The 60,948-nt window shown below is 41.4% G+C and overlaps 2 protein-coding genes across 3 annotated transcripts in view; both read left to right on the forward strand.

Annotated features, from left to right (window-relative positions):
- Positions 1 to 9,423, forward strand: part of cntln (centlein, centrosomal protein) — a 79,504-nt gene extending 70,081 nt beyond the window's left edge. Inside the window, exons 26-27 of the mRNA XM_085780961.1 lie at positions 229 to 303; positions 8,944 to 9,423. Coding sequence (XP_085637087.1) covers positions 229 to 303; positions 8,944 to 9,054 — 186 coding nt within the window. The 3' untranslated portion in view covers positions 9,055 to 9,423. The remainder of the gene's footprint in view (positions 1 to 228; positions 304 to 8,943) is intronic.
- Positions 9,424 to 18,658: 9,235 nt separating this feature from the next.
- sh3gl2a (SH3 domain containing GRB2 like 2a, endophilin A1) lies at positions 18,659 to 58,035 on the forward strand. Of its 2 annotated transcripts, XM_085780984.1 has the most exons (12): positions 18,659 to 18,892; positions 46,965 to 47,033; positions 47,830 to 47,902; positions 49,734 to 49,877; positions 50,209 to 50,342; positions 50,448 to 50,606; positions 51,736 to 51,839; positions 51,946 to 52,061; positions 52,922 to 52,936; positions 53,119 to 53,130; positions 53,566 to 53,577; positions 55,267 to 58,035. In XM_085780984.1, the coding sequence occupies exons 1-12, from the start codon at positions 18,848 to 18,850 to the stop codon at positions 55,461 to 55,463; spliced, it is 1,080 nt and encodes a 359-aa protein (XP_085637110.1). In that variant the 5' UTR covers positions 18,659 to 18,847; the 3' UTR covers positions 55,464 to 58,035. The 2 variants fall into 2 exon arrangements, with proteins under 2 accessions (XP_085637110.1, XP_085637101.1); XM_085780975.1 differs by lacking the exons at positions 52,922 to 52,936; positions 53,119 to 53,130; positions 53,566 to 53,577.
- Positions 58,036 to 60,948: the final 2,913 nt, after the last annotated feature.

Genomic DNA, 60,948 nt, shown 5'->3' on the forward strand with positions numbered 1-60,948 from the left:
AAACAGTGGCATGTTTTCTCTACAAACAAGTATCAAACTCACTTTGAGTCTGAGTCACTTGATTTTTTTTAAACACAATTCATCAATATTTCATTTAATATTTCAGGTGACATAACTGTTCACTCTAAACATAAGTATGATGTCTATGATCGTGTGTTTGTTTTTGTATTTCTCAGTCTTCGCCCTGTCAATAAATATATGTACATATATTCACTCCTGTGTTTGCAGGGAACAGTGGCTCGTTCAGAGAGTCCAAGAGACCTGGAGTGGCTGGACCAACTAAACCACATCCTGCAGCAAAAGGTAAGACTCACCCGTCTGCAATAACATGACTTACTCCTCCTGCCCACTCTCAGTAATGTCAGGTCTTGTGCAAACTTTAACAGCCACTTTTTTATAGCAAAAGAAGAGGTTAGAGTTGCTCTTAATGCAATAAGAAGTGTTGTCAGGAGAATCTGAGGGTAACAGAGAATAGGGAGGAATTTTTTTGAAGTTGATGGTAACAAAAATATATTGAACTATATATATTGAATACTGACAAAGTGAAATAGTTCACAAAATTTCACTGGTTTTCATTATAAGTACTCTGTAATCTGTTTTGTATTACAGATCAATCCGCTACCATTCTGTCATGATATTAAAACTCCCAGCAGTGGCATTGAGAGTGATGTCCAGTCTAATATAACATACAAGACTCTTCAACTTATTTCATCACAAAGAAAGTCATACTGTACACTTTTCCTACAGGATAAAGTTTGTGTTGTATGTTAAGAGTTCTAACATGAATGAGCTTTAAATTGTCCAAAGTGATTAATGTTGCCAAATGAATTTCGGAAAATGTTTCGTAGGGCAATACCAGTTGGGAATTTTTTTTTACCATATATTTTTAGCACTGTAGATATGCTGGACACAAGTTTCACCCAAATTCAGTAAATGGAAGATGAATTTTAGTTCCCACCCAAATGTGTCCTGCTCCAGGCTCTGAAACAATGATGCAAAAGATAAAACAAAGAAAAGCAACTACTACATCCTCACTGTGTGTGTGTGTGAGAGAGTCTTTGTGTGCACAGCCACTCATCTGTGAGTGCTCTGCTGGAGCTTTACTCGAGTGCTGTCAACGTCTGCTCGCTGTGATATGTGTATGATTGAGAGTGTCGAGTGTGTGTATGTGTGTCTTGTCTGTGTTCTTGTCAGCGGCTGCCGCAGGCACTCATGCGTCGCCTCCGCACCACGACACACACCAGACACTGTTCTCTTGTTCCCCAGATCTTCTTCTGACCTTTCCACCTTCCTCTCCCCCTCCCACACTAACACACACACACACACACACCACTCTTCTGAATCCATGTTTTTCCCTTCTAGCTGGACAGCTCTCAGTCCCTGTTCTCTGTCTCTCTCTGCCATCCTCCACTGTCCCGCATTCCTCCCTCTCTCTCTCTCTCTCTCTCTCTCTCCCTCTCTCTCTCTCTCTCTCTCTGGCTCAGACCCCGAGGCAGCTTGTTAGTGGGGAACTAAATATTGATTTGGCGGGCCTGTCGATGCCGGGAGAATGAGCTAGTGTCCACTAGAGACCTCGGCACCGGCAGCCTGCTATCGACGTTTTCCGTGGGCAGAACAGGGGTGGAGGAGGAGGAGGAGGAGGAGGAGAAGGAGGAGGAGGAGGAGGAGGGGGGGATGATGCTGGAGCTGGTGTGGGGAGTGGAGGAGGAGAAGAGCGGAGTATGACAAGGCTGAGACTAGCCCCCAGGTCCCTGTGGGGACCGCTGGGACCACCGCAGTCATCCCCCCTCACTGAAACAGACTTTTTCTATCCCCTTTCAAGTCCATCTTGTTCTGTTTTTTGTTTATTTATTTATTTATTTATCTTTTTTTTCCCTCCTCTCTCCATCTCGCGGTTTCCTCGCACTGTCTGGGTTTTTAAAAGCATGCTGTCATATCAAGGGGACACCAGTCTCAGTCTCATCCTGTCTCTTTTTTCTAAAGGGCCGGTGTTGCACCTAACTTGCCAACGCCAGACAAATACACTTTTAGCGCCTAAATATTGGTTGGTTTATATTGATCTTGTAATTTGACATTTTAAAGAGCGCTATAAGGATGTTTCTGTGGTATAGATGTGAGCTGATGCTGAGCGGCCAGCACTTCTTTACTGAGGGAATAGACTTCTTCTAAAACTCTCCAACTGTACCCACTTGATTTCTCTACTTTCTGTCATAGCTTATGAAAGGCTCAGCAAGCAGAACATGTGTGAAGTGAAATGGCCCCGGCCTGTCACCCTTCCTGTGACACTAATAACACACTCCCCTAATAGTGATATGATCTTACCCCTGAGCTGCACTCACACACATTTCTTTGGATAAAAAGACACAGACAGAAATAGACCGAGTGAGAGGGAAAGATGAGAGAGAGATCCATGTCCTTAACTGGCTGGCTGTCACTGAAGGAGGATGAGGATGTGTCCGTGTGTGTGTGTGGGCGCGCGTGTCTGCGTTATGTGTGGGTATGTGTTCATGCCGGTGTGTGCATGTGCACTCTCACGACAGCCTCATCTTGTCACTGTCAGTGCCTAATGGAGCTGCCAGTGGGACAGCACTTTATTATCTCAGTGGCCCTGTCAATAGCAAACCCATCACTCACTCTGTGTTGTGTCTCCGCACCGTGTGTGTGTGTGTGCGCCTATGTGAAAGACCAGAAGAGCGGTATATATGTGTGTGTCCGTGTCTCTGTGTGTGAGCCATTGTTCGCCATCACTGTCATGCACCGCCACATGTCAACATAACGAGAAAGAGAGACATCCGCAACACATTGGCAAACTGTGCGTCGTACTGTAGAGACATGTGACTGTGTGTGTTTGTGTGTGTGTGTTTTGACTTACTGCTCCCTTCATGCCAACGAAGTGGCATAGATTTCTGGAGCCCCCTCTCTCTCCGCTGCCCCACACGTCCACTCAAAACCAAATGAAACATTGCATTCATTTCCTCGTCTCTCACCTCCACTGGTGAGTTAATGAAATCAAACCCTATGCCTCTCAGTAGAGAGCCACCATAAGCAGCGCTCCATAGCTAGGATCGAGGGACGGTGCTATCTAATAATCATGAGCAGGCCAGGGGGTGCACTGTATGGCTCCACAGCAACCCACCATGAATAAGGCCAGCGGTGAAGATGGAGTGTCCATGTGGGCTGTGGGGTCCAGGCACCGACCCGGGGAAGCATTGATTTAATTGCCTTTGGTTTATTTGTGGAGTCCTAATTATTGACTGGAGGTAGAATTTAATGGGCCAAGTCTTTATGAAGACAGGGAAATGACTGGCTTCTGCTGCTGGCCAATAATGAACGGGAGGAGCGTGTGCATGCATGCGAGCGCGTGTGCACAACATGCACGCAAAGCACACACATTCCCTCCAGATCATTTTTCAGACTCATTTTGTACACACACATACCCCATCTCAAGCCTCATGACAGCATAATAACGTTTAAAAAGTCATTGACTCTGTTGATTTCTTTACGAGAGGACAGTGGTTTGGTTTACTGGTATGGGGTGGCGCTGAGGGCCCGCTAATATTTACCTCGCAATCACACCCGGGGGAGACGTACAAGCATCACTTCTTATCAGCCTCCAAACTATAACAAGCAGGTGAACATTACATTAAGACAGTAGTAGAGACAGGCCGGACCAATCTGGAGTGGACATGTTATAAAACAACAAAGGCGTTTATGGATGGACCACAGGGCCGAAATGAATCTTGTAATTTCAAAACCTTTATCGAACTTCAGAGGACGGGGTTGCTGTTTCTCATCGCTACAGCAAATAAATGGCATAATTTCTATGACGTTAAATAACAGACTATTTATGTCACTTGTTGTCAAAGCTTCTCACCATATTGGCACTTCATAGCGCGTTACATCATTAACCTCCAGTATTAAACATATCAAAGGCTCCATGCCTCACAGTGCTAATGCGCCGAGAAAGTTTTCTATTGTTGTCGGCGCTGCGAGGGTGAGGGGAAGCGTGTTGTGTTGTGTGGCTCATTATGCTGCTGTAATGACAAGGAACAGCTCTGAGTCCCACACTTCTCTCAGAAGGAAAGTGACTCTAATTAAGCCTCATTTAATGATTGAGCTAATTAAATCAGCCACTCTTTTTTTGTCTCTGTAAGTGCGTTTGTATGCGCGTGGAGGGGAGCCTTAGTTCGCACTGTAAATATGACACTGGTACAGCGAAGGAGGGGTGGGGGGGGGTTCCCTTGGTGGAGGCTGGTGTTGAAGTTGTTAATGTCATGGCACAAAGCAACTTACTCAGTGTGTCTGACTTGTATTTCACATGAACAGAAACAGCCAATACGGCCCTGTTGGTGTTGTTCCTTTGCCATTAAGGGCTTGGGGTCATTTCTTAACCTGGCAGGCAAGTGTATAGCAAACAGCCAACCTAACAGATGTTATATTGGCTGGAATGAGCCCAGTGAATAATATTATCATTCTTGAGGTATGGAACGTAAAGATTACTGCCCGTCTGATTGCACCCGAGGGTCGTCCTGCAGGAGCACAGTGGACTCTTAAAATTAACATAGAAAGAGAATGAATGATGAAAGTGGGCATCTCCTGACTGAATAAGTGTTAGCTGTGTTACATTTTTTTATGTCATTGAACAAATATTGAAAGGCAATCTTCTTTTTTTAAACACCATGCTGTTTTTTTTTTGGTATGTGACAGTTTTCTCACTGCACAGCCACTTGTGTTGATCGTCCCGACTTCCCAGTACATTGCCTCAGCCAATGAGCCGTAATCACGCGTGTGTTCTTGACTGCTGCTGGATTCTACCTAAAGGTTGCATCTCTTTTGTATGGATATCACCTTTCTATATTTAAACCCCAGTCGTGCCTGAATCACCTCATTTTCACACTTAATGAGTAGGAACCTGAAACAAAGACCCGGTGCTTTCCTGTGTTTAATCTAGGGTGTATTTAGGTCAGATCCCTAACAAATGCATGTTGCGCACTGAAATGATGTTTCCAAACAACGTATCAAGAAAAGGAGAGATTTTTAATTACAGTATTTGTGGCCCCAAGTGTCCAATTCCCTTTCATATCAGTCTCTAGTGGCCTAAAGGGGAGAAAAGAGAGGGATCTGTTCCGCTGCAGGGGTAGGTAATTACGAAGGAGAGGGAGAGAATAGGCTTGTCGGTGCTTTAGTGATTTTCTTACCTGAGCCCCTTTTTGCAAATGTGACATATTCATTATCGGAGATAATCAAATGCAAGACTTCTTAGTATGGTGCCTTTGTGCTCAGGCTTTTTTTTTTATCATGTTGTTGTTGTTGTTGTTATTCCCCCGTTTGATAAATTTGATTTTCAAACAAAAGTGAGAAGATCAAAGATCAAAGAGCTGTTTTTTCCCCTCCATGATAAAACTACTGTAACTACTTCTCCCTCACCTTGAATAGTGGCCTAGATTGGAGACAGCTCACCAACCAGGGACAGAAAAATTAAAACAGGAATCCTTCACCTTTCTGAAAAAACCCAATGTCATTTCATTCAAATGTGACACCTTACTTCCTTATTATCATGCAATTAAGCTGTAGTGTACATGTACACCTATGTTTATTACTATATGTACATAAGTTATGATTATACTCCGCTAGGACTTTTTGATCCAAAAGTCACTTCAATCATAGAATAGGATATTGGAGATTAATTTAAGCAGCATCATCTACTAAATGACTATATATGGCTGTTACAATCATATTGATAAGGTGGTAAACTGGTGAATACCTGAGGAAAAACAAAACATTCAGTGGTTATTTGCTGACCACAAGCAGAAATTTGAATGATGTACTCCCTTATATCTCTTTTAGGCTCTCTGATTCCCCCTCCCTCATTCTTACTCATTTAGATATCCAACAGCCTGACACAATCTCTACAGCTCCTCACAAACTGGGCCCTTGGAAATAATTGCGCTAACCCGTTCCAAGGGAGAAGACAAAAGAGCTGGAATGATCGATCTTTTAAGAAAAAAAAAAGTTAGTGTGTGTAACGCCACTACCAGACAATGGTCACTGGAGTGCTGCAGCTTTGAGCTGCTCCTTGCCTTGAGGTGTGCCCCAGGCTATAGAGTAGCAATGTCATTTAATTGGCTCATAAAAACACCTTTTGCTTGCAGCTCCTGTCCTTGTCTTTGCACACACACACACACACTTGCACACTCATATGTATACGCACACGCCTGTCAGTGTCAGTGGCTTTACACGTCAGTTCACTTCTGAAACATGTTCATGAAATCATACCTAAACAAAAGGTCTGTTCTTTAGGGCCTTTTGAATAGTAATGGGTGTGAGTTAGCATGGCTTAATGCTACAGTAGCTATTTCATTGTTGCCAAAGGGGACAGGACCTCTTGCAAAACAGTGGTTGTGTTGCTTAGCGCTGGTGCTGGTGCTGCCTCGATCTGCCAAAGGGGACAGGGGCCCGGCTAAATCAACTGTAGCATAACATTACTGCCAGTTCCTCACACTGCCTTAAGCAGCCCAGGGGATCCAGTAGAGCAGCTGCATCACAGCTTACCTCCAACTACCCTGCAGGGTATCGGTCCCCAGCAAATGTGGCAGTTAGATGAAAGGGAGTGATAGTCCTGCTCGTCCCATATGTGAGCCCCAGTATGAATACTTGTCTTTCCATGTGAGTCTCAAACCTCAGGGAGACAAATCAGACCACGAGGTCGTTTTTTACCAACCTCATTTATTAACAGCCAAGAGACCAGCAAGGTCTGGCTGTACACGGTGACTTTTGTCAACTTAAACAAAACATGATCAAGATATCGATGCTGCCTTGTCGGTGTTGATATGAAATCTTGTGTTCATGCATTTGATATGTTCTTTATGAACTCTTTAGTAGTAATGACCATGAACCGTAACTTCCCCACTTGAAGTCTAGTTTGTTAACTTGCATCTCTCATTGCCCGTCACCTCTCTACTGTCCAAGATAAAATCGCCCCCAAAAAAGAAGAAAATGGAAGAAGAAATTGAAAGTTGATTGTGTTTCTTTTGTTTTCAAATGTTTCAGGCTTAAATCACACTCATGTTAGGTTTATCTAGATCATGTTTACCTGTTAGTGTTGTTTACCCATATTCCCATATCTGTACTTTTAATGATCCAGTCTCCCACTTTGCTGTCCCAAAGAGCCTTGTGTTGTGCCTGTGTCTCTATTTTAGTGGGGGTTGTTTGCATAGTTAGTGGCTCTAAGTGCAATTAGCTGATCAGGAAATTGTGCATGTGTGTCTGTGTGTGTGTGCACATGCCTATCTTGGTGTGTGTGTGTGTGTGTGTGTGTGTGTGTGTGTGTGTGTGTGTGTGTGTGTGTGTGTGTGTGTGTACGTGAGACTGATAGAGTGGGGTTTCCCAGGAGGACAGAGGCAGAGGGAGATATCTCAGCAGTTACTTCAATGTAGTGGTTCTCTGAGGAATAGCGCTGTGTGTTTGATGCATCCAGTGCTGCTGGAACTGACTCCCCACTGTACAGCACATGCTCAAGTGTGCACGCACACACTTTCTCACACACACACACTTCCCAGCACACAGGGCCTTGAGTTCCCAGCTCCTGTTACCTTTAATGAAGAAGACAGAGGTGTCAAGGGGCAGGGGGACCGTGTGTGTTTTTGTACGTGTGAGTTTCAGAGGCACTCACTCTCCACATGTATTGGAAATTGATAAGACAACGGTTTCAAATCACATCACAGTGCATTTCTGTGTCCTTAAAACATGTCAGCTACAGAGCTGATTCCAATATGTGTTGTTAGTTTGTGTTAATCACTTCAAAGCAACATGATACCTCTTATTCCCTCCTGGAAACGTTATACAGTAAAGTTTGTTACAGTACTTTAGGCTTGTGTCAGCTTGTTTCTGTCTGTATGCTTCAGTAGTTTATTTCACATTCTCTTTTAAGAGATGAAAAGTGAAACATTTTATGATATTGAAGTCACTAGCTTGGCCTGTCCACTTCTCATCTCAGGCCCTGTGACTTGGGAAATCGCTCAGGGAATTAATTTGTTTCCCTTTCTCCCACAAAAAAAAAAAAAAAAAAAGCGCTTGTAAAAGGCACATAACTTGAATTGAATATTTATGGCTGATACAGTACGGATGCCTGCCTTTGATCAGGCAACCTAATGACCATAAAATCCTTGTGTCGAATCTGAGGAAAAACAAAATTAGCCTGAAGCCTGAGGACAGTCCTGCCCACCTCTTTCTTTCACCTTTCCAGCATAAACATGACAAAAAAAATAGAAAAACACACAGAAGGTTTCTTCATACTCAACATTTGTCTGTATGATTATGTACGTGTCATTTCTCATCCTCTTCTCTTCCCTGCACAGATACAGTCCAGTAAAAACACAGCAATGCTGTAAATGCCCCCGTGATGCACTGACTGTTGTAATTATGCTTTGGGGCAGGTCTGCTGACAAATTATCAACCCTTTAAGCTTCAAGAGAAATGTAGTTTGTCTTAAGCCTCACTAAAACAAAGCAGTGACTTCCATTATTCTGAACTTAAAGGGCAGCTTCACATTTTTTTAGTTTGCGAGCAGAAACAGACTTAAAAATATGAACCTTGCTATTTAAGAATCACGCATCATCATCACTCATTAAGAATATGCTCAGAAAAAAAGGGAAAGTGTGAAATAAGATGCAGAGACCACCGCCGTGAAGCCTGTTTTGTGAATTGCTTTGTCAAAACACTCAGTGTGAATGGTCCCTCAAAAGTTTCACAAGTCCACTGGCCCCATGTGAGGCTCTCCAGTTTCACAAGACAACAAATGAGCTTTCTGAAAAGCTGCCAGGTGTCAAAAATCTGGCTCCTTTTTTTTTTAATAACAGTGTATTTGTGTGTTTTCTTCATTTTCTCTAACCCCTTTCTACCACTGCCCCCACACCCTTTTTCTATCCTTCCCCTCCCCTGCAGATCCCCTCTGCCGGCCAGCTAATGGAGGCTGTGCGCGTGAAGATGAAGGAGAGGAAAGTGCTGACAGAAGAGCTGGCCATGCTCGCAACACCAGTCAGCGAAAAAGCCTGACTCCCTGGGCTGAGGCTGGGAAAACTGTCATCCTCTTCTTTTTTTTCTCCCTCCCTTCTTCTCTCCCTCACCGGCTCCTACTCAGTGGGAGCCGGGCTGAGCCAAGCTGAGCCGGGGCAGCAGAACCAATATTTGTGAGAAAAGCGCTGTCGACTCACTCTGGGCCACTGGCGCAACACAGCAGCCCGGCTTTTGTAAATGAGCCCTCGACATCTGTGTTAGCACTCAGTGCACTATGTCTATCAGACAGGGCCCTTTAGCGCCAAGCTAATTTACAGTGCAGCCACTCTCCCCCACTCTCAACGCGGACCTGGGGTGATAAGGCAAATGCTTACGCTAATGTTTAAGTTGGAATTTTTTCACTCTCTTTTAGCTCTCCCCCTAATTTATTTGGTACCTCAAGGACCTCAGGGTGCAGGGACTTGACCTAACAATGCCAAGTCGACACTTTGAGAAAGTCTGGAGTGCAGCACAGATTCACTCCTTGATCCATTTATCAGACCTCTTTGCTCTGCTCCCAAACCCTATCCAGTGATCAGAGCTCAGTATTTATTTCTGAATGAACTTTGTTTGAGACCAATTGTTCCAGCTCCTACTGTGTTAAGTAGTTGTTCTGCTAGTTATTTAATAGGAAATTATGTTAAATATCAATCATTTTCTTTCTTTTAAAAAAAAAAAATTCTCATCTTCATTCCTAAATAAAAAACTAATTTCTCTTATTTTGGTCGACATTTTCTTCTTCAAAGACTGTATTTTATTGTTATGAAGTCCGCGGTCTTGTTTCTGGTCTAAAGGCTCTCTTGTATTTTGTTCGTTCCAGCAGTTCAAAGGACTGTTAGTCAGTGTGCGATGGCGACTGAGGATGCTCTAGTGAACAGCGGGGCTCTCACACCTCTCTCATGATTGGCAGCTGACTGTTGGCATGGTTCCTGTCTGTAACAAGTGACCCCTGCTGTTGACATCATTAACAAGGGTCCACACGAGCACACGCGCAGCACAACGCAGCACAGGGGTGTGTTAGAGGAGTGGGTCCATCCTTGACATATCTACCTCCAACCCCTTTTATCTGTTTCTCTTTTCCTCCCTCTCTTATTATTCATTTTGAATATTAAACCGTGATCCTGGTCTCCTCTGTCCTTGAGTTGGCTTCCTACACAGGAGACCTCACACTCCTCCCTTCAAATCATCCCCCTTTTTTTCCCTTCTTTTTACCTCTCCCAGCTTTTGTTTTCATCTTTACCACTTTCCCCCCTTTCTTTTTATTATGTATAATTAACAATAGTGCGAAGAATCCTCCGTTCAGGAATTAAAAAGAAATAATTCCACTTTTTAATCCCCCCTCCCTTCTCAAATATATGCTAATGATGTCGTTTTCCTTTATCTTTTTATAATAAAGGATTAGGCCAGGACTGTCTCTAGCTGCAACTCGGGGACCAATTTAGCTGGGATCCAGGAGAGACAAACCCTGGTGGTTAATTACCATTCATTAACATAGTTTGCATCTTTTCTTCTTCTCCAATACCCAGGAGCCAGCTATTGTCAATATTTGTCCCATATAAATTTCTGCAGTTTCTTTTTCCCGAGTCACTGTCCTCCAGCGTAATGCAGCTAATGACAAACATTAATAACTCAGAGAAATCCGGTGGCGCAGTGGGTATAGAAGAGCACAGCATCGATGCCACACAAATTATCTGGGAGCCCCCCCACCACCCTCACCCCTCGCTGTCTGACTGTCTGTATTTCTCTCTCTTCCTTTTTAGCGTGTAATGCATAGTCAACATGTTTGCTCGCCGAGCCTCGCCATCCGGCCTCGGCTGACACACTCGTGCTATTTCTGTGACATATTCAAATGCGGGCCCCCCTTCAGCTGGTACTCCCCTGGGTTTAATTAACCTGGCCTTGCCTCTGACGCTCCCTCAGTGAAGACGTTAAAACGATCTTGAAAACACCCTTCAAACAGCCACTCCCCCACCAACCCCAACCCACCCACCCAAACACACACACACCCATGTCTTCCACTAGGTGCTGTATATGATTCATCTCCTTTTTTTCTGTGTAGGAATGGCATGCCATACCCTTCCTCTCTTTCACTTTCTCCTTGTCTTCCACCCCTCTTTTCTTGTACAGCTCTCATTAAGACGGGGTTTCCTGTGGGAATCACTTTGATCAGCAGTTCCAAATGCAAAGTTTTCCTCCCATCTCCTTTTTTTCATTCCAACACAATCAACTCGGTGTCATTTTGTTCCTTGTCTTTATTATCTCTCTCTCTTTCTCTCTCTCACCCAGTCTTCTTTTTAAATCCAACTTTCCCGTTTTCTTTATTTTTTTCACACAGATTCCTGCAAGAGATTGTTCCTGGAGGGGTAGAGGAGGTCAGGGTCACTGGTTGACTTTGGGGTCGATCGATGATTTGTGTTTGTGTGTGTGTTTGTGTTTTGTGTGTCCCAAGGCTTTTCTGTTGCACTTTTAAGTTCCCTCAGTCTGGTGTGAGTGCGTGCCACTTGGGTGGGAAGGCGGGTAGCCCACAGTACAAAGAACAGTCAAAGCACAGACCGAGAATTTTCTGCAGCCTCCAACTGATGCACAATTAGTCCTTGCAGATCTTGTCAGCCAGCTGTGGTGTGAATAGAAAACAGCCTCTGGTGATTTCCCTTTACTTCACTGACACAGTTTCACACCCTGGCTATTGCTGCCAATACACCAGCATGCTTTGATTTTTTTTTAGGCACAGACACTTGGCACTGTCTTAAATAACAAGGTGCTTGTGACATACAGCCAAATGTGTTTTTGACAAATGTATAATGCAACATGTTTACTTACAGTCTTCATTGTGTCTCTCTTCCATGTTTGATCCACAGAGAGCCGGTTTAGTAACAAAAGGTAACTCCTGTTTACAGTGTGGATGACACAAATCTCACCGTGCTTCTGTATTTACCCTGACTCCTGTGTCAAATATTAGTCAGGAGCCTAATGATGATTATTGTTAAAAATCAGACATGGCTTCTTCAATACACCCATGTATAATGTTCTTTTTAATTAGATCAGATGCCACCTTAAAAAGAAAAAAGGAATCTCACTCTCCTGATGCACATATGCTATGTATACAACCTCATTGATCTTCACTTGAACAAGTCCCTTATCCTCCTCTACAGCGCTCCAGACATGAAACGGCAGCAGATTATGGGTGGATGCGGCCCGCCGTGGGAAGCTAGGGAGCAGATAAAAAGGCCAGTCACTCCGGGGACTAAAGCTATGTTTTGATGCTGTGTGATAAAGCAGAGGCATAGGGCAAGAGGAAGGGAAAAGTTACAGGATCTATATATATTTATTTATATATATATATATATATATATATATATATATATATCCTCTGGCTTCCCTTTTTGAATTTTTCCCCCTCTCACCTCTTTGTCTTGTCCATCGTGACCATGCTCTTCCTGCACTTTATGTTGTTCTTTGACACTCACACTTTCACTTTCTCGGTCCCCGTGGACGGTCCTAAGCCTTGCTCATGGCAGCTGTCTCTCTAAAGCCATGGCCTGAGCTCCTAGGGAGGAAAAAAAAGAAAGGGAGAAGGAGAGAGGGGCTGATCTGGCCTCTAATCCACCTCTTCTTACAGCGTAGGAGGGAAGCTGCAGTCCTGGACATCACCTCAGAGAGAAGCGACTCTTTGAATGTGACCGGCTAAACCCCTCTGGTGTCCTGATGACTAATCTGGGATGTTGTCTCAAATGATGTAGAAAATGTGGCTCTTAATATCACAGATCAGTCAAAGTGTCATACCTGGGGCCGCAGCAATGTGCCATTCTTTATCAATTGGCGTACTACTACCCATAGTGCCACTGAGCTATGTGCATTGAGTATCAAAACAAAGGGTTGAAACAGTTTCGTTGGCCGCAGCTATCCTTTGTTTTCTGCTCCAGCATATATAATAACACCTTAGTCTGGGGTGTATAGCTCCTCAAAGCACCTCTCCACCTTGACTAACTTTTCCAAGCACTCATTAGCGGACTGGCTGAAGTTTGGAGGGTATGGAGCGGGCTGGCAGATTACCCCCTGTAAAGTAGCACACCTCAGGTAATCACACTAATGAATTCAAGCACCCCCCCCCCTCATCCTCATCCTCCTCTCTCAACACACACACACACTCATCGCTCACCCCTCATTCCTTTCTCCTTTTCCCTATACTTACTTTCTCCCTCTCTTCCACAGTGGCGGGTCGGTGCAAGAAGTGCCAAACAACAAAGAAGTGTTTGTTTGCATAATATTAGCACTGCACGCTCACACACAGTGGCGGGGGCCTGACTGCAGGACTGACTGGAGGCTTCCCATGAACACAGGTGGAGCAGGGCGAGCATCACTGGGACCAATTAGAGCAGAGCACAGGTACATTAGCATGTTTGAGTGGAGTGGGATGGCGTGGGGATTGGTGGGCCGTATGAAACACACACAAACACATGACCGTGGTCTGGTGTGTGTTAGGTGTTTGTCTCCAGTGACATAACTGCCATATGTGTGACAAATGACCCCTGGTCTGCTGTCACAGCACATCCTGTGATTTCCATCTGCACCAACACACACACTCTCATTTTTACCCACACGTTCAATTGCGGCAAGTTGTTCAGGGCTTTATTTATGATGAAAAATAAACATGACCATTTGCTAATGTTTTACATTTTTATATCAAAAAAGTAAAGTCAGTTTCTTGTGGGCTTTTGTCTCAAAGGTGAAAAGAAATGAGCCAGGAAATGCAGATCACATGTGTTTTACACATGCAGGCAATGAGTGTGAGAGTAAAGCAGGCGCACCTGAGCATGAAAAGAGCCTACTCTTGGAGAAATGGTCATGTTAAAAGTAACGGCAAGAAAAATGAGACGCAGTTATCCAGATAATTAAGGATTACTAAATTAATCCCAATCAACAATTTTGTGTCTGCTCCTGTCCTCCCAACCTGGGCAGACCCCCTGATCATCACCTGAACCAACTGAACTGTCTTCTTTCAACGTTGTGGAGCAGCAACCGTCCACTGTTCAGGTCCTGCAGTGTAGGAGCTTCAGGTGTGACCCTACTCCCAATGGTGAGCACATGACTTTAGTTTGGCCTCAAAGACACAAGATGACCCATGAAGTGGAGGCAGGGTCTCACCCAGCCTGTTATCAGCAGCAGGGCCCAGTTGTTCAAAAGGTGTAATCTGGATTAAAATTATTCAGATTTTGAATTCCCTTGTTTTGCCATCCAGGATCACGAAATCCATCTTACATTTACCCCAGTAAAATTGGATTGGATCAGTCTGATCCAGATACAAACTTTTCAACATTACCAAATCCAGATAATGAGTGATACATGGGACTGTGTATCACACTGAAGGCTGCTAGGTCTGGGGGAAAAAAACAGGTACTGTAGAACAGCAGCATGGGGTCACTCAGAGTGTATTTATTTGAAAACAGGTTGTTTGTGTCGTTTTCTGGGCCGTTTTTTGTTTCTTCAATGTCTTTTAAGCAGTCAGACCTCATCTGCCCCACAAAAATAAAATTTAAAATAGCTGTATACATTAAACAAATACATTGTGAATATTTAAGATTTAAACTTCAAATTCTTCAAATTTCAGTTTTTGAACAACTGGGCCCAGAGGATAAGTGTTGATTTAAAGCAGGAATAATAGGAAGATGTAAGGAACCAACCAGCAAGCTGTTTTCTTGGGACAGAGCTGAAAGGATCAGGTGACCCTCACGCCATTTCTCCGTCAGAGGTCACTAAGTTTATCAGCCAATCATCATCGGTACTTGTGGATGAGATTCACTTTGAGATGTGAAAGCTCTAGATTTGTTTGCCTGCCTTATAGTTTACATGCCTTACCAGTGTCATGCAGAGGTCACAAGTGCTTATTGATTGACCAAAGGAGGGTGCTGACCCTCTTTTAAAAAAAGAGGAGAGGAGTGTGTATCCCTGTCTTTGAGATATCGCACTGCTCAGCCGCCTCAGGAAAGCGTCTACCCCAGTAGTTAAAGGAATGATCCAGCCAATGCAAATGAAGTCCTAGTCATGGAAAATGTCTTTACTTGAGAGCTGACCCACCAGATACAAGCAGGGTCATGGAGGTTAAACCATTCAGCCTACATACTCTACGTTTTGTGAAGTTGTTGGAACCTTATGATCAAGTCGTTGGGGTCACGTACTGTACAGGATTTTTTTTTACCGTGGGTGTAGTTTCCATGCAGCTAATAGATGAGGAGCTGTCTGTTTCTTTCACAAAGCCCGTTCTTGGTGGTGTTGTCCTTCTCAATTATTGCCCCAGTCACAATTAGTGTATGTTTTTCAATCGACTCAATCTTTACGCTCAGCTGAGAAAGTGAAGAGCGCCTGGTTTAGTAACCTCAGAACTGCATCTCTGCTTTTGGCAAATGATGCGGCTGTGTGGACCTCATTACACCGTGACCTCCAGGTCTAATTGAGATTCAGCACTTCCAAGTCTGAGGCCACGCTGCTCTGCCGGAAAATGGTGGGTTGCCCCCTCAGGTTGGGCATGAGATGCTGTCCCATGTGAAAGACTTCAATTATCTCTTCCTGATAGGAAAGATAGAAAGTTAGACTGATAGACATTTTCTGATATTGATTACTGAAAATCTGCAGAGAAAACAAATTTTGTTTAAGATAGAGCTTCCTCGAAGTCGATACCAAACATATCCCGAGTAGCTTTAAAATAATTTGGTTACAGTTACTTAAGAGTAAATTGCCATTTATACAGAATAAAGTACAAAAAAACAAATCTGGATTTTAAATATTTATATGTAATCACCCCCTTTTTCTGTACACAAACTTCATGAACCAGAAACTGCTACTATTCCAACTTTCAGTCAAAAACGAGACCAGTGGTCGGTGTAATAAAGTTAATGGCAACAATCTCATATTTCACTGGAGCTCAGCCTTCATCTGTCTGAGCAGCACAGGTGAGATTTATTGTCTCCCAAGTTAAGACAAATGGACACTCACCTCAGGCCACACGCGCACATACAGCTCACTGAGCCGTGGGAACAAGTACTTCATCAGAGCTGCCCGCCGAGGCCAGCGAGCAGGAAAACTGAGCAAAGAACTGCACTTGGGTCACTGTCAGCCGGTTTGATGTATCACTCATACTTCCCCTGCTCAACAGTACGAGCCCCCCAGCCAAAGTAAATGTTTGACATGCAAGCTGCCGCTACAGCGCATCCGATTTGGCCTTGTATGTGTAGTGTGTTGTTTTTACTGTGGCACTAATACAGCTCACTGTGTGCTGCTTGGCAGTTGAACGTTTATCATCAGTGCTGCATCATGTCTTACCACGAGGTGGCAGCACAACATAGTTTATGATTGTAGGGATTGTACTGGGCTGTGGAGGTACATATATGCCTGTATAACATAACATAACATAATATTATATTAAGTAGTATTTTTATAGATTTTGTCATATTTCTATAAAAAGATTTTGATTTAGTTTTGTTTTTAAATCACTATTGCAATTACACATGAATTCCTCAACTATATGCGTTTTGCATCAATGACTGGAATGTTAAGTTATTTGCCATAATAATTAGATAGTTGCTGTAAATGGCATATTTTCAGGATTACTTTTTCCCCATTGTAACTGAGACAGTATCATGGTACATAAACTTCTTGTTTTCCCCCTCTGACTGAATGTGTGTTCAGAAATTATCCAGAAGATGGCGCCACTAGCATGACAAATGTGTCTGCTGCTCTGCTCTGTTCAAACTCAGCTCTGAATATTTCTTTTGGGATGGATTTAATTATTGCAAGAGTAGATAATTTAAAGGAAAATATCTATTTAAAAAAATATCAAAAGGAAATTATTATGTTACATTAATAAAAGTCGCAGTGATGATAAGTGAGCTGGCATAAGTAGCCTTATTAAAATAATAATTCTTAATAAATATGTTTTGTACAGTGTACTATGTATTTGTGGCTAATTACATTATGGAAATGAACAAACATACTTAAGTTTCCCAGCGCCAAGTAGTCGACAGTGGTTTCAAAATATGTGCATGTTTTGTTTTTGCCTGTCATCACCTAGCACTTGCGTTACAGGATCAACAGAAATGAGCTGTGAAAAAGGCTTTAAGAAGGATAAACAGACAGAATAATTCACTAGAGTTAGTTTTCTTCCTCCATGAAAACGTTATGTAATACACTATCACTGCAAAAGACATGCACATATTAAGGATTTTATTCCAGGGCTGTTGTATTGACCATCTGGGATGCGTCTCTGACTGTCTGTAGTCTTGTACCACAGTCGACCAGCCATCTGGCGTCGAGAGGCTGTGTCTGAGCTGACAAATGTGTGCAGGTGATTTCTCTGCTTTAATGCTGCAGACTTTCCAATCGTTTCTGCTTAAGAATACCGAGATGATAATCGCATATGTACTGTATGTCAGCAGAAATGTGCTGCTGAACTGTAGATATGACTTCCCTTGTATGGATTATTATGTGTTCACAGTGGCTTTGTGTACAGAGCTAATGGCCACATTAAATCCCACATTCCCATTGATGTCCATAAACGAGTGTTAGAAAAGCTAATTTAATTTCCTTGGACATAAACCTAATTCCCAGTGTAGCCTACCATACTGCAGTGCATAGCAGTTATAATGCCCAAGTGTTTTGTGCCATTACGCACAACCATTATGCCCTGTTGACACTACATCCCTGTTTTGATTTGCGTATAGCTATTGCCGATAGGAAAGTTAGACCTGAAACAATGAGACGCAAATAGCATCAATTAACACTATAATTGTATGATATAAATGGTCCATAAGTATCTGCTCTTTAAGTGTTTAAGGAAATGGAAACTTGAGCATCAGTTTCGTGATGGGTGAGCCAATAATGGATCTCGTCCTCCCGGCAAATAAAAAACAAATTGAATTGTTTTCTTGTTGAATTTTGTTGGTTTTGAGGTTGGTTAGTTAGTTAGTTAGTTAGTTAGTTAGTTATTAGCTCTTAGTGGGACCTGAGTCTCCTTGTTGATGGTCGCTGTCCATGGTGCTGGAGAGCTGTTGGTGCACCATGAAGCTCTCCTGCTGCTCTTTACAGGTTTATTGAGTCTCATTCTGACGTCAAGTAACAGAACTAGTTTGGCACGCTATGTATGTATTTATTTGTTTGTTTGTTTATCTTTAATCCAACGGAGATATAGGCTATAACCCGTAGATCTCAGTGCACAACCAAGGAGGTGAAAAGCCTGCATATTATAGGCAGAACCCTGCAGACTTGGTCTACAGTAGGCTAGTTTGTTGTTTGTAACCTTCAAATGAATGTAAAATTATTTGTTTTAAAGGGCCCGTGTCTTCTCTCGGTATCTCCTGGTCTCGATGGCAGCTTAGAGCTGAACCTAATGGAGAATTAAATGTATGCCGTCGTTCCCAGGCCAGCAGACCGTCGTCCTACCGTCTTTCTGCTAAACGAGCTTAGATTAGAAATACCTCAGCCTGCTTTTAGACTGTCCGGTCCAGCCCGTATAGGCTAGTGATGAGGCGGCCGCTTTAAAAGGAGATGGCTCCGACGTCAGCGCCGTTTTAGACGCGTGTGGGTTTGACATCCAATAGCCTGATCGGGGCTTTAATCAGCCCCCACCTCTTCTCACAGGAGATCCCTCTGGTGAAGACGAGCGTAGACAGGAGTAATAGCCACGGCTGCATAGAGCATCACCACATACAGTTAGGACCGAGATTTTTTTCCTCCTTACACGCATCCGCAGATATATATATATTTTCTAACCATCCCCAGCTAGAAGCACCGTGTAGCCACCATGTCTGTAGCGGGCCTGAAGAAGCAGTTCCACAAAGCCACTCAGGTAAGAGGAGGCGACGTCCTGGTCCCACCAGGTCTCACCGTATAGATTCTTCATGCTGAAGGTGTCACTGCTTGTCTGAAAGCAGTGCAGACGCTGTTTGACTCTTATTGTTGTTATAAATGACCTCCTGCTGCCGCTGCTGCACCCGTGTAGTAGAATATTATAGTGTAACCTTTACTACATCGGATGCACACACTGCTGTCCTGGTGCTGAAACGCGCTCCATTGTAAAGACAGGCGTGATGCAGCAGCATTGCACCAGTAGAATAATTTATCACTCACGCTTTTACTCTGCAGCCTCCCGTTACAGCAGCCTATAGCCTATATCCCCTCTGTTCATTTGATGCATGACGGGGAAAGCACGAGATAACTGGCCCCGTACTCAATGTCATATTTCTTGTGTGGTCGTCTGGGAGGCAGATGGCACAACAATGTGATGATGACAGTGATGTCGGGGAGAGAGAGGGACGTCAGTTCCTCTCGGTACCCTTCAGATGACATTCCGCACAGAGAAGAGAAACCCAGCAAGCCGTGCGGCCCCTCAAAAACGACACACGGTTTAAATCGGCGTTTTTTTTTCTCTCTCAACCCAACCCCCCAGTGGGGAAACTCCAACGCGCACCGTGTTATGCAATCATTAAGTGCGCCTTGGCGGAAATCCGCTCCTATAGCAGCAGCAGCGGCACGCTATGACCTCGGCGCCCTCTAAACGCACGCATCGCGCCCATTGCAGGAGAGGAGCGGTGCATTAAACCACGGCCTCTCCACCTAATGCTGAATCATCTGTTGTGGTTCTGTGTGGAAGAATAAATATGGGAATCTTCAGTCCATGGTAACCTTTAACCTCTGACTTCACCCCCACCCCATTTTTTCAGCACCTTGGCTGTTAAATTCCCCCAGAGCTCAGACCACAAGTTGAACCATCATTAAGTTGGGAGCCAACCAGAGTGGCGACTGACCAACCAGTGCTCTTAAATGGGATCTTGATGGTTAAAGGCCTGGACAGATCTGTTCCTGCAGCTCATCACTAACTCCAGGGCTTTGAGTGACTTTTATTTCCGGTGGTAGCTGAGAGAGCTCTGGGGGGTCTTAGGGAGGTTGTCCGTTTCTAAGGGTGAGTCACAGGGACACTGACAATCAGCCTCAAGCTCCGCACAGCAGGACACCCAGAGCCTTGGCTGACTCACACTCACAGACACATGCACGAGTTGACGCACACACAAACTCCAGTGTCCCTACTTGTTCTCCAGTTCACCCAGTCACCCCTTATCTTTGGTTACAGCTTTGTACCATTCCTCATCTTTATTAGCTGTTGTCACTGAGACGGAGGGGGAATAATGACTTAATTGTGACATTAATAATGCCATGTCTGTTGAAGGTCACTGCCTGTAGATATTAAACTGTTTTAATTTCATGTTAGACTTGAATAACAAGAAAATAAGTAGCACTTTGCAAGGTCGCAATAACCAGCCGGGATCCAATTTAATGATATAGTAGAAGCTAGTGTTGTATTTTAGTTGATTTATGTGGTAATGTAGTCATTTAGATTTACTCAGATGCCTTTGTTGGTGGCATTTGTATTGTTGTTTATGAGACAATAACACCTGAGAGGCTTTTTGAGATGATTCAAACCAAATATAAAGGAGTTGTGATTAAAATTACCTTGCACATTCTTGAATGGCACTGTATTGAGATCAGAAATAAAACTCTAAAATGTGCTGTAGTGTTGCACAGTGTTCAAGGATTACACAAAAAGAAGAATCATTGGATCTTCTGCTGTTTAGACACCTCTCAGTTTTAATCAGGAGCTGGCTGGATCAGATTGGACGTAGACTGCAGTCCACATGGGCCGTTCGGTGGCAGCACAGATTGTGTTAATTCTGTGTGATGAGTCTATTGTCACTCATTAGCAGAGCTCTCTCTCTCTCTCCCCTGTAGATGTTTCTCCTCTGCCTCAAATATATCTGCATATCTGTGTGTGTGTCTGTGAGGTAGGGGTGCATATCAGCATTCAGATTTGTAAATATGCATCTAGTTATGTGGTTCTCGGTGTGTGTGTGTGTGTGTGCACCAAGAAGTGTAGTCAAGTGTGTAAAAATGCAGAAAATACATCACCATCTTTACACAGCACAGTCTTCATTACTCAGTTTTATTCCCAATGTGATTCAGCCAGCTCTAGGCTCAGAGTTAGCTGTCTCTGTGGTCTCCTGCTGTCGATTAGACACACACACACACACACACACACACACACACACACACACACACACACCAAGATTTCTTTCCCAGACTCACAGTGGCAGAAGGCTCCTATCAACCCCTCTGTTCCCGTGCCACAGTCCTGTAATCCAGCCCCAGACTCACAGGCAGTGACCCAGCAATCTGGCCACTTGCACGCACACACACACATATAGACACACACATTACCAAAGCATACTTTGGCAAGAGCGCCCCCACCCAATACAAGATGAAGGGGTCAGGAGATTAAGGGTTGAGACCAGGGATTTAAAAGAATCGGATAGTGATTTGACAGAATGAATATCTGCATTTACAGCACCCACTTTACACAAGACACACAAGCACTGACTCTTTTCTCCTTGTCCTAACTTAGTGGGCGCCTACATGCATGAAATTGCAACTGCAATAACAAGGTAATCAATCAATTAGCAGGTTGACAGATTGACAGAAACTGATCTATAATTACTACAATTAGTGAGTGTAAGCTAAAAAACAAAAACAAAATAGAGGCAAACATGTTGTTGTTGCAGCTCCTGAAGTGTGAGAATTTTCTGTTTATGTTGTAACATGAATACATTGAGTTTTGATGATGGTGATGATGCTGACAAGGGCTCTTAAAGAAGATGATGGGGATGTCTCACAATTTCCTGACTTGTTACAGGTCCATCAATTAAACAGCAATACAGTCTGCAGATTCATCACAATTAAAATGTTGCTTAGCTGCTGCCCTAGATAAAAGCCTCTATTGTGTAATGCAATTTTATAAAGCAATATCAATTCATATAAATATGACAAAAAGAGTTAATGCTCATTTATTTGCAACAATATAGTCATTATCATAAAGTCTCTGATGGTTGACAAATTTATATTGTTTCACGGAAGGTGTTATCCACCCCTAAGGACAGCACAGGACATGGCCTCTTAGTCTCAATGTCTGTAATGATGTAAGATATCAAACCCAAATGGAGCCACAATACGGCCCGACCGGTTTATATGTAGATTGAAACAGATTGCAAATCCTAAAACGCTGCATTGACCTTATAGCCCCATGCGTCACTAATTTGCTAATTAGCGGTGCAGCTTTGTCTGAAGTTAAGTGTTCATCAGCTGCTTTGTGAGGGACAGAAAGTCCTCATTGTTGTGCATGGAGGCTCGCAGCATTTCTTAATTTTAGACTTTATGGACTCTGCTGAGAGAAACGGCTCATAAAAGACAGAATGCCATGGAATGACTGGGGTTTTATGAGACACACACATACAGTACACACAAACACACACACACAAACACACACACACACACAGATTCACGCTCACACAACCTCAGTTTCACCTTCTACATACATCACTGAGTAATTTATTTCCCACAATCACACTTTTCTCCAAGAGAAGACTCTCTCTCTCTCTCTCTCTCTCTCTCTCTCTCTCTCTCTCTCTCTCTCTGCCTCTCTCACTCAAGGACACTGGGGCTCAGAGTGGTGCATTAATAACGGGGGCCATTTTAAAATGAATGGAAGCACAGGGCATGAAGGGTAAAACCAGTGGGTCCACTAGAAATTGCACTTTTTTTTCTTTTCTTTTTCAAAGAATTTATTAACTTATTAACCAAGAAATCCATTTCTCAGTCTCTCACTTTGGACAATGCAATAATGTGATATACTGTAACTTTATATACTCTGAAATGATCTAAGAAGTGTAGCAACATCCTGCTGTCAAAAAACACACACACCTTATATCCTGATGTTCTGTATCTTTAAAGGTGATGATTGCTCACGTATTACGTCACAAGCCAACTTCACCTCTGAGTCAAATGAATCATGCTTTGAGCAGATGCTACTTTCATGATGCCTCTGCTCATGGAGAGAGTAATGTGTGTGTGTGTGTGTGTGTGTGTGTGTGTGTGTGTGTGTGTGTGTGTGTGTGTGTGTGTGTGTGTGTGTGTGTGCGTGTGTGCGTGTGTGCGTGTGTGCGTGTGTGCGTGTGTGCGTGTGTGCGTGTGTGCGTGCGTGCGTGTGTGCGTGCGTGCGTGCGTGCGTGCGTGCGTGCGTGTGTGTGAGAGATGAAGTCTGCAGCTGATTGTGTGTGCATACATGTGAACATGCCAACGTGAGAGTTTTTTTAAATTTGGGGCTGTAAACTGTGCGGTGCAGCTGTCACTAACTCGTTATATTTTAATCAAACCCAAGTTTAAATACCAGTTCTTATATTTATCTTAAGGCTGCAGAGAGCATGCTTTTTTTTATTATCTCAATGGAGTGAGCCTGTGCTGCCAGCAGGAAGGCAAAAATGTGTTCATTAAATAGAGCCTGCTGTAGAGAGAGATGAGATGAAGGGGATGGCAAGAAAGCTTGAGAAAGTGTGCCAGAGTGAGTGAGAGAGAGGCAACAAAAAGAGCAGTCTTTTGGGGGTTTCGGTCTTGCAGCTTTTTCAGATAAATGGTTGTTTTTCTTCTTGCCAGTCTGAGAGAGGTCTGACAGTCTCCTCCCAAGTTCAGCTGGTTTTGCTACAATTCATGTACAAATGTAGAGTAAGTTTTTTTCTTTAAGAGTTGGTTGTTTCTTTAAATCTTCAAAACCGTAGCTATTGGAGACATTTCTTTCTTGTAATTTTAGTTGTACTTCGGTGTTAAGTCCTATTCCACAACATAACTGGATTTTGGATCCTGGATACAGCCTATTTGCTCTAAAAAAAAAAAAAGCCAATTAGACTAGCTCCCACAAAGGTTTCATAGATTATGATGTTATTTTGAGACACATCACAGTGAACTCCAGGTGGTAATGCTACCCACTATCTTTTGGAAATGAGCTCTTGAGTTTTTTTTTTAACATGTTACAGAAAAAAGCTGGAAAACACAGCCAGGACACTGTGAGGATCAGCTGTACGAGCTGCATGAAGTCTTGTGCCAGTTGTGGCCTTTAATGGAAACAAATCTGTAGCAAGCGCACGTACCTGAACACGTGGGATTGTTGGAAATCACATGTCTGTGCAGTACTAGGCATCGTAGAATCAAGAGGCAGCGATCAAATTTGGGCAGGGTTGCATTTCTTACAGTGGAGGATACAACAGTAATCCTTTATTTTGTAGTCAGCCTTGGTTTGACAAGAGGTTTCCCAGTGTGTGTGCTGAATACTAATATCAGCACTACACCTCTTATCCTCGGTGTATTGTGTGTGGCATTTCAATTTGTCAACCAGAAAGCTTCTCATTTTTATTTTGTAGCTTAAAGGCAAATAATTGAGTATCTTGGTCCATTTCAGCTCAATTCTTTTTGTGTGTGTGTGGATTGCTTTTCTTTAGAATAGGTTACGCAGTGTGCAAACATGAATGCAAGTGTGCATTGATGTCGGTTGTGCGTGCCCATGGATGGGCAGCAGAGGGGTCCTTGGATGTGGCTGACGCCTGCGGGGCTTTAGGGCAGCAGATTGTGAGTGGGTGACTCATCCAGCCTGGATCCTCACTAGGCCTACTGCAGTGCAGCGTAAAACAGATCCAGCTGGGAGATAACAGATGGGGCGGGAGGGACAAAAAGAGTGGAGCAAGGAAAGAGAAGATAAGAGCAAACAAGAAAGAGGGGAGAAGAGAGAGAGAGAGAGATATGGAAAGTACCCTTGAGCAGGGAGGGAGTGGCAGAGAGATGTGGAGAAAAATAAGCCAAGAGATACTGAAGGTGTGGAGGCAGGAGGAGAGACTGAGCCAGGTCAAACGTTGGAGAGCGGTCGATCTGTAGGGATTTGCTCCAAAGCTTCGGAGAAATTTCTGTTGGGCAGAATTTTGTCAGTTGATTTTTGGTACTAAGCCAGTCTATCTTTTTTTTATTATTATTATTACATAATAATTCCCAATATCACTGCAAAAAAAGACCTTTTTTAATCAATTAATCTGACTGTTCAATCTCAATCTCAATTAATCGTTTTGTAAACAGAAAATCATAAACAATGTCAGTCAAGTCAATCATAAAAATATTTATTTTGTGCAACTAAAAGCAGAAAAAACTTCAGTACAAAAATATGACAAATAATAGAACCTTTTAGAAACTAATAGCAAAAAATGTTTGAGAAATAGCCTAATTGATATTCAGGTACAGAATTTTTTATATATATATTTTTTTCTTTTGTTAAATGATGAGTCATTGCTGCGAAGAACACCATCTCTTGTAATAAAGCATAACTGGCTGATACGTGAGAAGTGTGTCAGTTATTCTGGAAATCAAACATCAAACAAACTGTGTTGAGTGACAAGATTTTAAAATGTCATGCTTTTATGCAACATCCATGACAACCATGGCTTATTATTGATTATAAAAGATTTGTTTATTAAAACCATGGTTAATGTTGAGTTGATGGGAGATCCTGCAGACTCCACCCTCCTGCATGGAAGTCAGTTGCGCTACATCCACCACTCTGACCCCTACACCCTTATTATCCCCACTTCACTACATACAGTACATGCCACACCTGCTCCTTTTGTTGGCACTGAAACTTGGCATTAGACGCAGATCGTGATGTACAGAAACGTCCAGTTTAGTTCCTAGGGATAGTGAGAGAGCTGAGCAGACCTCATGTTTCGTGTCTGCCATGTGAGCCATGAGCCAAAAGACAAAAAACACAATGTTGAACTTGTCTCCTATAAGAATTGAGCGTTCTCACTCGTCCCAGGTTTCCCGGTGCATCCAGCTTTTGCCAAGTTTGGATCAGCAATGCAGCAAAAGTGGTGCTGCACTGGATCCAGTCCAGTGGTACACATTACAACCTGCAGCAATATACCTCCTGTGATTTTATCTGGGTTATTTACCTCCTTCTCACTTCCCCTATTAGTCTTCACTTTTGGTTGACATTGAGTTTTATTTTGTTGTGTTTTTTTTACATCCCACAGTAGAGCCCTTTATCAGAAAATGTGTCCATCAGGAGACATTTTCCCCGGCTGCTCTGCTGTCCTTTGCTTAGTCTTGCTAAACAGGCATAAATTTCCCTCAGCCCTTTGACAAGTGCAAACAGCCAAACTTCCTCAGATATTTGTTCCTGGCTTCTGAACGCTGCTCATTTCCTGAAGTTTTCACACAGGGAGATCTTTCACTAGTTCTTAGACATGTTTCTCTATTTATTAAGTCAACAGTGACAGTTTTTTGACTGGTGTGAGTGTAAAATGTCACCTCCGTAAAACTCACCTCACAACAAATGTTCCCATTCATTTTCCTGACAGGGCATTAATCCTCATCCGACATTACAATTACTTTTTTTTCTCTGTTGACTCCTGAGCCTGTGAAAAATATGAGTCACTATCTGCAGAGGAAATACTACACATTGCCATGGAGTTGTGTAGCCGGACACAAGACAAGTGAGACAGTGTGTTTGTTCCCATAAATCCCATAGATTTAGTGAAACTATTATTGAATGGAAGGGTGAGAACTTTGACTAAACACTCAGCTGTATCACTTTTGACAGGCATGCACATGCAGTTGCCAGAGGGCTAAAAACTGGACTGTGGAGTTGTGTGTGTTTCTGACGTCAGCTTTGTTCTGGAGGTTAATGACAGACGGACACGGCCTGTACCGGTCCTATTCTTAGCCTGTCCTGTGGTTAGATGCTGTCGGCACATTTTGAGTAAGCGCACTGGAGAGGTAAACTCATTAAATGTCCTCATCCAGATAAAAAAAAACTGAATGAATGAATATCTGTCAAAGAAGAAGGATGTGCTGAGTGATAAAAAAAAAAAACTCTGGCGCATGGTTTTCTGCAGATTTATTCATTCTTATTTTGACAGTGATGGTCGCTTGAGGTTTTCTGGTTTTTCTTTAGAAAGTAAGCTGCAGTTCATTGCTGGTTTCTCTTTCTCCTCTTTTCCCCCTCCCTTCTTTCTCACCCTCCCTCTCTCAGCATCAGTATTCAGGCCATGGTTGATGTTTTATTCAGCACTGGTATATTATATATTCTGGGCATCAACCACTGCAGGAGAGATGGGCGATGGCTTGAGGCTTAAAAAGGGAAATTCTCTGAACCTGTTATTAAGCATTAGGAAAAGGTTTGCCTCATCAAACATAATTAATGGAGAGAAACTAGGGCTGGTCCCTCTGTTTTCTTTTTCCATTTAAAATGTGCTTTCAAAGATATTGACCATTAGCATGAGTCACATGGAGTTCAGCAATATTGCAAAACAAAATAATATATTATGTTCTTCTTCGTATTATGATTCCAGAGTTAATATGTTTGCCGTTCTAGCTGAGAGCAAATCAATTTACTTTAATGCAAGAAGTAACTAGAAACACTGATAAGCCTAATTTAAGCCATAGTCACACACAGACACATACACCTCTACTTCTGGGACGTCTAGGTCACTTCATTATTACCCAAATCTATAACCCAGAAGCCTGAAGCACACTTTCCTCAAAACCCATTCACTGCCTTGGTTATTGGCTTTTGTTATAGCTGCAGACGTGGTGTGGATATAATGAAGGGCAGGGCAACGCAACATCATTTGCAGATATGGATGTTTTTACTGCCCCAGAGACCTTGTACCAAGGTATTGTCTGTCATGTGCAGTGCATTAACTCAGGAGCAAAGGTCAACGATGAAACCAAGGTTATGAACTGACCCAAGTCACAGAAAGACAATCATGTTTACATTTGAGACTGAGAAGTAAGATCTGAGCCATAATGCAGACTGTGAAGTGTTGGATGGATGCACAAAAGTTGTGGTTGGTCACAATAATGATGTAATAACTGGCCAGAGTGTGTTGTCTGAGGATGCGTCATGTTGAGAGCGTAAAAGGATATTATTAGATAGGTTGCCATGAGATCTTAAGGTCCCAGAGGATAAACCCTGGTGACTGCATTGACTTCTGCTCTTGCACCACTGGATTGTTTTGGTTGAAACTGTTCAATAAATTGCTGTTAAATTAATTGCATGTAAAGTATTCATGCCCCCCTCAGGATGAATTTTAATCACTGTGGTTGTCATCTGACTCATCATCCAGTGCCATCAAAATTTCAGTTTACACCTGCAAAAGCTTGTCATCCCATCAACCTCAGGCATAATTTGTTTTTAGCGCTAATTAGCAAATGCTGGCACGTTAACACACCACAAACTGAGATGGACCTAAACCTGCATAAATGCAGCATGTTAACATTTTGTTGTTGATGTTTGTATGCCTAAGGACAAACTCCCTGAGCCACTACTGCAGGCACCTGTGCACCGTTACATCTTTTAACCAAACATTTATACAAACTCCATTATTATATATGGGATTCATCATTTAACCATCAGCAGTAAGCACTAAATACAACTGAGGCTGATGTGATAACATGTAATGTGAAGGTATCAGGTCTCAAATCAGTCTGGTTAATGAGCACTGACATCCTTAATTTGACACCAAAAGGCATGTCTTAAAAAAATAAGTGAGCAAAATAGACTGAGAGCATGTAAGGAAGGAAGCAATGATGGAGCGAGGAGGAATATCATGTGACAGAGAGCAGGAAGAGATGAGAGAGGGAAGTAATGGAGTTGAGGGGAGAGAAGAGGAGGATGTTGGGGAGAAAAGACGAGGGGACGCTGTGCTTTCGTGCAGCTGTAGCATCAGGCCCTCAGTATACTGCCTAATTCTGCTCATGAAGGGACAGTAATGAGGGGTAGGAGGGGACAGTACGTGCTTTTACTGGGTTTGCTAAAGAGGTCGTCCAACAGTCTTGTAGGCGGACAGCACACACATTCCCCCAGTGTGGGGAGAGAAAGAAAAAAACACATTTGTTATTTGATCTCAGTCATGGTCTCGCACAGTAAACTCAGTCTGCGTCCTCCCACCAACTGCAGCAGAGCCGAGACTGAATGGCTTGTCAGGGATTATATTCAGATTAATCAGAGCACAGTGACTTTGCATTATATCGGAGCTGTGTGTGACTCAGAATCAAGCTCTGCAGCAGTAATCTGTGAAACGTGCTGCCTGTTCTGGACCAGACCAGCAAATGTACCATGTGATTTGGGGGTGGGGGGGTCAGAGATTTTATGACTCCTCCTTTGCTGTTTTTATCAGAGAGAGTATTTTTAGTCGATTTAATCTGGAGATTTCAATCCTGGCATGCGATTTTCACAACCTTAAATTTATTTAATACTGAAAAATACCCCAAAAATATGTAATGATCATCTGAAGAGACAGCTACCGACCTATTTTGGTGTAATTCATTAAATATACGTAACTTTTATGTTATATAATAATCAATTATTATTAAAAAAAACATCTTCCTATTTTGTGTTGTTATTGCTCTGTTATTGTTTATTATGCAACAGACTAATGAGTAATTTAATGACGCTGGTGCTTTGTATAAACAAGCCTCTTCATCATCTTCCTGACTTGTGCTACAGGCTGAGCGGTAAACAAAGTGGTTTTCCTGCGACACCACCCACAGACGGAGCTGTGGATTAGACACCTAAGCATTAGGTGCATTAACAGCCGTTTATTACCAGTCTCTGCTCAGAGCTTCAGCCATCATCGCATTTACAGTACAAGCGGTTATAATACGCCCTCGGAGCAACACCACCTGATAGCAGCTCGCCGTCTTAACACCTTTACCTATAAGAAGAGATTTAAGTAATATAAGAGAGGTCTTTCATTATCAGCCTTTAAAGCCCTCGTGGATAAGAAGCACCCTGAAATGCAAATTAAAATTGTAATATCTGCATTGCCATGACAACTGGGCAAACAACATGCTGCCGAGGAACAGCCTTTCAATCTTAACCAGAACAGAGACTGTTACATGTCGACTCCTGGCCTTTCAATTTGTCTTGTTGTAAATAGATTTTAGACATATTGACTGAATAGAGGTGCAATTTTATCCATTGATTTCTAGGCATTAATAAGAGACAGGGTCAGAGACAGGTCGTTTATTGAATTCTCTATGATATATGCTAGAATATAATCTCGACTAGACTGGTTTAGGATGTTTTCACTCATGATCGTTTAATGCACTGTAGCACTTGGTGAACAATGATTTTGTTTATTAAATTTCAGGAAAGAAAAGGGATAAAATATTTATTATGACTTTCCCGACATGATGTTTTCACAATTTTTTTGGTCTTAATTGTGTCAAAATATTTCATTAATTTAAAAGTATCATTAAACAAGGTATCAATATAAGTGTTCAACAGTGGTCATGAAAATATTCTGGGCGTCATACATTCCTGCATGGTTCCCCTGCCCCCTCCTGCTGTGACCTTCTTTATGGACAGGAAATCTAATCAAACCCGACCAGCGCTGAATAGCAGATAGTCAATATCAGATACCCAGACTGTTGCTCTGCTGAGGCTTTTCAATTTTCTCCTCTTTTAATGGGTCACACAAGCCACTGGATGTATTAATGTTATTGTCTCTTCTGGGAGGGATCTCAGCAGCGTGATTGAAAGTCCATGGTGGAGTTTGGAGGACGAAGAATCTTTTTTTTTTTCGTTTGCTTTTTTTGCTGTCGCATCGATTTTGGTGTAAACGCATGGCTGCTCGTCTTTCTAGGATCCATTACTCTGCTGTTGCTGCTGGACGGTTCAGCTTGAAGTTAGATGTGAAAGACATTTATCTTCATCATCAATGATAATGAATCCTCTTTCATGCTAGACGCCGCTTGTTTGGCTTCAGTGTGGTGTTATATAAAAAAGCTTGTGTTGTTGGGTTCAGGCAGCCAATACACCTTTACTACACTCTGCACCGTCTGCACACCTCTGGTAGCTTAGCACCAGATCTTGTTTTCCCCCATTGATGCTAACAGAGTCTCTTTGCCTGCATGCTGCCACAGCACATGCCCTCTGACTTACTGTCCTCTCTCTTTGGCGCATTCATTCTCTGCTGCTGTTGCTGCAGATCCTTTGTCAATCACATCTTTTCTTCCCTTCATCTCGAGCTGTGCAATGTGTCCTTTCAGCCACTGCATTGCCATGTGAGCGTTTACAATAGACACCTTCACAGTATGTGCAGTGTTAAGGCAACAATGTCAAGGTACAACTTCTTGTTGCTTGATAAAATACAGTATCTGTATAGGCTATGCCCATAGCTGTTAACCACAACCCGAAAACAAGTCATCTGAAAAATAGTCTCCTTTTTTCAAATACCATTCAGATTGTCGTCAGTATTTTCTAATAGTTCATTATTTATGTACAGTATATGTATATTATACATAGTGGAGCATTTTTGTGTACTCTATTGTACCTACAAATGTCCTTACATTTAAGAAAATTGTTAAATTATATAGAAACAAACCACATTTTTTCCATTTTTATACACAGTGATTACAAACATCATTGATGTTGTTTTGCCAGATCAACAGTCCCAACATGAACATACTCACTTTACAATCACAAGCAAAGAAAAGCAGAAGAACTCATTTCATTTGATAAGCTTCAGTTCAATGCAATAAAATATGCAGCATCATATGGTGCAGCGGTTGTAGCTACTCATTTCAGTTTTTCCATGTTTATTTCAGATCACCTTTTACATTTATATTCTGTCCTCTCTTTCTCTTTGTCTCTTATGCTAAAGTCTTCCTCTGCATTTTATTTTGAATCTTCAGTCTCTCTCCTCTAGTTTTAAATCTTGACTTTGACTTTTAGATCTCAGTAAATTAAACATCCTTCATAAAACATGCAGAGCCACGTTCACCAGATTAACCACAACAGAGGAAATGGCAACGCTCATGGAAGTTCATTATTCCAGACCTTTGACAAGATAATCCTAAATCAATCACTAAACCACTCACTAGTTTTACCAGAGCTTTCAACCACATCTCATGGCCTTTGACAGCACAAATGACCTCACGTCAACGAAGGCCACCTCAGACCGTGAGTGAATGGACCGGGTTTAGATTATTTTGTGAGTTTTCTTCTCATGCTTCTTTGGTAGCGTTTGACAAGTTTTGACATGTTTTGATTTTATTATGGATTAACTGTCAACTGTTGTTTGGGAGGCCTGTTTCCGACATGGACTGATGGTGGGCAGCTACATTGTTAGTTTGTTTTTTTAAATCCTCAACAGAGGGGGGGGGTTTTCTTGTTGGAGGCACATACGAGTGTCTTCCCTGAACCTCCCACCTCTCTGTTTCACTGACACTGAAATGAAAGAAAACCTCCAGTATGACTTCCCACAACAAGTGAGGAAAGCGGCAGATTTATTTATTTAACATTGCTGCTGTGTCACTTCCCCCAGAGTTACCTAACATGGTCACGATTTTTAAAGTGAATATATTATAATCTCCTCTCTCTGGATTCGCTGGCTGGTGGCGCGCCGCAATCCTCCCGAGTCTCTGATAATGCGTGACTTTGTGCTGAGCTTGTGTGTGTGGATTTTGAAGATCATTATATTTCATATAGCGACAGTTTGCCCTAACCCCTCTAACAGCAAAAACGCATCTCCAGAAATATTGATCAGATTTAATGTAATTTAAAATTCACATTACATTAACACTGAAGGTGGTTTAACCCTCCTGTTGTCCTTATGGGTCAAATTGACCCAATCTGTTTCCTTCCTCCATCCTTCCCTCTTTCCTTCCTTTCTTTCTCCCTTCCTTCTTTCCACAATTCTTTTCCCCTTCCTTCCTTCTTTCCTTCCTTGAACCAATCTGTTCCCTCTCTCCATCTTTCTTTCCTTCCTTCCTTTCTCCCTTCCTTCTTTCCACAATCCTATTTCCCCTTCCTTCCTCTCATCTTTCCCTCAGTCCATCCTTCTGCTTCCTTCCTTGACCCAATCTGTTTCCTCCCTCCTTCTATCTTTCCTTAATTTTTCTCCTCTTTCTTTCCTCCCATCTTCTTTCCCTTCATCCTACCTTCCTTCCTTCCTTCTTTCCCTTCATCCTTCCTTCCTTCCTTCCTTCTTTCCCTTCATCCTTCCTTCCTTCCTTCCTTCTTTCCCTTCGTCCTTCCTGCCCTTTGAGACAAACTGTTTGTAAAAACGGGCTATACAAATAAAATTGCCTTGCCTTCTTTCTTTCCCTTCATCCTTCCTTCCTTCCTTCCTTCCTTCTTTCCCTTCATCCTTCCTTCCTTCCTTCTTTCCCTTTGTCCTTCCTTCCTTCCTTCCCTTCGTCCTTCCTGCCTTCCTTCCTTCCTTCTTTCCCTTTGTCTGTCCTTCCTTCCTTCTTTCCCTTTGTCCTTCCTTCCTTCCTTCCCTTCGTCCTTCCTGCCTTCCTTCCTTCCTTCTTTCCCTTTGTCTGTCCTTCCTTCCTTCTTTCCCTTTGTCCGTCCTTCCTTCTTTCCCTTCGTCCTTCCTTCCTTCCTTCCTTCGTCCTTCCTGCCTTCCTTCTTTCCTTCCTTTTTTCCCTTCGTCCTTCCTTCCTTGACCCAGGAGGACAACAGGAGGGTTAAAGTTACTTCTTTGTGACTATTAAACTGATGGGGGAGACCTCCAGTTCAGAGATTTAGTCTGACTGGATGACATGGATTTCATATACATCCACACACACACACACACACAGTGAAGGCAGCAGTCTGTTATTGAGCTTTAATAACTGTCATCAATAATGATTTTCAGTTTTCCTTACCCTTGACTGCACCATCATTACACCCACGCAGACTTAACTCACGACACTTCTGGGTAAACATTAAAATGATATTCCTGCTGCAGACCTACTGGATAAATAAAGATGTTTCCTTTTTCAGTTATATGCTGAAGGAAGTCAATGCCTCTGCAGGCCTCAAAGCTCCATCATTATCTCGTCTGAGAGACACACTCGTGTTTGAAATGGAAATGCAGACGTACGATGAAGTAGAGAGAGAGAGGGAGAGCAATCAAGGGTGTTGTTTATGGAGCTGGTTGTGTTTCGTGTGTGTGTTTTCATGACTGTGTTTTGAGTCACTGAGGATAAAGTATCATTTATAACAGTCTTTGTTTCAGAATCTTGTTGATTTCTCTTTTCTGTTAGTGTTTAGACTTAATTGACTAATAACCAAATACTGATCAAGTTGCACTGAAGCTTCTGAAGCTGCTTTATTCCTTTATTTCTTCTTTTTGATTTACAAATATTTTAGCATCTCTCTCATCAATTACAGTCACCTACCTACCTCTTTATTACTGACAAATACTTTCTGAAGTAAGTTTTAGTTAAATCCCTTTCTCAAATCTCCTTTAGGGAAGAAAGATAAGTGTTCATTATCCGAGCCTAGTCTCACACCTTGGACGACAGGATTAAGAATAGTCAGCTAATGAGCTAAAAATCTTAAAAAATAGCAACAAAAAAATGATCAATGTGCACCTCAGTGGCTCATTAGGAGGTTGAGTCCTTCATTACAGACCTGGGCTCAAGCACAGGCCAAGACCTTTTATTATTTATCATTTATTATTGGCCACAATACAACAACCAATGTGAACTCAGACTGACTTTAAGGGTTTCCCACTACAGACGCTTTCACACTAGAACTGGCCAAACCTGGTATGACTAACTTCTGACACTCCACTGAATCGTAACACAAACACATACAGTAAATACTTTATCTCTTGAAGCACTGTGATCAAAACACTAGTCGGGAAACTCAGGGAGTATTACCTTAAAAGTGTAATGTAACACCAGGCTGAAAATCACGTACTGTATGAGTTGACACACAGTGAAGTACACATCTACATCACTGCACTTATGCCATCAGTGTTACACTTTAAATGAATGAAGAGTCAATTTGGCAAAATTTAGACAAATAAAATAAATGTGAGGGAAAAAAAAGAGACAAAACAAAAATATTTAAAACACAATTTAAGACAGTTTTATTTAGATGTGGGGATGAAGGTCTCTTTGTTATTCTATTTCATTTTATTTCAATAAAATGTCTGCCTGTTATCTGGTTATATGGAATCACTCTAATAGTCTCCGTTATGGAGGATCCAATCCAGTCCAATCCATTTTTATTTATAGAGCACATTCAAAAACAACCAGGTTGACCAAAGTGCTTTACAACAGAAATAAAATAAATAAATCAATATAATAAAATCAACATGAATTAGAATATAGAAATATAATAACACACCAAATAAAAGCAATAAAATGAAAGGACAGCAATTAAGCCAAACTGTTTAGTCTGACTGAAACTGTGTTTCTGGGGCCAGAGACAGAGAAAAGAAGGCGAGACCATTAAGAGCTTTAAAAACCAAGGATGTTAGAGAGGATGTTAATACTAAAAGAAGACAAAAGTCAAGAAAGAAAGGACAAAGTATAAACAAAAAAGAGAGAAAATCCTGCTCAGTAAACAGGTTATTACAGCAAATGAGTGGTTGGCAACTGATTGTTAGAAGGAATTAAAAGACAAGACTGAACACATTGAGTCTTTCACACCGTCTTGTTGAGCTATAGGTGGTCTGGCAGCAGGTACGCAGAGTGTGAGTGTCCAGATGATACTCAGCAGCATTAGCACTAATTTTAGCCCAATACAGGAGTTACATCCAGTGAGTGAAGGACTCATTCCTTCACCCACAGTTCCCTGAAGCAGTCATAACGTAACTCTCACTGATTTCCATGAGCAGATCAATATCAATCTTGCAATAAACAACAACCTAAGTGCTCTTTGTGTAAAAAAATAGCTTAGCAGTGGTTTGCAGTGCACAGATCCACTGATACTAGTCTGGAGCGATGCACACACCGTCCCACCTTGCAGCAGCAAAACCTTGCCATCATTCATGTCCTGTGTGCTTTGTGCTGCTCCTCCATCTTTGTCTCATCATCATCATCATCACCGCCACATGTCCTAGCACTCACAAACTCTGGCACGCTTTCCTCACACACACACACACACACAGTGCCAGCTGGTTCTCCTTGCCTCTCTCCCTCCCTCCCCTCTTCGCCTTTCCCATTTACCGAGCGCTTCATGGATGGATCGGGAATGTGTGCACACATCTCCCAACTCCCAAGCCACAGACTCATCCCTGCTGTTACATAAGAGCCATGCAAAGGCTTACAAATCAGATTATAATAGCCACAGGCCACTCACTCCGAGTGGATAGAGGTCAGTGAAGCAACATGGCCAAACAGTGGACAGGGCAAACAGCTGGCACCCTGTCCTGTCCTGTCCTGTCCTGTCCTGTCTGGGTGCTCGTCCAGTCCGTCTGTATTTGACGCCTTCCTACCTGCACCGGTGCTGATCTGTCTGAGCCCGGCAGCTAATTCAGGCTACCACTTTTACCACCTGGCAGGCCACGCAACTCTGTTGTCACTGCTTGTTTGTCTATGCGTTTTGTAAAACATCCACACCGGCGGCGGCACACTGTTGAGTCTTCTCCCCACTAATGCCGCCCCAGGCCTTGATGTTCTGCAGGATTACTATCATCCTGAAAACAGCTGTAGTTGGGAGCAGGAACCAGCCACCCCCACATTTGGCTCCCAACACACCAGGATTTAAGAATAACAAATGGATTTTCCCTGATTCCACGAGAGCACAGGTCTATTCTCAGGACGGCCAGTACAGTACAACCGCGTTCACTCTTAAATAAAGCATTAACATTCATTCCCAGTTTGGTTCCTGCTGGTGTTAATGTCATTAGAAATCCCAGCACGCCGGAGGTTTAACTGTGACGGAGTAGATCCCCGGTCCAGGTGAAAGGAGTCAGACATATTGTCGAGTCACAGTCCAGCAGCGGAAATACTCGGCACAGCATGAGAGGCGTGACAGTGAGAACAGTAAAGGCACTGAGGGTAGTGGGAGCAGAGAGGAGGGGAAAGAAGAAAACAAGAGAGAGGGTGGGGAGGGGTCTAATAAAAGAGGAAAAACATGGAAGACAAAGAACTTCTGGGCATTGTTATGCAATTGTTTTTGACTTTTCAGGTTTTGGCAGTTCACTGTCATCTTTCCAACTGACCCTATAGGCTTTCTGTTTCCATACCTCTGTCCTCCTCTTCTCTAACAACTGAGCAGCATTAGTGCAGACTAAAAAAGAAGGGAGATGTGGTGAGATTCAACACATTTGGAGATACCGACACTCAGATCTGGGCAGTAAGGGTGCAGCAGGTGTACTGTAGGAGGAGATGGATGTTTTAATGCTGTCAGGAAAGATTCAGATCCTCTCCTGTTATTGTCCAGCAGCAGGGGCTGTCCTCCTAATAGCCTCACTAATCACTCTTGTCATTTTTAATCTCCCTCTTCCACCCTGGGCGTATTTAAAGCAGGGGCCTCCATGTGCCCAGCCAGGATTAGACTAGTGAGCAGCAGAGGAGGGAGGAGGTGTGGGAGACGGCGGAGGGATGAGGGCGGGCGGGGCGGGGGAGGAGGGGGGAGCAGTGGCAACAGCAGCAGCAGCAGCACACGCCTTGCGCGCCTCACATTGGGCGCCATGTGACCGATGCCAACGCTAACAGTACAGTTGTGAATGCTACGAGTATAGGTGTCGGGCAGTAAAGGGATTGTTGAAATTACATTATCGCAGTGTGACAGCTGCAGCGTTTGTCAGTAGCTGATGCACTGCACAGATGGACCTCTGTGTATTTATGCATTTATTATCAAGATGGACTTAATCATTCACATTTGCAATTTAAATAATCTACTTTTGTAATTTTTTAAAAACCCAGTTTTGACATAACAAAATAATGATAGTAGAGTTGCATCTCTAGTTATAATAGCTATTGATGTGACTACTAATAAACTGATTGATTGAACTCTTTCTGTAGTGTGACCATCAGATCAAGGGTAATAAAGAGTAATTTAAAATAAAAAATTCACAGTTTGATAAAGAGTTATTGCACCAAACCTGTCAGAAAGTCCATGGATTAAGTCCACACCTTTTCTTGGGCCCCTGGGTTTTTCCCCCATTACAAAATATTTCCCAGCCATGCCTGACCGTCTGTCTAACCACTGGCTGAGACATGGTTTTAGAGGGGGTTTCCATAACACAGCAATTCTTGAGCGCAAATAATGCAATTGTAATTTTGTTTTTCTTCTCACTTGTAAAGGAAACTTACCAGATGAAGCAAAAGAAGTACAAAAGTATAAAAACAGAGGACATTGTGCACAAAGGTATTTTAGTTTAGTTCTTTTTAGGACTAATCAAACTTGTATTTTTAATTCAGAGAAACACGCACAAAAAGAAAAAAAATTAGAAACAACAACTAAGCCGGCCTCTTCACCTCAGGCTCATGTGTGCATGTGTGGATACGATGTCGTAGTATCGATCACACCGTGTTCTGCTGCCTGCGAGTAACGTAACCTAATCCTGGATTTCCGTTTAAAAGCAACAACAGGCTCTCTGTGTGTCAGAGAGAGTGTCTTAGGTCACTTTTCCCCATCAGCCGTTTAATAGTATTAGCGCAGGGTGTCTTGCACAGGTGTAAAACCCTGCTGTTTAAACTCTCCAGAAGTGTCTTCATTAATCTGTGCAGGCAGGTCTCTTTATAGAAAATAAATGCTGCCAACCCGATGAATTGTCTCTCCTGATTAAATATAGAAGAGTCTAATCCAATACCTGGTAATAGTATTGTTGTTGTTTTTTTAGGAGAGATAACCTTAAAAGTAAATCTTATCTAACCTTAAAACGTATCCTTAACCCAACTTTAATATAACCCCAATGCACATCTCCATTTAGTGTTATTATTTTGTGTCTTTTATCATATATTAATGCCTTCCTGCACTCAGATTTGTGTTTTGCTCATTGTAATTTCATGTGGGTGTTTGACCTTCACTGTGCAGACTGTGGCTCTGTTTTCACATTCATCTGCTGAAGGGGGAAAGTTTCTCACTTATAATCCCCGTTGAACACATGGACAATAAGATAAATTGCTTATACCTTCATTTTTTAAGATGTTTGTGTTCCCTGTAGTTGGAGTACAGTAATTATAATAGCTACCTCATAAATATCATGATGTTTCATATTTAGTTTGAATAATTCGTCCATTTATTTTTTACCTTTGCTTATTTATGTTGTTTCTGACCTGAACCCCCCCTACACAGGTTGGTGTTGAGAAATTTCATTTGGGCTTATGAAACAATCAGCTCAGACTTGTTGTTTTCCACAGAGATAGATTGCGTGACTTGAGAGGTTTGGGGTTGTGAGTCTGCAGAAACCCTCGCTGCATTAATGTGAAGTTGGGGCTGTTACATCACACTGGTTTTCACCTCATGCACCTTGTTTTTGTCACCGGAGGTGCTGCGTGCTCTTAAAACGATCCGCTGCGAGAGCAAGTCAGGACACCCTGCTGTCTGACCCTTGTGGTGATGATGCAAGAGATTTTGGGATCGGGGAGGGAGGACGCCCTGCAGCCCTTGGCAAGATCTCCAGGCTATTTTCCTCACCCCCATTTAGCATATTTAATCTGGTCTGATTTGGTTTACATGGCTGCCAGTTGGAGAAAAATAGAAACTGGAGAGAGAGAGAGATCTAAAGTCTTGTGTGAGTTATATCCGACAGTTTTCTTTAGCAGTTTACAGCGACTCGAGGGAAGTTTTGTACAGATGTTTATGGTTTACAGAGGGTGAGACCTAATGACTTCGATGATCTCTTCCTTTTTTTTCTAGCTCCATAATCAGGTTGATAATGATGGACAACTGTTGGATGGACTGATATGAAATTTGCTGTACAGACATTCATTTTCCCCTCAGGATGAGTTGTGTTGCTGTGGTTCTCAACCTTAATTCTTCTGTAACCCCTCACTCATATGATGTGGTCATATAAAACGTAACAAACAAGTGATTATGAAATGAAAATCATTTCAATTTATCTCTTTAAGTTGTACAAAGACATTTTTAACTTACAGAGTATTGTATTTTAAATAATAATTATCCTGCATTTTGTTCTTTTGGACTCAAATTAAACATAGAAATAAATAAGAATCTGTCTTACTTCAAAATAAAATAAATAATAGATAATAATCAACTTGCCTTTGTTCTGTTAAACTCTTATAACATTTAAATCTATAACTCTTATACTAGGACTTAAATGTAAAAAGAAACACTGAGGCTGCGGTGGAAGTAAATCCATAAAAAATATAGTTTTCACTGAAATGCCTGTGTTGAGGTTTGGCTTCTTTCTTCCGTTTGTCGGCGGGCTCCCTGAACCCTCTCCTGAGTCCAGAGCAACAATAACTGGATGTTTGAGCCATTTATCCATGTTTGCTTGCAGCTAGCTTATATCTTGCTGTTTTGGTGTTTGGTGTGGCCTTGGCATGTGTCTTCACGGAGTTGTGCTGCAGGCTATTATCTCCCTAGTTGTGGCACGCATGTACCATTTTAGTAATAGGCTTATGAAATTACCGGGAATATTTACTTATTATCTTGGAAATAAATAAATAAATGTTTCCAGGTACCCCCTGCAATGTTGGAAATCACTGCTCTAATGTTTCATCCAGTGCCATCGTCGGGTCAAACTGTGTCCAATAATTTGGTTTATGACTGTACTGTAAGCCTCTAAAACCAATGGGACTCCATCCACCTCAGCTGTATTTTGTATTTATTTATTGGCTAAATGGGAACTATTAGCAGTAGCATTTCGCTCAAAGCAACACTGTGCCATAGTAAAACCTCACAGAGATCTAGTCGTCTTGTTCACACTTTTAATTATGTAAATTCTTTTTCACAGGGGAGTACTTTATTTCAGTCCCTTTGCACATCTCCGTTTAATGTTATTATGTGTTATTATACAGTATATTAATGTCTCCTCCACTCAGAAATGTGTTTTGCTTATTGTGACTTCACTTTGATATTTGACCTTAAATGTGCAGAGTCAAGTTTTGTATGTGCAGCGTCTGACACTTAACACAATTCAGTCAGTGATATGTAGAAATCTGAAGGCTCCAGTGCACAAACGCTGAGAATTAAAGCAGGAGACATTTTGTGTCTAGCAGTTCAAGTTTCCAAATGAACAATATTTGCATCTTGTTCACAGTGTTGTTTATAGTGGTTCACATGCAGGAAGGTTCAAACCCCTCCAGACATTGGATCTGTCTGTGTGGGGTTTGCATGTTCTCTCAGTGCCTGCGTTGCTTCGCACATTAGGTTATCTGGCCACCCAAAAAAATAAATTGTGTGCGGTTGTTTGTCTCTATATGACAGACCTGTGATAGACTGCCGACCTGTCCAGGGTGCATGTCAGTGTTTCAACCTCCCCACCCCACCACACAGTCCTGCATGGGTTACTGGTACAGCTGATTGATGGATGCATGTTCAGTGATAGAGAAGGAGAGGGTGTGGTATGCATAGTGTACCGTAATTGTACTTTTTTGAGGCAAAAAAAAAGTATTAGTTATAGCTACTTTAGGCAAAATTAGGCAATTGAAAGTGAAAGTTCCAAAGCTGTAGCACTTCATTTGTTATGAATTTTCAAAGTTTAGACGCTTGCAGTAATGCCACCATCCAGACTGTTGTCTTGCGTTTCCAACTGAGGACATCTAGGATGTGTCATCATCATCATCACCGTTGCTGGGGCTTAAAGCCACATCCTCTGACACAAAGAAGCAGCTCCTAACTCACTGAGCTAATTGACTGGAGGTGACACCCGGTGTATGTCTTCTCAAATAGACTCAGGGAGTCACCAGCCAGGCAGCAGGTGACAAGGCAGATTTCAAAAATGGTTAAAATGTCAGAAATACTGTTATCTAAACAAAAATCTGATAATACATAAATTGCATCTTGACAGCATGGAAATGTTGGTGATTTGTTCTTAACGATAAGTGTTTTGCATCATAAGAGAAAATCTGATGTTTAAAAATGCCACTCTTACATTGACTGTAGTTGTTCCCATGAGAGCAGAAGGAAGATTTAAAATGTATTTAGCAAGAATTGGACGGTATATGTTTACAGTACTGTTTACAGTCAAATGTTTTCATGCAGTGTACTTTAGGCTAAATTTCTGTATGGATCGTTTGTGGAGGACGGTCTGGAGATGCTCTCTAGCAAGTTTGGTGTCAATTGAGCAAAAATTGTGGGAGGAGAGGTTTACTAAGTTTTACAGTTTTTTTTTTTTAAAACAGAGTGATGGACTTGATAATTTGTAGGAGGAATATTGACATGTGCTTGGAGTTGAGTAAATCTGGCATGGGACCGGACATTTGTGTAAAGTTTTTTTCATTTTTCGCACACGGGAAGTAGGATTTCCTTGGAAGAAGAAGAAGAAAGAAGAAGAACATTGAGGGAAACAATAGGGTCCTGGCAGCCTAATAATATTCTTAATATGTCTGAAAACATGTCTATAAATATACAAGTAGCCTAGAGCATAGTGGCTGCTGTGCATTAGAAGTAACAAGCCTCGAGCTCTGCAGTGAAATCTTATCCCTTCACTGCCTCTCTGTCTGGAGGCGTCACGAATCAGCTGCTTGTTCATCCACTCGCATGTATCAGCATCCTTCGCGGCAGTCTTCTCCTCTCCTCTCTACTACGAGTGCGTGAGCTCGGTGTGTGACGTTACAAGCTGTGACGTCACCGGTTACATATCATCATCTACGCCACTGCTGCCCCCAGCTGCCAGCGGCACGTCCTACGTCCTACTCATCCCCCCGTAAAGTTCACTTCACGCCGCCATCGCTGCTGCTGCTGCTGCTGCGGCTCGCCTCACCTTGTCATGCCCTTCCCCTTGCAGGGACCACGAGCAGGAGGAGGAGGAGTGATGGCTGGAGAATGTGAGAAGTGAAACGGGTGGTTGATCAGAGATCCGTACCATGTGGGAGCACAGTGACATTGCTGAGGTCGTCCAGAGGTGTTGGATTGGTGGTTTACTGGCTGTTAGGTGGGATTAGTGGCTTGGTTACATTTAGTAAGTCAGTGGGAGTAAAAGGATCAATCCTCAGGCCTGTGGTTATTGGTTGTGACATGTCAAATCGTCCTTCAGTGTCTGTCTGTGTGTGCGTTTGTGTGTCTCTGCGTATCCTCCATCCTTCCATCACTGTTATAAATTTCAGTCTCTCCAGCTCGCAGCCCTCAGAGCAAAGCACCAGCTCTGTCTTTGCTCTCAACTTGAAAAAAAAAAAAAAAAAGTGTCTAGGGGGGTTGAACAGGCGTTGACAGCAGCAGCCATCAGCAGCAGCAGCAGCGTTGCACTTACTCAGAACAGCCACCACAAGCTAATTTTTATTCATTCAGTCTCTCTGCTTCTCCCATGCAGCCTTCACACAGCCAGGTCCCCCACAGGCTCCACTAGACTGATTGTTTCTTATCTGTTTAGCTTGTGAAATGACTGACTTGTAGCCGACTCTGACTCCCGAGCCCCCGCTCTATCTCTGAGGCAAAAAAAAAGAAAAAAAGATTGAATGTAGGACACACACAGACTCACACTCGTTCACATTCACACACACACACACACACACACACACACGGATAAGATGTGGTTGATTTTAGAGCTCTGAATACTGTGTGAGATGAGGTTGGGCTGACTGCATTAACCACCTGCAGTTTAGACCTCAGTCTTTTAGTCTTTAAAATTCAAGTGCGGCCACACGTGAGATTGTCTGTCCAACTGTTCACTGTCACGATGACTTAGCTCCTCCATTTTCTCAGAAGTGTTAGTTCTCATGTTTAGTTAATGTTAGTGGAAAGAAAAAAACAGACATGTTTCCTGAGAGGAGGCAATCATGTACAGCTGGGTAAAGTAAGTGCAAGATGTTTTGGTCCAGTTCAGTTGGAAAATGTGTGGATAAGAGCTTCTACTTCTGCTGGAGCGCTGAAAATCCTCTGTCCACAAATGGTCTGTTAAGAGTCCAAGTGAAGTACATTTAATCATTTGCACTAGAGATTAAATAATTAGTTGACAAATCAATTATCCAATTGAGACAGCGTTAGTGGTCAGCTATTTCGATATTTGAGTATTTCGGTTTAGACATCTGATGACACAAGGCTTTAGATCATTGTAAGGAACCCTTTTCGCTATTTTACAATTACATGTACTGATCATAATTAGTCATTAATCACACCCCTAATGTTGTTACTTTATATCAGTGGTGTCAAACATACGGCCCGCGGGCCAAAACTGGCCCACCAGAGGGTCCAATCTGGCCCGCGGGATGAATTTGCCAATTGTGAATATAACATACAATAGAAGGCAGAAGAGAAATAATATTGTTAAAATTGCACATTATTGTCTCAAGAAATTTCAAGTTATTCATAATGTTTGTTAAAAGGAGAGTTCCCCTAAACATCTTAAGATAGATGGAAATTCATTTTCTCAGCTGCATCACATCTCACTCAGTGCATAAAGTGAATAAAGACGGTGTAAAAGAAAGATAACAATAAATATTCATAAAAAGAAGGATAGCGGCTAATAAATATTAAAACGATAGAAAAAACTCAGCCAGTGCAATGTACTTACTTCTTTGCACTAGAACAAAGGGAAAAATGTATTTCTCACGTAATTACTCATTATGTATAGGTTATTATGGCCCACTTGAGATCAAATTGCACTGTATGTGGCCCCTGAACTTAAATGAATTTGCTTTATATAGTTCATATTGAATAGCATTGGTATTTTTGAAAATGAGTCTGTTCTTCCCTCATATTAATCATTCTTTCACTCATCTGCTTTCAAATCATGAATGTACATGCTGCTGTACATAGGCTGTTGATTTACAAGAGTAATCATTTATAAAAGTAAACATCCCTAAATATACAAAGCCCTGCATGACAAGAATAAATCTCAGGGATTTTAAAGCTGTTTCTTCCCCCATGAGATTGTGGAACGTGGTGAGGACATGATCACGAATCACCCTCAGACTAATCCTCTCTGTAGAAGAGTAACTGCTAATATCCGTCAATAACACCAAAACAGTGTCATTATCATGCATTTGTTATGCACTGTGAAATATTACTGCAATTTAAGATTTTTTTTTGAAAATGTGCTGTCTGGTGTGAATCACAAATGGAGGCAGCCTGTTTTTTTTTTGTGCGTGTGCATGTTTTTTTCCCCCCCAGTTTCCTGTGCAGTGAGTTTTCTGCATGCAGATCACGTACACATCTGAAACCAGGTAGAAGTTACATGTGACTGCATCATAATGCTCTGCAGGCGTGTGATTAAAAGGTGCGGATGAGCACTAGAACTGTCACTATGTGTGTTGCCTGTGTTGCCACAGCTGTGGAGCCGATATAACACGTGTATACAGCCTTCCTCACCTTCGTCTCAGCAGCTCACATCATCATCATCATCATCACCATCGGCGTTGTCTCCCCTCACAGCAGCGGTGGTGCTGCTGCTGCTGCTGCTGTGAGGCAGGCATCCCCATTAGTGTTTGATCAGCAGGTTTGACAGGAGGGAAAGATAAAACATGAGAACAGAAGTGAGAGAAACAACAGGAAGTTACCTGATAAACCAGGCTACGTACGGGCAGATACCTGTCTCCATGGCGACCAGCTGAAGGAAGATTTGAAGACATTGTAGTGTAGGGATGGATGTGTCGGTGAAACTAATGACAGGAAATGTGGCGCGCTGCTTAACTTCCACCTTGTGTGCGTGTGTGTGTGTGTTTTTTTTCGCTTTTCTGTGAATATTGAGCTGTTTCACAAATGGGATCAGTCCTCGCTGAGATGACTCATAGCGCACCAATCCTCAGAAAGTCTTACGCTGCATATACTTCTGTCACAGGCTTAGTCTCATAAACCTTCCTGCTGTGTCTGTCACAGATCACCCCTGGAAAGATACATCTCATTTTTTACTAAATTCAAAATCTTTCGCCTTCTTACCCTCCAAAAATACCACATATTCTCTGTCGTACTACAGCCGTGCCAGTGTGAAGACCAGCCTGCCTTTAATAGTCAAAATGTAAAATGAACTCCAAGTAGGCCTACATGAGTACAGTATGAAGAGTCTGGCTGTTACTCGAGGAAAGATTTCTCCTCCTTAGCTTAGCTTTCATTGCTTCTTTAGTCACAGTACTATGTGACGTTCCCTGAAAGCTGTTTTTTCCTCCTCACTCCTTCCTCCAAGGGCCGTGTCTGGCCTTGTCGCGTCAGATTGCTGCCCCCTCTGGGGGTCCGGTTACATCACAGGCTGAAGCTGCACGGTGGTGGCAGAGCTGGAAATCATATCAGCAGACAGAGAGCGAGGGGACGGCGGCAGCCCAGAGGAACTACTTCTGTGCTTGTGTCTGTGCACATGGACCCGTGCCACGTCCGAAGCTGTAAAAGCCAAGAAATTACAGTTTGTTGCTGGCCATGCTTCATCTCTTCCTCCATTTCTGATATTTTATCACCGTCTCTCCTGCTGCATCTGTCACCAGCGGTGATGGAGAATCTGATATTGTAATTTTAAAGCCAGGGAGCTGACACACTGTCTTTCATCTAGACTGAGTGAGAGGGGAGTGTGGTTTTGTTGTTTGGTCTATATATAGTGCCACATAAAGGCTCAGAAGAGTTACTCTGTAACACAACTGTCAAGTTTTGTTTTGTTTTTGTTTTTTTAAATCCCCTTTGGTTTAACTGCTCTGACCTAAAAGACACATGGCAACCTGCAACCAAACCTCAAATCCATTCCTTCATTTAACCTAAAACTGTTGGAGACTATTGCAGCAGAAAGTGTTTCCCACAGTGTCACCCATAAATAACAAAAATGGCAGGTTTATTCTATTATCAGAGATGTGAAGATCACAAACACACTCCGAACATTTTAACTCTAAGCTGATGAGAAGGGAGGTTCATGCTGCAGTGATTTAATTTAATCTATGGTTTATGAAAGGACAGCATATTTTTCCTCTTATTGATTCATCATCAGTTTTGCCCTTTCACAAAACACTGAAAAGAAACAGGGTCCATGTGCAACACTTCTTCTCGCCAGTGGCTGAGGGCACTTTTGTGTCATTTCAATTATAATCTTCATTTCAGTACTGAGAACTGGATTTGACCTCTCTGGAATTTGCACCCACTGCAATGCGATTTTTGGTGAAGCTGATAAAAGTTAAACACTAACAGGATTTCTTTTTTCCTTTTGTGTCTTTTGCAGAAAGTGAGTGAGAAGGTTGGAGGAGCTGAAGGAACGAAGCTCGATGATGACTTCACTGATATGGAAAAGGCAAGAGTGAACTCTATTCAGTCTCCCATTATCATGTTGTTTAGTATGTAATATTCAAATCTTCAGGTCTAATTTTTTTTGCTTTATCTCTTTAAAACATCATTTCAAATATTCATTTTTCAGAAGTCCTGTTCAAACCCAGGGACATCTGTCACCGTTTGCCTGTAGTGGCATCATGCTGCCAACTGTTATAAACTGTATTTAATGCTGAATTTTAATGGCTCTCTTATTTTGGTGTGCTTGTGCGCTTCCACAAACATGAACACCCAAGATCTGAATAATATACTCAGTTTTTTTTCATTTATTTATGGGAGGAATAATAAATACATGTAGTGTATGTACATGTGATTGCTGTTGTATATCACTGCCTTTTAGTGCATGTGTGTCGTTACATATCCTTGTTTATAGTGGAGTTTCTAATGTGGTGCAGAGAGAGAGAGAGGCTGTCGAGAGCTGGCAAGTCTCATCACACTGAAACAAGAACACAGAAGTGATGCTGGCTCTCAGCTCTGCATGTGTTTCTCTCACCATCAACCCGCAGAACAAAGCAACACTTTTCCTTTTTTTTTAATCTTCTCGGTGGCCAGTTTAAAGATCTGTAATTTGTTTTATCGCTGCTATATTCCACTCATCTTCTCCTGCAATCTTTGGGCCATTACCTTTTTCTGCTATAATCCACATCTATTTCTTAAATGTTACATTGGTACCTCCTGTTTGTTAGTTTTAGTTTTTGTCTCATTTCACATGTTGTTTGTTTTATTGTGTTAATGTGTTTTTTGTTTATTGTGGTTTACAGAAGGTGGACACCACTGCACGGGCAGTGATGGACATCATAACCAAGACCACTGAGTATCTGCAGCCAAACCCAGGTGACATACTGTAAACCAGCCGTGCACGATGATAACGTGATTTTTTGTTTTGTTTTTTAGCCCCAATCTGTCAAGAGTCAATATAAAAACTGAACATGAAGAACATACTATATGTATATCATAACTATGCACATATCATAACACAGTAACATAAATATACTGTTATATAGATGTACACAAATATAGATCAGGTCAAAATCCTGTCAATCTCAGTGAATAATTCTAATAAAATAATTCTCAATACTTACATCATTGATAGATTGTTAATTGACAAGTAGTGTTCATTTAAATGCAGATGATACAATTTTATATTGTTGAGCCGATTAAATACAATCAACTGTTGACAATCTAGATATTTCTTCTAACGCTTTTCAAGAGTCACTCACTCACCTAAAGGTAGTGCTAAATCCTGATAGAATAAATATATGGTATTTCATTGACTAAGAAAATTGATTAGCTAAATAAATCATTTTATTTGGCACAGTAATTCAAAGAAGGTCACATTATGAATAATTAGGCATCTGTATTGATTATACTTTTACTTTTTCTTGTTCATTTTAACAATCTGGTCAAAAGCTGTGATTGAATCGTGTTTTGCTTTATAGAACCTACTTCCCCATGTACATTGGAAAAACAATTGCCTTAGCCATATTTCTTTCTGTCCTGGGTTATAGAGTTGTTATATATAGACATGCGGTCGTCACCCTGAAGCCTTTAGATGCTGTATACCACTCTGCTCTCAGATTTATTACTCAGGATGCCGACGGTATCCATCTGTACTCTGTATGAACAGGTTGGCTGGTCCCCTCTCTCTCTCTCTTGTGGGAAGAGATGAACATCGGTATATTTGTATTTACAAAGCACTCTTGGAAAAATGACCAAATTACTTTGCTGCCATAATATACAGTATGTCAATACATCAAACCTACTCTCAGGACGGGATTACACTGCATGTTCCTAAGGTCAACCTAGAACATGAGCATGGGGATTGCTTTATGCAAAATGCTTTTGTTCTCTACACACGCATGGAATAACCAGCAATGCACTTTAAATGGTGATTCCCTGAAAACATTGGGACAATTTAGAAATAGTTCAAATGTTTTTCAATGTTCAATGGTTTTTACTAGGAATTGATTTTTCATATTTCTGCTGTTTGGTTTATTTTCGTTCTGGTTACGTAATCTCTGCATCACTGAAAATGACGGTTACTCATCAGTGAATGCCCCAAAAAAGTAAATGAAGGTTGTTCATGATGAACAATAGAGCATATTTGAACACATTATTTATGTGATTTGGCACAGTGTTCATAATACTGTATATATGACACATATAGATATCAGAAAACGTCCCTATGAAGTGATTTAAACTGTGCTCACCACTCAAAATTCATATGGAGACAGACAAAATGTATCATTGCATTAACAGCCACATCAAAATCTAGTAAAAAAAAAAAAAAAAGCTCAGCCTTTGTATTGGATTTATTCAAGTTCATTATTGTTGTAAATTCTGTAATATACCTGCCTTGAAAACAACAACAAGTTTTTTATTTTGGCCATGTAGTGTCGTATCTGTATCCTTCAACCATTATTGGCCTGTTACATATTTGAGTTTTAATAACATAATTGTAAATAACTGAATGATCCCATGTTCTACTACTAGTGTAATCACAATGGGAACTGGCTAGACATACTGAAACTCACTGCTCTCCAAATTAACTCCAAATTAAGTCAAGCATTTTAATAACATTCACTCTGGAACCTCAGACTTTGTTATCTGACTACAAATTGAAGACGTGGACAAAATGTCATCACTCGCTGCCTTGTCTTCACAGCCACCAGAGCCAAGATGAGCATGATGAACTCCATGTCACGTATGCGGGGCCAGGAGAAGGGGCCGGGCTACACACAGACTGAGACTATCCTGGGAGAGGCCATGCAGAAGTTTGGCAGGGAGCTCGGAGAGGAGTCTAACTTTGGTGAGCTGCAGCACATTAAAGCTTCTCACAGAAAAGAAGAGAAACACTTTTACAGGGAACAAAGTGGCATAATTTCTTCCCTCAAGGATGCAGCAACAATGTTATGAAAAATGCATGAACCTATTTTCCAGACAAGATGCTGAAGTTTCCTTTGTTATTCACCAGTGAAGGAATGAAAATGTCATTTAAAAAGAAGACGCTGACGTCAAAATCTTCTGCAGATCCAGATGACATAGTGTTACTGGAGATGAACCTTTCTCTGCACCATACACTGACATTGAAACGTGTATTATACTTGTTTTTAGCATCCAAATGTCTTTTTCGTCTTCAGGCCACGCCCTGATTGATGCTGGGGAAGCCATGCGTGAGCTGAGCGAGGTGAAGGACGCTCTGGACATGGAGGTCAAGCAGAACTTTATTGATCCAATGCAGAACCTCCATGATAAAGATCTCAAGGAGATTCAGGTAGTTTCGAGCGCAGACCTCCGCTACACAACAAGCGGAGAAAATCAAATCAAAGACCATGTGTAGGTGAAGGATTCAGATTCACTGTCTGGTCTCGTTTTGCAGCATCACCTGAAGAAACTGGAGGGTCGCCGTCTGGACTTTGATTACAAGAAGAAGCGTCAGGGTAAACTGACCGACGACGAGCTCAAACAAGCGCTCGAGAAGTTCGACGACTCCAAGGAGATTGCTGAGCTGAGCATGTTCAACCTGCTGGAGAGTGATGTAAGCATTAGTGCGCTCCCTGCTTGGTGGTGAATAGCTGTAATTCCTGTCAACACAGCCAGTATTTTCTTCGTACATGCTCTTAAGGGGTCGTACAACCACATCTATTATTTGACCATCTCTACCTTTACACTTCTGCTGTATCCAGCGCAGCCACTACAGTACTTCTATTCCCATTACCCTCTTGTGAACCTCAAGCCATTGAACTGAATTGGGGTCACGGCCCCGCAACGTACTGGAAACCCTCCGTCTTTTCTATAATGTCAGCCCCTGCTGTTTGTAGATTAAGTATAACAAATGCTGCACTCCAGCAGGTCAGTCAGTTCAACTGTATATGGCTCAGTATGTGTCCTACCAGACATCCAGGGCATCCACCCCAGTGTTTACGTGATCCTTATTCAACCAAATGTCACCTTAGAGCATACAAGTTCAGGATCTACTCTAGCCTACTGTCTAGTAGAAGTAATTTGGATTATGACTTGATCAATTAAGACATTGGTTATTCAATCATAACATTAAGCAACATTTTTGATAACTAAAAAATAGTTGCAGCCATTTATCACAAAAACATGTCAAATATTTGCCTCTGTAACAGAGGTCCGCGGGTATAGTCACAGTCACAAGGTACCAGTAAGGAGAAGTGATGGTGTGTGGCGGTTAGCGGTACTGAAGTTAAACTCACTCGCCCATAAAAGACATGCTAATCCACTTGCCAAGTGGTCATTGACCTCTTGGCGAAACGATTAGCATCGTCACCCGCGGTGCGGGAGACCCGGGTTCAAAATTCAGATTCAAGGACATTTTCCCTTTTCATGTTTTATGTAAAATTAATATTTATATCTGTATGTATTTTAGGACAGCTGTAGAGAGACAGAGAGAGGGGGAATGACATGCAGAAAAGGGCCACCACCAGTGGAATCAAACCAGGGCTGCTGCGGCGAGGACTATGGCCTCTGCACTTTGCGCACCTGCTCTGCTAAACGACGCCCTTTGAAAGATGAATCTGTTATAACAAAGAACCCCAAGCTTAAATAAACTGAGTCAGAGTTTTTCGTAACAGTCATCAACTGTTGCTGTCAGTGAGTTGTCGCCCACATGCTTCTTCTTCTTCTTCTGCGTGCATCAACAGATTGAGCAGGTGAGCCAGCTCTCCGCCTTGGTCCACGCTCAGGTGGAGTATCACAGCCGGGCCGCTGAGATCCTCACACAGCTCTCCAGTAAGATCGACGAACGGTCAGTGCTGACACTTTTCTATTCCACAGTTTTTTGCCATTTACCAACCACTGCCAAAGGAAAAGGACGTGGTTCATGTTGAATTTTGTGTTTTCCCACTCTGCAGGATAAAGGACACTGCAGTTAAACCAAGGAAAGAGTTCTTGCCTAAACCACGTACATCTCTGGACTTCTCCACTAGTGAGAACCACAATGGAGGCATCCACAGTGCCCGTTCTCCAGGTGAGACCCTAAATATGAAACTCTCTGTTCAGAAACATGTCCAGAAACTAGTCCTGGTTCTGCATGGACATTGTTGTACCTCACCAGTGAATCTCACAAGTTTCTGTCCTAACTCATGTGAAGATAAAACAGTAAAGGTTGTAGTCATTTGGCTTTAAAAGGACAGTTTCTGGGCGAGTTTCTATTAATTCAGTTTTTCTTTCCTTCAACAACCCACTCCCTGTTTTTAATTTTGACTGTAAATTCTCAAATAAAAACCTGATGCTGGTCAAAAAGGCCAAAGAAAGAAACTGTACATGCTATATATTATTATGTATTGCATTGTAAAATTACAGTAAATTAAGACTTTTATACAGCATATTTAATTAGTAGAACATATTCACACTTGCATTGTCTAAACTCCTACTGATTATTTTTTGGTCAATTTCACTTTATTTTTGTAATATTAGGATCTGGACATGTCTTTCATGATCTTTCAAAATAAAAGTCCTCTAGAGAAGAGAACAGGTTACGTAACTCATATATATATTTATTGTGAGGTTGTTGTTTTTTTTTCTCAAGATATGCTGATGCACAGTAACATACAAACATAAGCAAAATAATTTCACATTAAAGGAAAAAAAAAAAGAAATTCTGATTTTTGATTTCTTAGAATAACCTGGTCCAAATACAAGCATGGGGAAATGTTTGAGAATTTATGGTACCTTTATTGTTTGCTAATTTTCTCTTTCTTTTTCCCAGATCTTTACCCAACATTTTAGTTATTACCTGTACTGAACACAATATTCTTCAATCCAGAACGAATAAATACAACTTCTCACTTTTCTCTTTCCCCTTATGATTTTTGTTGATTTTTCTAGGGGCGAGGTCTCCAGGTGAGCCAGGTCAAACTTGTGTTTTTGTGTTTTGTGTGTGTTTTTCCTACCAATATGTTTCTGTCTGTATGATCATCAAATAATTTCTTCAGCAACATCCTGCCATTTCCACTTTAAACTCAAAAGCACTTCTGCTGTTTCCTCTCCCCCTTCCTCGTGTTGTTTCCTCTTCCTCTTTGCAGCAAGGTCTCCAGGTGAGACAAAAGTGAACCCCAGAGAGATACAACTATATCTCTTCCATCACCTCATTTTTCTTTTTCATTTCATTTTTTTTTACACAATAATAAAAACAGCAGAAAAACAAGTGCCGTCCGCTTGTTGCACAAAGAATACCAGACCGACATTGACAAAGAAAAGCTCACCAGCGGACGAGCATTTGCTATTTCTGTTTTGTTCTGGTGTCAATCTTCCAATTTGTCTGATCCTCCTGTTTCTTTGTCTGTCTGCTTCTCCGCCTCTCTTTCAATTTATTGTGTTTAACTTGTGTTTCTTCTTGCCTCATTGTTCATTGACTTCTTAATCACACTGCGCCTTCTCTATATATCCATCAGTTCATCGTTCACCCATCTAAAAATGCTATTACTGAAAATGTCTTTTTTCACCTTTGTCTTCTCCTTTCCTCTTTGCAGCAAGATCTCCAGGTGAGCAAGAGTGACTTGGAAAGAGATGCTACATCTCTCTATCACTCTTATTTTTATTTAAATTTGTTTTGTAAATGGACTTTTATGGGAGTTTGTTTGTTTGTTTTGTCTGATTTTTTTGTTTGCAGTGCAGGTCATCTGCAGTGCAGTTTCTGTCTAACCTCTGAATACTGTTTTGTTTGGAACCAAATGTCTCATCTTTCTTTTAATGTTAAAGGAAGAGTCTGACAGTTTGGGAAGTGAAAGTGTTTATCTGTTCAAGTGATAACACTCATATGATAATAAGCTTAGCACTTAGCTCTGCAGGAGAAACGCCTGTATCTCCACTAGCACCTCCACAGCTCACTTTTGAATTATTTCTATTGGGTTATGCTCTGAACCATTTCCTGAACCGCAGCAGTAACTGTCTGCCCGACAACTGCCTAGAGGCAGAAGAAGTCCCCATCACACAGTGAACTGTTGTTTATACACTTTGGCTTTTGGACCCAATACATAAACAAGATATAATGTGTAAATTAGTGAGCTGTACAGCTGCTGGTAGGTACATTTGGACCGAGCCAGGTTAACTGTGAAGAGAGTCCCAGGGATAAGAAGCACTTCCCAAAAATATTGAACTATTCCTTTAAGCTCTTGTCTGCTGTGTTACAATTTTACAGTCACTGATGGTTCATGTTTATCTCTTTTGCTTTGTCTCCTCCTCTTTGCTTCTTCCTCTTCTTTCCCCCCTTTCAGCCAGGTCTCCAGGTGAGCCTCTGACAAGCTTTTCTTGTGATCGTTCTTGTGATTGTTCTTGTGATCGTTGTGCCTCTAATTTATATGCAACACTTTATCTCCACGCCTATCCTTTCTTCTCACGGCCAATGTATACTTCTGCATTGAACCGATGCTGTAGAAACTTAACAGCAATGTCATGGTGATGCAGACTGCGACAACTGTGATTGGTCAGCTTGGTAGCGTGTGTTCGTCTTTGTGTTTGCACAAGCATAGAAAACTCACCCACGTCATTCAGTCTCAGTCAGTTCAATGACACTTCTCCAACATGACCCACTCTTCTTCAGGTGCTTTAGCTTCAAATACACACACATAAAGACATACTGTAGAAACCACTTATTATCAATGTGAGGTGTGAGGGACGCTGACTCACCAGTGCACAAGGCCCATTGCCATAATCGCTATAGTCATAGCAGTAGGTTTGTTACCTTTAATTGTCGGTTTTAGAACGGCAGAGCAGAGCCGCGAGCTGCTCAGAGCTACGCTAAAAGAGGCTAAAGGGGATTTCTTGGTTTCCCTCATCAAACTCATCAAATACACAATCCAACAACTCCAAAACGCTCAAGATGTGACCTGCACATTCACCACGCTATGAGATAATAACGGAACGTTATGAGACAGAGTTGTTTTGTAGGTAAATGCAGCAACTACTTCATAGTTTCGTTATTATCTCATAGCGAGGTGAATGTGCAGGTCTCAACTTGTCCACCAGAGCGTTTTGGAGTTGTTGGATTGTGTTTGATGAGTTTGTTGACATTGACTATTAGGGATTATGGCAATGGGCCAATTAGCCAAAATGTTGAGCTATCCCTTTAAATGCCGCACTGTAGACCTGGCATTAATCTCATGCAGAAGTATAAACCAGGCCTCACACCCCATTTCTCCTCTTAACTCTCCAACCGTGGTCCTTCTCTGCAGCCCCCATGGACCAGCCCTGCTGTCGTTCTCTGTACGACTTTGACCCTGAGAACGAAGGGGAGCTAGGCTTCAAGGAAGGCGACATCATCACCCTGACCAACAAGATCGATGACAACTGGTACGAGGGGATGCTGCACGGCAACTCTGGCTTCTTCCCCATCAACTACGTGGAAATCCTGGTGCCGCTGCCCCACTAGGACGTCGCAACTAATACCAGCTGTGTCTGCAACAGTGGCAAAATAAATCCCGGCCTCCAGCTCCTCCGCCCGCGGTATTCCCATTAACCTTTTCCCCCAAACATTCCTACTAACCACCTGCGCTCCGCTTCAAAGGAGTCAAAACAGCAACAACATAATAACGAATGAAGATATGAGCAAGATTGACGACGAATTAAAGCAAGTATGCACCAATTGATCGTAAAAACTTTTTAAGTGAGGAAATTGCATTGATGTCGTTGCTTCCCCTTATCCCAGGAGGTACCTTCAGGCTTCCATAGTCATCTTATCCATTTCTGTCCTGGCTTTTGTCTCGGTTTAGGTTGGCTGTCAGTCCGTCATGAGTTTATTAGTACAGCTTTGCAAATTCACATTTTCTCTCATTCACTGTATTATGTGGCAAACTCTACAGTAGATAGAAATCTTTTTCTCACATACTAGGAAAAAAAAAAAAAAGGTCCACGTGCTTCATGTTTGTTAGAGACTCTAGGTCAAGCATGGTTTCAAGTGTTTAACATTTTATCTTATGGAAAAAAAAAAAAAAGATATGTTGAGCTGATTTTGTTTTGTTAATATTCCTTGTTTTTTAACTGTAGTCGCCTCTTGGCATGCTTGGGCTGTTTCTGGAGAAACCACGTCCGTGTCATGCTCTTAAAAAGTCTGTCTAAAGGACGTCCTCACATTTTAACTATACAAAGTTTCTAGACAGATCCATCTAGTTCGTAACTTACATAACGATAACGGTACACATAATATTTTGATTTCTTTACATATCAACATATGTGTGTGTGTGTGTGTGATTGGTCATATGTGATTTAGATACCAAAGTTACAGTTACCTACAGAAACCTGAAACAACTCCAATAACAAGGTGTCAGTAAATCTGTTCAAGTGAAACAGGGTGAAGCTTCAAATGTCTAGTTCTTTGGTATTTTTAATCAAGGGAGATTGGGGAGGGTGAAATTGTATCCTTAAGTATGTGACATTACTTATCTGAGCCAGTGATTAGTGAAGTGACGACCTGATTTGCAAAACCACAAGTTGTGAAGTTTAAACTGTCTGAAGTGATGTAAGAAAACTATGGTGCATAAAAATTGCAATCCTCCGCTGTGTATTTTAATCAGCAACTTGTGTGAAAAAATGGTTGATGTATTGTGATATAATAACTTATAGGATTTAAACTGCTCACTGGGGCAACTGTTTTCTCTGGAGCTGAAGGTGTAGCTCTTTTCGCTGCATCCGTACTAGTCCCATTAGTCTTCTGTAGTCGTAGCTGTCTATAAGCCATTGATGATGAAACAACTAGACGTAGCCAACAACAATACTCTTTGAAATACTTTCTGACGAGGACAAAGGAACGAGCAGAGTGGAATGAGAAATCATTTCTTTTTGTCTTAGTGGAAATGTTTCATAAATTCAAATGATGCAATATACTACACTAAAAACCCATTTTCTTTGTGATAATACAAACAAAAAAGCTGCTGGTTTTCCTTTTCCGTGTCATCTCAGACCTCAGAAAAATTGGTTAGATACTCCACATGATGTTTAATTTCCCCTAACCAGCTATTTGCTTGTATGCAGTATTGTGTGGGATTTGTTTTCCCTTCTCTATCTGATGTACTGATAATCCAGAAATCAAACCGGCCTCAGTTACCACTACATGTTTCAGTCAGCTGAGCAGCAAGGTGCCGTACTGCACACCTTATCCCTGAGGTTTTATTCTCTGCAATGTTGACAATGTATTAACCCTCCTGCGAGATGATCTGTGCAGCGGTGACACTATTTTCTTTTCTTTTTTTTTCACCCATCTTGTCATAATGTTGTGCGTGTATTTTGGGGGAGGGATGTGTGTGTGGGTCTGTGTACTGTACGTGTACTGCATGGGTCGGGCTTGCAGGACCTCTGATGTTGAGGTATATAAGATATACTGTCTCTGACAGTGTTCAACATTAAAACAAACATGGACGTCTCTTTAATCAAAGGACCAATTCATTATATTCAATAGAATGACAATAACGATGCAAAATCGACTGACAACCCACATTAAAGTGTTGCTTTATTTGATTTTTTTTTTTTTTTTAAGGGAAGCACAACTTTAGCAGACAGTGTACTTTGTTGGCTGGGGAAGAATAACGGTACAGTTTGAAGAGGTCAAGTATTCATTTAAATTTTTTTAAAGGTGATCTACTTCCTTCCTTCTTTTTCTCATTCACTGTTTTTTAACAATCGTGTGTATCTTTGCCCTCAATGAGGACTGTACAGCTTTTCTGTGTTTTGTTTTCACCTTGTGTGTATAGTCGCTCATCTACAGTAACGTATCTTATTTTTGTAACTGTGACAAAAGTATACACATACAGTATAGATGTATATATACAGTATATTATCCAAAAGCAATGTGAAAGAAGGGATTCTCTGTGCTGCACATGATTGTCTTTGGATTGTATTGTTTTTGTTTTCTTTTATTCTTGCACTGGATTCTAAGACTGTATGCTTGATGTAAAGAAAAAAAAATGTGATAAGTCAATGTAATTTATTCAAATAAATACCAAAAACCGATTTTTGCAGTGATTACTTTTCATTCTCAAGCTCAAACTCAAGTTAAAAGTGCAATTTTTCAAAATTAATGTAGACCTATGCCGAAGATAAAATCGTTTGATATCTTTGCGAAGCAGCTATTTCATCTCACTACATTTCTCTAGTTGTTGTTTTTCATTACATGCAGGAGGCACAGCGGGGACTTGGCTCAGCAAATAGAAGAAGATAGATGCATTATTTATTTTCCTGGTGGGATCTTTCATGTCCTCTTGCAAGAATCCAAACAAGAAAAAGTAGGTCAGGTAGGAAATTCTCTTTTGTACCTTCAAGACGAGTGAAATGTCTTAATAATCCCGTTAGTGCAACATTATCAGAGTCACGACTACAGGTTCAAGCATCTTAAAGGCTCCACTAGATATGAAGTGTATACATGTGTAAGCTGCACTATACCATGTAAACTTTGTATGGTATGTACAAATAAAGAATCACAGGTGTAGTATTACGATAAACCAGCTGTGTGAAATTAAAAAAGTTAATTTGCTCAAGCTCAATACTGAGATAGAAGAACAAGTGCAATCAAATTGTACTTGAGTGTTTACATTTTAATCACTTCAGAGACATTATGTACTTCATCATGCTCCACTACATTTAAACTGACGGCTACAGCTACAGTGTAGATAAGAGATTTTACATCCGAAACATGATGCATTTAATGTGATAGTAATGTGTTTAGTATGCAATATGAAAATGCTGCTTATAATACTAGAGATATAGGATTTCTGCATAATGATATTTTTTTCTCTTGATATGTTAAGTACATTTAGCTGATGATACTTCTTTGCTGTTCCGGTGTTACATCATTCACATAGTATGCAGGACTTTCTCTTGTAAATACGTATTTTTACACAGTTGTATTGCAAGTTTCAAGGCTCAAATGGCGTCACTAACAAACACAATAAAACAGAACCTACTTTATAATGTTGACTCAAATTGGGTGGCACAGGCGCTGAAGACTTTAAAAAATCACTTTATATTTACAGTTATACAATAACTCAATAAATGTTAAATAAAATATTCACAGTCCGTAAAGCAAGCTCACTAAATTCCTATCTTTTAGGTAACTTAGATACAAAGAACAAAAACCAAGCTCGGTCCTCAGATTGTAATTGACTCACATTAGCAGTGTTGGTGCTTGTTACTAAATCAGTGTTACACATTCCTACAACATTACTCAGGTGAGCAGAGCTGCAACATGACTGCTAAACACATTTAAATGTCCTAAAGTCTCAGTGCACAGAGCCAAACTGACTAAATACTAAATTTGCATGTTTGCTTCAAAATAAAGTCGCCTCATAAAAGCACAATGTTTATGCATAAGTTATAGATCATGTGTTTGCAAACATTCCTCCTCATTTTCATTCAATGGCTTTAACAGGTTTCCTTGCAATAAACAGTGAATCACTGAATTTGTTTACTGACAAAATGTCGACATGTTTTTACAATATTTTAAAATTGCTTTGGTTCAGTTAACGCCACAATCACCTAATTTCTGCGTTTTCTTTTTAATTTGTAAGAAGCTCATTGATAAGCACACGGACCTCTCATCATTGTGTGTGCACTGCCATATACTGTAACTTCTAATCACCTGAAATAAAGAAAAGTACAAAATAAATACAAATACCTTTTGAATAGCTGTCAATACATTAAGTGGTTACTGATTAAAATAGTGTATACTGTTTTGTAATGTTTCATAATTTCCACCATCACAGTAGAAATATAGAAATATTTAGTGTCTCATACTAAACATAAAAAAATCCTCACTATTATCATCTATATCTATAGAAATGATTACATAGATGAATTTTTTTTTTTTTAAATCAATAGGAATTCTTAGCAAAAATACTTCATATTTACAGTTGGTTTTTTTTGTTTTTTTTCAATTGTTACGTAACAAGCATTGGTCAAAAGTGAAGATACATTTTCAAAACAGTCTGCAAAGGTCCACGAAAAGCAAACTGTGAATCATTTTTTATTGCTTCCAAACAAGGAAACACTGTGCATATCTGCTGCAGCCACTTTGAAATCTATAGAAAATCATACCAAAATATTGATGATAAAATGAAATATGAGAAATTATTGAAAAAGAAAAAAATTGTGTGTGTGCGTTCATTTTGAAATTTTGTGATTTTTCTTTACCGTAAAATTAATTTTTCAATATAACTGTAAATCACTAGCACAATGCATGTAATTGAAGCTAAATATGTTGCTAATTCACTCCTGTTAAAATATACAAGACAATAGTTTAGAGCACCCAATGAAGTGCTAAAAAAAATTTCTGATAAAATATTGATTTATCTGGAGAAAAAAAACATTCAAACCTATAAGATAAAATATATTTGAATGCTCTCTGTTGTCACTGTTTTGAATTTCAGTGTGCTACTGTAAGAGTGATGGTGTTTGTTTCCAGAGTGAGACTTGTGGATTAGATTAGATTATTTTGAGACACGTTTGAAGTGTTTTGTTGGTGAGAAACAGTTTTGGGATGAGATGAACTGTTCCGCTGAGATGCATGTTGGTGATGCAGAATGTGTTAAGAGTTATGAAAAAGTAGCTTTAGTATTGGCCAATGCTTGTTAGCAATAATTGTATAATCTGTTGAGAAAGAGTGTTGCGTATGAAGCTAAATTTGAAATAGTTTGATGGCAATAACCACTTTATGTCAAAATTCAGTGAAATAGTAAAATATTGTGATACAGTCAAAACCAGAGAGAGTTTCTCACTGAGGCTCAGGTTTGACACTCACTCACATCTGACAGATCTCCCTCTTCGTGACACTTTGATGAACCAGTTGCATCTGTATAACAGTCAACATCAGACGAGCAATGACACCTTTTGGCCTCCACCCATTATCTCTCACCACCAGTCAATCTGGC

This window comes from Trachurus japonicus, chromosome 1 (genome assembly GCF_045865225.1).
Source record: "Trachurus japonicus isolate A0001 chromosome 1, Traja_1.0".
In the NCBI taxonomy this organism is placed as follows: Eukaryota; Metazoa; Chordata; class Actinopteri; order Carangiformes; family Carangidae; genus Trachurus; species Trachurus japonicus.

Bases quoted from the DNA above. Each gene is read 5' to 3' on its own strand.
- sh3gl2a (XM_085780984.1), top strand. From the start codon at position 18,848: ATGTCTGTAGCGGGCCTGAAGAAGCAGTTCCACAAAGCCACTCAG. The intron at 47,034-47,829 runs GCAAGAGTGAAC...TGTGGTTTACAG, and splicing joins ACTTCACTGATATGGAAAAG to AAGGTGGACACCACTGCACG. The intron at 50,343-50,447 runs GTAGTTTCGAGC...CTCGTTTTGCAG, and splicing joins AAGATCTCAAGGAGATTCAG to CATCACCTGAAGAAACTGGA.